The following is a 72089-nucleotide window of genomic DNA, read 5'->3' as shown; positions in this document are numbered from 1 at the left end:
ATCTTTATGCCAAAATCATTCATGATGTTTCGCGTTTTTTTTTTATTTGACAAATTTAGACATTTTTTCAAGTTTTATCGTATTTTTTCTTTTTGTAATGCATAAGAATCGGAATAACAGTACTGTAGTTGAAGAGTTGCCACCGTCAATTGTTACGCGGAGACAGTAAAACGGAGATTTGCGACCGTCAAATCAACAATTGACGGTGGCAACTCTTCAACTACAGTACTGCTATTCCTTAATTACCTCTTTTGATAAAGTTAACAAAATCAATAGTGAAACAATGCTTTTTACATTGATACGGATTAAAAGGTACATGTATTTCCAGGAATATACATGTATTTTTACACGACCTAAAAAAAAATGAGTCTGTCGAGCTTATTCATGAAGCATCTGTTAACTAACAGACCCGTTAACTTAATGGAGACGTTAAAATGGTTAACTGGTGCGTCCTTTAAAGTTTAATGTGCACGTGGTATTCACAAATGTTTCCGTAAACCTTGAAGTACATTGTAACGGGTGCACTATTAAAGGTTGCATTAGTATGTAAATTAGACGTAATTGAAGTCTCGTATGTTTTCATTGGTTTATTTATAAACTAAATGACCAATACAGAAAAAATTGTAAAATACTAGAATACAGCTTAATTGTATACTTACTGTTTAGACTTGACGTGTATTTTCTGTCTTAACTACTTTCTTCATAGACACCAAAAATGTGGTTCAAACTAGAAATTCAATGCCTTTGATTGATACCTTTTCTGAAACTGTTGACAGTAATCTGCTAAATGATAAAATACAAAATATAGAATGTTTTCATACATGTATCATTATATTGGTATCACACCATTCATGTCCTTGTCTTTATTGTGGTCAGTGTTGTCTGAAGACATTTGGTTTCCGACAGTATTTTATTAATAATATTTATATTTTAAGTAAATAGAAATCTATGAATTTTAAACACAAGGTTTATAACCACAAATGGAAGGTTGGGATTGATTTTTGGGGTTATGGTCCTTACAGTTTAGGAATTGAGGGCCAAAAAGGGGCCCAAAGAAGCATTTTATACGCCCGTTTATGGGACGTATTATTGTATACCTTTGTCTGTCCGTCGTCGTCAACATGTCACACAAAATATAGTGCATTGATCATAACATTCTATACATCTAAATCTATCGATGTAATACATGTATATGCTCAGATATTCAAGGCACAAAATGATGTTAAACTTGTCAAGAAAATTACATAACTTTTGCAAGGTGCAGGATCTAATATCTTCTCTAAAAATATAAATGATGTCATTGTAAAGTCATCTCAATTTAAAAATTGGAGTTATCCTTCTTTGTCTAGAATTGCTGTTAAATCAACCTCAACAAATGTAATATTAATAATTTTACTTCCCAGTGATAAATTGAAGCAATCTTTACCGTTCAGAGCTTGTGTGGGGATGGGGCTCAATTTACAACAGCATAGTGTATTGCACAAAAGCAATTTATTTTACATTTAATCTTGGCTGCTTATCAATTGATTTTGTTTGAATTATTCCCTTGAATTTCTCTAATCTTGCTAAATACATGTAAGGATAATTTGTGTTTTCCAGAGAGGAATATACATTTTTCTTCACTCAAAACTCGTGTCCTGCCTTTTTTCAAATTTCATCCTTAAAAAAATGTGATGTATACATCAATGATGCACTGCATCATATATACTTACATGTATATATACTTCTTGTACATGTTTGCTATAGATTAGAATAACACAAACATGCAGAGAATGTCCTAATAGATATGTTATGTGTAATTTACAGAAACATTGAGAAAGGTATCAGTAGTTTTTATATATGTCTAAATTTGTTTTGGTTCCTTACAGAGTCGCACAAGAACTTGCATACCGGAGATAAAATTACATTATCAATAAGATGTTAGAGGGAGGAGAGGATGTAATCACAATCAACGGTACTCTACAGAAACACATCAACACACAGGCTGATAAAACACGTCATAAATGTGATGTGTGTGGTAGAGAATTTACTCGAGGTAGTCACTTAAAGAGACATATAAGAACACATACGGGTGACAAACCTTATAAATGTGATGTTTGTGGTAGAGAATTTAGTCAAAGTAGTCACTTAAAGCAACATATAAGAACACATACGGGTGAAAAATCTAATGAATGTAATGTTTGTTTTAAAAAATTGAGTCGAAGTAGTGATATAAAGAGACATATGAGAACACATACTGGTGAAAAAACTCATAAATGTGATGTTTGTGCTAGCGAATTTTCTCAAGGAAGTCAACTAAAGACACACATGAGTACACATACTGGAGATAACCCTCATGGCTGTGATGTATGTGGTAAACAGTTTAGTTATCTTTGTAGTTTAAAACATCACATAAGAACACATACAGGGATAAAACCCCATAACTGTGATGTATGCGGTAAATGGTTTAATCAGCTTGTTAATTTACAGAGTCACATGAGAACACATACAGGTGATAAACCTTATATCTGTGATAAATGTGGTAAACGGTTTAGTCATTCTGGAAGTTTTCAGAGGCACCTGATAATACATACAGGTGTTAAACCCCATACCTGTGATGTATGTGGTAAAGCGTTTAATCAGCTTACTTATTTACAGAGACACATGAGAAATCATACAGGTGATAAACCTTACAACTGTGATGAATGTGGTAAGGGATTTACTAGTTCTAGTAATTTACAGATTCACACGAGAACACATACAGGTGATAAACCTTACAACTGTGATGTATGTGTTAAAGGTTTTAGTCATCATGGTAGTTTACAAAGACACATGAGAACTCATACAGGCGATAAACCTTACAACTGTGATGAGTGTGGTAAAGGATTTACTGGTTCTAGTAATTTACAGACTCACATGAGAACTCATACAGGTGATAAACCTTACAACTGTGATGTATGTGTTAAAGCGTTTAGTTGTTATAGTAGTTTACAGAGTCATATGAGAACACATACAGGTGAAAAACCTTATGAATGTGATATATGTGGTAAAGGGTTTCGTCAGCTTAGTACTTTAAAGAGACACATTATAACACACACAGATGACAAACCTCATGACTGTGATGTGTGTGGTAAAGGGTTTAGTCAGCTTGGTTATTTACAGAAACACAAGAGAATACATACAGGTGATAAACCTTATCAATGTGATGAATGTGGGAAAGGCTTTAGTGAGCAAAGTAATTTACAGAGACACAAGAGAACACACACAGATAAACCTCATGAATGTGATGTTTGTGGGAAAGGGTTTAGTCATCATGGTAATTTACAGATTCACATGAGAACACATACAAGTTATAAACCTCATGAATGTGATTTTTGTGGGAAAGGCTTTAGTGATCTAAGTAATTTCAAGAAACATATGAAAATGCATACAGGTAAAACATGTAAACCTGACATTTGAGATGGCAAAGGTTTTAGTCAATTTAGTAGTTTAAAAGAAAGTATGAACATCCATACCATTCAATTGACTTTATGACACAGACAGTGGTGTAAATGACACATGATTACACATACTTGTGATAATTTACAAAAACACATAAGAACACATACTAATAAATCAGACAAAGTTTTCGTAGACGCATGTCAAATCATAAGTAATAACTTACATGTACATACAACACGTATTAGTGATAATTTACCCACACATGAGAATACATACTAGTGATAATTTACCAACACATGAGAACACATACTAGTGATAATTTACCGACACATGAGAACCGACACATGAGAACCGACACATGAGAATACATACTAGTGATAATTTACCGATTATTGAGAACACATACCAGTGATAATTTACCGACACTTGAGAATACATACTAGTGATAATTTACCGACACATGAGAACACATACTAGTGATAATTTACCGACACATGAGAATACATACTAGTGATAATTTACCGACACATGAGAATACATACTAGTGATAATTTACCGACACATGAGAACACAAACTAGTGATAATTTACCGACACATGAGAATACATACTAGTGATAATTTACCGACACATGAGAACCCATTCTAGTGGTTATTTACCGACACATGAGAATACATACTAGTGATAATTTACCGACACATGAGAACCCAGTCTAGTGGTTATTTACCGACACATGAGAACACAAACTAGTGATAATTTGCATAGACGTATGAGACACATATTAATTAAGCATGACGTCTGTTTTTGATGTATTGTGATGTGCGTGTGGTCTCAGGAAAAATGCAGGAGAGAGAGATATTTTGTAACAAATATAATTGTTTAGTCTCTATAAATAAATAAAATAAAGAATTTATATACTATAATAATTTTAATTTCATTTTTTTTAGTGTATGGGAGTTCGTCCTGGTATTTTACTATGTTATAGCATAAATTGATTGATCAGTGTATATTTCGTCCATTTCATCATGTTCATCATAACGAAGTCCTATTTTGTCGAATGTCGCAGTATATAGGACTGACAGCTATTACTATCAGGCGGTAGCGTTAACTATTTGAATAAAGCTTTATATTTCAGATGGTAGAAGACCTTGAAGCTTCATATCTTATCCATCTGTCACATGTTCAATGTCATTGACTTCATTTTCACGGTTCAGTAATTGCTTCTAAACTGAAGAGTGTTTTTTTTTAATGTGAATTTATTACTTCTTCAGAGTAATAGCATAACTATATTTGGTATATGGGTTCCTTTGCAACGTTTACATGTTCGCCAGACAGGAATCACTCGACCTCGACCTCATTTCATGGACCAGTGATCAAGGTTAAAGTTATGTGGTTATGTCCGTTTCTCAATTACTGTATACAGCAGGATAACTATATATGGTGTATGGAATGGCTGTAATGGGTGCATGTCAGTTTGGCCTGATTCATCTGATACAAATACAAACAGCCATACTAGCAAACAGACACCGGTCTGTAAAATATGTTTTTCCAGTCCGCAATATCCAGACAGGATAGCCGGACGTGAAACATCCACATATCATCAATGGTTCAATGGCAGCCATACAGAGACAAGTGAACACATATACAAGTGGTGTAAGTGTACAATGTTTAAATGACAGTTGGAGCTTACAATGGCAGATCAAATAGACCAAGACGGGAACAAGTCAAATCGGCAACCATAGAAAAAGTCATATCGGCATCTGGTTAAATCGACATTTAGTCAAATCGGCATCTATTGAAAGTCAATTCGGCATCCAAATTATTATTTCAAATAATATATTTAAATAATTCTAAAAATGTAAAAAAAAACCATCAAGCAGTTAGAATACACAAGTTATTTGTTTGAAGTTTTCTCAACATTCTATTAATGATGTTTTGATTAGTTTTTTTCAGTGAATTGATTAATAACTTATTACATAATTAACATATTTGTTGTTTTAAGTTTTAACTCCATCCATGTACAGGTAGTCATTGTTGTGTTCTTTTCTTCAAAATCTTAATAAAAAAAAACAATGATCGAAGCCACTACCCAAGCTGACGTTTAATTATGAGGAAATTAGAAGCAATTAAACATGTTAATGGGAAAACAATACTCTCTTCCAGTACTAACACTAATCAAACTCGCATGCAAAATAATTAGAAAAAATGATGGTTTTCTTGAAAGTTTATACAGCATTACACCAACAATCGTGCAAAATCCTCAACTGGTTAAAATATGCATTAAAAGTATCCAATACCTTGAATACACGTTTTAAAAAATGAACAGGAAAAAAACCTACAGAAACTCCACATAATGTAAATAAGTCAATATTTTTCTGAAAATACTTGATAAAAAATACATATATTTATCATGGGTGCCGAATGACTACATCGTGTACTGATTTAACCAGCTGCCTATTTGACTACGTGCCGATTTGACTGGGTGCCGATTTTACCAGATGGCAATTTGACTAGAATTCGTCCTCAAGATGATTCCAGTTAATGACTGTGGATTCTGATTATACCGGGAGCCGATTTTACCAGGTGCCGATTTTACCAGATGCCGATTTGACTAGAATTCGTCCTCGAGATGATTCCAGTTAATAACTGTGGACACAAAGAATGAGTTTGAGTATTGCTGAGTTTTACAATGTTTACTGGTGGAATGTCAAACCACCTAGTATTGTTCCTCACTTGTTTTTCCACTATGTTTGTTGCCTGGTAATTTTCAAACTTTTTCGCTGTCAGTGATGGTTCGTCTTGGTTGAAATGAGGACAATATTGTGCGCGAAACAAGCGTTGTCTTGAGAGCTTTAAATCTGCTCTCACGAGACGTCAGTAAATCGACAGCGCCTTCACCCCGTTGTATTAAAGCCAAAATTGGTTACCGTATCTACGACGTAACCATACAGATATAGAATGAGATACAGATACATAAGGTAGCACTCCACAGTTAGAAAATAAAATTAAAAATGAGCCACAAAATGTTTTATCATCTCCTATTCCTGGATTTCTAATACATTAACCTAACTATTTGTGTTGTACATGTGCATATGAATTTAATCAGTATCTTCCAAAGATTTGATTTTCAAAAGTTAATAGGGTGAAAATTAATTCCTTTTATCTGTATCCATGGCAACATTCTGCATTTATTTCCCATAAAATATTGCAAAAAGTGGGGTGAACGTGTCATATTTCCCCCAAAAATTTTGATCAAACTAGAATTTCAATGCCTTTGAGTGATACCTTTTTAGAAACTGTTTTCCTAAATCTTCCTAATGATCAAATAAAAAATGGGTGTCTTTCGCCTCATTTTTTCGTAAAATCCAATCACAAAGTGGGTACTTATAAAGTGAGAAAAGGAATCGAAACGAAACGAAACGAAATACAACGAAACGCAACGAAATACAACGAAACGAAACGAAATGAAAAAATGAAGAAACGAAACGAAACGAAACGAAATGGAAAATGAAGATACGAAATAAACGAAATAGGCCTATATATAATATATCTTTTACATTGTTATAGGAGGTTAGGGTTATTTTGGGGCCCTTTATAGCTTATTGTTCGGTGTGAGCTAATGCTCCGTGTTGAAGGTCGTACTTTGACCTATAATTGTTAACTTTTTATACATTGTGACTTGGAGGGAGAGTTGTCTCATTAGCACTCATACCGCATCTTCTTATTTATATATATAATGTATATAATAAATGTCATACATATAATTTATATGACACAAGGTATGTCAATAATCAACGATGTTTGAAGTGTAATTTAAATCATGCTTAATTTAATATACCATTTTATGTTTCTATTCATCACAGTTTACCATACAGCAAAGAAGATACGACAATAACTCCTTCATGGGCCAATATTTTAGTAATATGACTTTTTTGTAGATCTTACTTTGATGAATGTTTACACTTTATCGTAATGTATAAACCCCCAAGGGTGACTGGGGTATAGAAATATGGTCACTTGGTCTTCTCCCGACCGGCAGTAAAACGCTCGCCGAAGTGGGGCGTCCGTTTGGCTGTGCGGGATGTATCAAGTTTGCAGTCACGTCATGTCAGAAGGGGGATGTTAAATCCGATGCCTCGTGTAAATAGAGTGCCACGCTCTTTGCACGTTAAGAACCCTTGCGACAACTCTTTGAGGGGTCCGTAGGTGGCCTGTTGCAAGGCAAAATTTCTGTCCCTATCCAATATACCCTCCTTTTCCGGTGGCAGTCTAAATTTCTCCGACCATCATCCCAGGTGGCCTCTATTGTATCAACCTACCTATTATATTTATTGTGAACTTTTTCTCGTCCTGAATATGCATGAAATATTTGCCACTGGACGTTAAGCAACCAACAATCAATCAATCGTTATGTATAATAATGTTTAAGAGAACTAGAAATCACCCGTGACATCGCGGGTCCGTGACTGAATTAAAGTATATAACTATGCGCAAGCCTTACTTTAGTATTAGCATGGTCATCTGATAAAATCATGCCGATTATAAGATACACAGTTTTCTCTGCTTTCAAATCTTTCTGTTTGAACCCGTCGAACTGGAACTAATCAATTATTGGTCATGATAAATACTTATTATTTGGAAAACAAAAGGTCCTGGAATGGAGTATTTTTTAATCAACAGTATTGTCCTATATAAGTTATAAATTAAGTTGAATTCTTTGATTCGCTGTTTTACGTAACTCATGCCGGCTAACAAATTGAAAACTGTACCTATACGCCTTATTTTTAGTCCAGATTTTTTAGTATTCGTATCGTTATCTTAGAAAGTCTTACTGATTAAAATACTACAATAGGTAACAATTTGACAATTTAATAGTGTCAACCCTGTGATTATGTCCCGTATATATAGCATATTAATCGCCTGTATACACTGTTTGGTGGTGCCCCTGTCAGATGCGGAACGTACAGATAAGGTAATAAGTAACAGGTAATTATACTATTGGTATCGGTATCGGACTCGACCCGGAACTTCTTAATTATTGGCAATATTAATGGAAAACAAAAGGGCCTGGAGTGGTGTAATTTTTAATCTACACCTTTGTACTATATAAGTTGCATATAAAGTTGAATTCTTTGATTCGTCGTTTTCACATGATGACGGCTGACAAATTGGACCTCGTAATTTTAGTATTATAGATAACCGAACTGTGAAATTTCCTGAAATATCTATTGGGACATTAACACAACGATGGATTAACTTTTGGTTCTGCAAATTTCAAGGCGGATGGATAATCCTGTTTATTACCTAAAGCTCTTAACAGTTTTGTTCTTACTGTTTTAGTTTTTGAGATATAAACCCAAAACAGGTTTGACCCGTATGTTCCATTTTAACTGAGACTACTATAACACAGATTTTAAGCAACGGTGGCCATGTTCATTGATAGATACCAATCCGTGGACTAAACTAAAAACTAGATACTCTCAGGAACATTCGGTCAAAGTTTGGAAGTATTTAGCCCAGTAGTTTTACAGGAGAAGATTATTGAAATAATTTAGACAACGAACGACGACGGACACTGGGTGATGGCATAAGCTCACATGGCCATTCGGATCATGTGAGCTGAAAAGGGTTTTGTATAATTGTAAGGTATCTTACCCAAGGCTATAATCATATGATCATTTAAAAACAATTATAGTTTATGAATTGATTTAACAAATTTCACAGCTATCGAAGTACTTACTGAACTGAAATCGTATAATGCTGTTTCTTCCAAGGTTAACACACCATCGCCTTTGCATCTGTAGAACAAATAATATATAATGAATATTTGGATCTATAATAATCTTAACCTACAAAGGGCTCCACATGATGGTTATCTCTGATATTGTGTGGGTTGAACAGAAAGAACCCTCTTCAAAAGCATCAAATATATTGACCCTCCCTAGCCCTTTTAGTTTAAAAGAAATTTTCCTCAATCATAATACAAATACTTCAAAATAAAACTATTATGTAGAAAAGATATTTTCAAATTCAATTATACAAATTTCATGTATAAAGAAGTCTTTTCGACGACCCTGTAATTGGGCAGGTCCATGATTTCAATACAGGTGGTGTAAAAGGGATTGAATTTGCCGTGCAGAAAGAGTCACGAACACAAATATTTAAATGGTGACGCCCCTCACAAGAAAATGATCTCCCCTTTCTCAAGTTTCTCGGATTTATCGAGTTTAATAAGACCGGTCGGTTAAAATGCTATGTAAGTACTTATATTCGAAAAAAATATTAGGACAGGAACTTGTTTTCCCCAATAGTACCGACCGTGCAAGGGCTGTATAGCCAGTCAAGGTCGTTAAAAACTCCCGTAGTACCCAATAGTTCTCCGTTTCTGATATAAAGGCCAAAAGAATTTTTTCAACGGCTTTTTATAGTTCGTTCCTATATTGGACGGTCTTCAACAAAGCCCGTACCGCATAGTCAGCTATAAAATGCCCCGAAATGACAAATGTAAAACCATTCAAACGAGAAAACTAACGGCCTAATTAATGTACAAAAAATTAACGAAAATAAAACAAATATGTAACACAGCAACAAACGGCAACCACTGAATTACAGGCTCCTGACTTGGGACAGGCACATACATATACACATACATGCATACTGTGGCGGGGTAAACATGTTAGCGGGATCCCAACCCTCCCCTAACGTGGGACAGTGGTGTAACAGTAAAATATAGGAACAAACTATAAAAATCAATTGAAAAGGGCTTAACTCATCAGATGGATACAAATAGAAATACATAGACAAAAACCAGAGTGGAATCGTTTTCAAAAACGAAATTCTTGCACAAAACAGGGTAAAACATTCATATCTTATTATATTAATGTTCTCGTCCTTAATATTTTATTTAACTTGCCGCTGGACGTTAAATACCATTTATATACATTAACCCTCAAACCCCTAAAATACTCTTAAAATAAATCATTTTTTATTCACAATTTATTATGACCTGGGCTATTGAAATATTTTGCCATTATGCGGGTCTATAAAGATATCAGATATCAGCTGGTTAGCTACTAAAAATTGCAATGGCTCAACATCAAAAAATTTTAAGTTCTGTTTCCTTATATAACTACTAACACTGTCGAAATAAATTTTAAAATGTACATGTATAAAGGTACTTACATTTTCTTTTCCTTCTCATTGGGCTCCATTTTGCGTAATAACGGTTGCATAAAAAATATTCCTTTTATATATACCCGGCTGGAGCCATCTGCAACATCTGGTGCTGAATGCGTTTTAGAAAACTCAAAGACCTTTGATTTTTTTTCTCACGCTCACAACTTACCCATATATAAACATGATAAAGGGAGCCGACAGGATGAAAGACAATGCCCTTAAAAAGTATTTTTGGAACATCAAAGTGTTATATTGTACGTCAGAACGGGTAGCACGTCCACAAGTACCCTCACAAAGTTCGTGCCATTAAAAAGTTGGGGAAAAAAAACATGACAATAATTGCCGGACCAATGTATGGTAGGTACATGCAAATACGGACTGTCATACAGAAAACACCCTATATTACATACATTACATAACCTTGATGTTCATATAAACACAATACAAAGGCTATTTTAATACTCAGCTATCCAAAAATGAATTTTATTGCACACTAGCTCTCATATTTGAAAAAAAATCTAATATGAATTACCACTTGACGTCAATTCGTTGTTGACAATTTTATTCGTGGCAGTTTTCTTGTGCATACATGTGAAAATCAGCGAAGTTGTGTCCCTTTTCTAATCAGTGCATTTTCTAGCAAAAAAACAAATGTTAAAAATTAAATATATTTAAATTACTATCATAAAAACAGTCGCAACTCATTATTCATTTGTTGGTTAATAAACCTCATATTTTACGAGTTGAAAATCAATTAAGGAGCAATTCAGCTGGCAAACAAACAATAAAAGTGTTATTAGAAATATTAAAATTCGCAAGTCCATTTCATTCATTCATTCATATCTTTAATTCCTCATAAATGAGATTCAATGAACTACAATTAATGAATATAATCAAACGTTACAACATAATTAAACACACATTACTAGTATAAGAGCAAAGTATTATAAGTTAAACACACAAAAGATGATATATAAATAGTCTATAAAAGCAGTGACACATCATGTATTGACACATCTAATTACACTGTCTAAGAGATCGACTATATTCTGCTTCACACTGGAAAACATGTGCATGACACAGCTTGAAAAATTGAACCGATTCATCTATGCTTGAAAAAAATGTCAGTGGTTTTCGACCGAGTAACATTTGAAACAGGATTTCGTCGTCATACATGCTTAATTCACAGTAAAGCTGCACTGGAAAATTGTCACTTAAAATGTCCCACCAGACTTCGCGCTGTGCATTAGTACTTGGACAATTGCAACAAGCGTGTACATAAACATCTTTAAAATTCCTTGTACATATATCACATGTATTACTTGTTGTATTTGATATTTCAGTTAGTAATTTGGTGATTAAAAAGGAAGTTTTAATCTCATTAAAAGAATTTGAGTTTTTCCAAAATTCCGTAATTGTCACTGACGTGTGAATATTCCTGAAACTTGCGAAGCTGTCATCAGAAATAACACGGTCTAACCAATTGTTTATCTGTATACTATCAACTGCGCTATAAACGATAGACTTCCAAATTTGTTATGATGGAAATGTTCCATCTGCAATATAGTCAAGAAGATAACTCATAAGTCAAATGAATACTGTTTTAAAATGTCAATGATATCAGGAATAAATCCGTAGTGTTTCCTTTGAGAGTCTAAAGAAAGTAAATGCTATGGATTTTTTTTCTGGACAAACTTTTTTTTCGCCTTCGGCGAAGAACAATCTATTTTTTTGGCGACAAGTCGAAAATATTTTTTTTCTTTCAATGTTAGCATTACATATAGTGGCAGCTGAGTGTTAAAAAAAAATTTTTTTCACCAAAAACTGGAAACAAACTTTTTTTTCCAAAAAAAATCCATAGCTTTTTAGTAAATTGATTGGTCGGTAACTGTCCGGTGAAGTCTTAGGTTTTTTGTTGCCTTTAAATAATGCAACAAGGAGACCTAGTAGTTTCCATACATAAGGGATACGACCTTTACTCACAACTAGATTGAATAACGATGTTAAGCATCGGACTAAAGTATTTCCACCATACAACAGATGTTCATGTTGAATTTTATCATGTCCACTAGCTTTTCTACGCTTCAAGAGTTTAATTATACCTTGTATAACTTATATGGATCGTGATGCATACCTCTAGGGCGACCATCAATAACCAAGGCTTTCCATCATGTTCGTTCCGTTTCGTGGACAATCCGTTAACACCAGATGTCCAATACGGTTTAGTAAAAGGATTAAAACCGCACTTCGGGACTGTTTAATCCGCTGCAGCATGAAAGATAGTCACCATATCGTTGTATAAAGTATCAATATCTGCATTATCCGAGTCCATTTTCTTTAACAGAATGTGTAACGGTTCGTGTTAGAATTGTTTATACAGTTCGATTTGATTGTCCGTTATTTTATGCCATGCTGGTAGCTTACTAAATGAATTTAATATTTGATGAGGATTATGTTGCAACCCTATTTCGGCTAAAATTGGTAAATGATCGGATGTACTACTAACCGAACCCTCGCTAAGTATTTCATAAAACTTAAGCTGTCTATATACTATCATTCATAAGAATATATCATTGATGTATTATTAATGTATAATCTGGCCCTTTATGTTTAATCTTTCCACCTGAAAACAGCAATTGATCATGTTGATATCTTTTAACAAATTTTATTAGTTCTATAGTTATATCTACAGATTCATCAGATTGTAAATATGCACCAAAAATAAATAATGACCCGTTAGATGGGGTTTTGATCTCAATACCAACAAAGTGTAATTACAACTCAATACCAACAAAGTGTAATTACAAATATTAAAATTCGCAAGTCAAACCAATAATTGATTTTATAAAATTTCTACGGCTAGGTGCAATTTCTTTATGTTATATGTTAAAAAAAAAGTTCAAAATGTTATATCTTAAAAATAGTTAGAGCAGGCCCGTAGCCAGGAATTTCCAAAGGGGGGTTCGTTGGACTCACAAACTCGACTTTAACAGTCACAATTCGACGAGAACGTTGACTTTAACAGTGCTTATTTGTTTTCAAGGGGGGGTTCGTCCGAACCCCCCGAACCCCCCTGGCTACGGGTATGTAGAGCTTCTACAAATACATGATACGAAATAGTAAACATGTACTATAAAGTCCAGGGGTACGAAATGGTAAATTAATGAATTTTGTTGATATGGTACGAAATGTTTTTTTTATCGTGGTTACGATATGGTTAATCTTAAATACGAAATGGAAATTTTGGTAAAAAATGGCAGAGGTACGAATTGTCTAAGCTAGCTACGAAACTACTTGCTATCGGTGGTGCTCCTGCCAGAGGTGGACCTTACCGTTTAGGGGAAGGTTAACTTTCTGGTAGTAAGACCCGTCACGGCCAGTCTGGGAAACTGGATAGGCAAATGCCAAATGCTCACATTAAATCTGTACCGATACAGTGTGTTAAATATCTTCCTTTTTACACCATAACCCATGGTGGTGCTCCTACTAAAAGAGAGAGATACAGAACATACATACAATGGACATGTACAAATTATGATAACGTACGTTGGTCTCATTCCCTCGACTTATATTTGCCCTGTATAAGTAAATCACAAAAATACTGAACTAGACCAAGTAAGTTTACTGTCAAATATTGTTATCATGGTTAATACTTTGGTTATAAACTGGAGTGAAAAAAATGTATAACATGTAAGACACTTAAAAATAACTTGAAAACTAAGAAACTAGTATCCATTTATACAGACTTACATTTGCTTTTTTGAGACCGTAAAAACATGTAGGGTATGTCAGTACTTGCAACCTTATAGTCGCCGTCACATAAAAGTGGCACCATGTTTTTTGTAAAACAAAATTTAAATATCAGCTGTGTTTACTCAAGATGATGTTTTTCATTTAGCGGAAGTAAATCCTGTCCAAATATCTAGGGGCAGCCCCGATGTTCTGACACCCCGTTAGTCCGACACCCCACTAGTCCGACACCCTATTGGTCCGACGCCCCATTGGTCCGACACACCAATAGTCCGACAATACAATTAATCCTGACCAATTGTAGTAAGCTGATACACAGAAACTTACTAATTTGTGAACCTAGTGTTGGACCAGTTTTTTTTAGAGCAATCAGGGACACAACGATAAAGCTATTATGTAAATGTTATCTTTACGAGGAACAACATAAGATAACTAAACCTCAGGGATGATTCCAGGTGTTTTCAAATGGGTCCCTTGAACATCAAATTGGGAATTTTTATCCCAATTGGGAATTTTTTTATGCATAAAATCTAAGACGAAATCATATCATATTCCTGTAAAAACGGAAAATGTATATTAAGTTTAACCCGTACTCTGATTAAAGAAGTTGTAGCATTTTGAATAATCATGGATTGGCTACTGATTATGATATGTATGATTCTAATCTCATAGATATGATCACCAGATTACTTGAAAGTTAATGGATTGCGACCAGGGAAGTTGTGTTACATGAATATCATTGCACATGATGCACTTATTAATAAGTCCAAATAATTATGACGACTTGAAAGGCTATAATATTATTTTTTTTGACGCCTTACTTCGAAGTAACCTAGGCATATTACATATACATAAACATATACATGATATATACAAGCTATTCTAACATTAATCTATGGCAAGCTGTTTTACTATTTAATCAAATGTCAAGATATTTTATGTAATATATAAGATATCTCATTTAATATATAAGATATCTTCTATAATTTCATTTCACAGAAAATGCCTTATATATTATATAAAATATCTCATAAAATTTATAGATTTTAAATTTCCCGAGCCGCTAGGCAAGGGAAATTTTGTCCCAAGACTTGTATTTTTTGCAAATACCCCTCCATAACATGATATATCTGTTTAATTACACCTAATAAATTTTGATTTAAACTCTCTGTACTAGGAAAAGGAAATATTTATTTGAGGACAAGTACTGTCATAAAATATACCACGGGAACTATACATGTACTAATACGCGACTTTATGTAACGTCATATATCCGAAAAAAAATTGCCGGGAAGATGCTCGCGAGGGTAAAAAAGGAATATCCAAAATGGCAAATACCATGGTATTTGAGGCATATTCACCGGCAGTGGTGAAAAACAGTCAGATTCGTTTGAAATGAGAAAAAATGTTAGAATATGCGAAAAATACACTGACTATCAGCCAATCAAAAGCTGGCATTCTTATATAAGGTGTAATTACTTTGTAAATTTTACGGACGCCATCACGAGTTGGTTGACCGTTATGGAATAACCGTTTCACAAATGATATCGGATATGTTCCTTACGTCGTAACTACAATCCCCTTCCCTTTCATGAATTTGACCTACCGAAATAGACTATTTACCGGATTTGTAATCACATAAGCAACACGACGGGTGCCGCATGTGGAGCAGGATCTGCTTACCCTTCCGGAGCACCTGAGGTCACCCCTAGTTTTTGGTGGTGTTCGTGTTGTTTATTCATGAGTTGTCTATGTTGTGTCATGTGTACTATTGTTTTTCTGTGTGTCTTTTTCATTTTTAGCCATGGCGTTGTCAGTTTGTTTTACATTTATGAGTTTGACTGTCCATTTGGTATCTTTCGTCCCTCTTTTATAAACTATATATATGTTATAAGATATCTCCTAAAGTTATAAAGATATCTTATGAATATATTTCAGATTAGATATCTTATAAAGAAATTTGAATAAGATATCTTATCAACCGTATATTTTATAAGATATCTCATATACTTATAAAGATATCTCCTAAAATTATAAAGGTATCTTATGAATACCTTTATTTAAGATGTCTTATATAGTTTATATATAATATCTTATAACTATACAAGATATCTTATAAAGTGTATAAGATATCTTGAAATTAAATTAAATAGCAAAATGGCTTGCCATATTCATGATATTAATTAATTAACACCAAAAAAAATCATCCATTTGGTATTTTTTCAACAGGTCATCTTTATAAGTTTACCTTGATTAAAAAGGATTTCAAATTGAACTGGTCCATTGTCGTATTCAGAAAGACAATTACAAAAAGTTTATATACTTAATAGATAAGATATTAAAAGCAATTGACCAGTGAACCTTAAAATTATTTGGAAAATTGTAAATTTCAGAAATAAATAAAACAATATTTGGAATTAACTTAAAACGATTTATGCATGCACTGAAAAGTAATTCTCAAAAAGTTGATGGTATTCTTAAGAAGAAGAAAGGATCATTTTCATAACTTCTGAAACAGTTCCATTTTAAATGGTGACATATTGAATTTCATGAATGGTCTCATCATCAACATTTTTTTTTTCAAAAACGCTCAAACTTTTGTCTTTTGATGAAATAGAGCAAAATATGAAATAATTTATTTTCATCAAATTATAGAACCATGCAGCTCTTCTAAGCGATCTGCTTTTACGAGATCAGTGCCCATTAAAATGGATTCATCAATATTATATCAAAATTTGAATTATCTCTAGCCGAGGTCTGCTTTCACACCAATTTTGATAAAAAAAAAAAAAAAAACACCATGTTTTTGATCAACCTGCTGGGCGATCTACGTTTACGAGATCAAATAATCCCATAACATTTCAATCAATTGATTCCCGCAGCTTAAATTGTTTACCACATGTTGGCATAATCAAATCGTCCACTATTTAAAGTCAAAATATAGGAACACTTCACATGCTTTGCCTATATTTTTATACGACCGCAAATTTTGAAAAAAATTTCGTCGTATATTGCTATCACGTTGGCGTCGTCGTCGTCGTCGTCGTCGTCGTCGTCGTCGTCCGAATACTTTTAGTTTTCGCACTCTAACTTTAGTAAAAGTGAATAGAAATCTATGAAATTTTAACACAAGGTTTATGACCATAAAAGGAAGGCTGGTATTGATTTTGGGAGTTTTGGTCCCAACATTTTAGGAATTAGGGGCCAAAAAGGGCCCAAATAAGCATTTTCTTGGTTTTCGCACAATAACTTTAGTTAAAGTAAATAGAAATCAATGAAATTTAAACACAATGTTTATGACCACAAAAGGAAGGCTGGTATTGATTTTGGGAGTTTTGGTCCCAACATTTTAGGAATTAGGGGCCAAAAAGGGCCCAAATAAGCATTTTCTTGGTTTTCGCACTATAACTTTAGTTTAAGTTAATAGAAATCTATGAAATTTTGACACAAGTTTTGTAACCACAAAATAAAGGTTGGGATTGATTTTGGGAGTTTTATTTTCAACAGTTTAGGAATTAGGGGCCAAAAAAGGGCCCAAATAAGCATTATTCTTGGTTTTCGCACAATAACTTTAGTTAAAGTAAATAGAAATCAATGAAATTTAAACACAATGTTTATGACCACAAAAGGAAGGTTGGTATTGATTTTGGGAGTTTCGGTCCCAACAGTTTAGGAATTAGGGGCCAAAAAGGGACCCAAATAAGCATTTTTCTTGGTTTTCGCACCATAGCGTTAGTATAAGTAAATAGAAATCTATGAAATTTAAACACAAGGTTTATGACTATAAAAGGAAGGTTGGTATTGATTTTGGAAGTTTTGGTCCCAACAGTTAAGGAAAAAGGGGCCCAAAGGGTCCAAAATTAAACTTTGTTTGATTTCATCAAAATTGAATAATTGGGGTTCTTTAATATGCCAAATCTAACTGTGTATGTAGATTCTTAATTTTTGGTCCCGTTTTCAAATTGGTCTACATTAAGGTCCAAAGGGTCCAAAATTAAACTTAGTTTGATTTTAACAAAAATTGAAACCTTGGGGTTCTTTGATATGCTGAATCTAAAAATGTACTTAGATTTTTGATTATTGGCCCAGTTTTCAAGTTGGCCCAAATCGGGGTCCAAAATTAAACATTGTTTGATTTCATTAAAAATTGAATAATTGGGGTTCTTTGATATGCCAAATCTAACTGTGTATGTAGATTCTTAATTTTTGGTCCAGTTTTAAAATTGGTCTAAATTAAAGTGCAAAGGGTCCAAAATTAAACTAAGTTTGATTTTAACAAAAATTAAATTCTTGGGCCTCTTTGATATGCTGAATCTAAACATGTACTTAGATTTTTGATTATGGGCCCAGTTTTCAAGTTGGTCCAAATCAGGATCTAAAATTATTATATTAAGTATTGTGCAATAGCAAGTCTTTTCAATTGCACAGTATTGTGCAATGGCAAGATATATCTAATTTCACAATATTGTGAAATAGCAAATTTTTTTTTAATTAAGAGTTATCTTTCTTTGTCCAGTATAGTAAGCAAGAAATGTCTGCAAGAATTTTTTTTAATTGGAGTTATCTTTCTTTGTCCAGAATCAACTTAAATCTTTGTTATATACAATATACAATGTATATTCACTTTTTATACCAACTGATAAATTTAAATAATCTTTACCATTCAGTGATAACAAGCAGTTTTTTTACATCATGTATTTAAATGAGTAGTAATTGTTGCAAACTCCATTAGAATATTTTAATTGAAATTAGTTTTGGAATAAGGGAAAGGGGGATGTGAATAAAAAATTGGGTTAAATTTTTCTCATTTGAAATTTCAAAAATAAAAAGAAAATTTCTTCAAACATTTTTTTGAGAGGATTAATATTCAACAGCATAGTGAATTGCTCTAAGAGAAAACAAAAAATTTAAGTTCATTTGAATACATTCATTCTGTGTCAGAAACCTATGCTGTGTCAATTATTTAATCACAATCCAAATTTAGAGCGGAATCCAGCTTGAATGTTGTGTCCATACTTGCCCCAACCGTTCAGGGTTCAACCTCTGCGGTCGTATAAAGCTACGCCCTGCGGAGCATCTGGTTTAACCTATAACGAATAAAGTCCTGAACTTTTCGGAAATACCAAATTTTATTTTATTTTCCTGAATTGGGAATTTATATTCACCAATATTTTTTTGGGGGCCGCTGGCCGATTTTAGGGCCGCCAAGCGGCCCTAAACTACATAGTGGAATCATCCCTGAAACCTGCATACTGAAACTGTGAACACACACTTTCCACATCATTTCATAGGCGGATCCAGGGGGGGGGGGGGCTGGGGGTCCCGCCCCCCCCCCCCCTATTCATGGTAAAAATTTTGTTGATTATATAGGGAATCACTGAAGCATGCGGCAGATGCAAACAACAATCTTCAACTTCAACTCATTTATTGGTAAATGAATTGATTCAATATTGTTGATTAAAGATATAGATTAATTGGTTAGTTTGACCAGAACCAAAAACTGAAATCTTTCCATATTTATTTGATTGTTTATTGTTTGTCCTTGTTAGAAATTACGCACAGAAGAACGTTAACGTAACGCGCCATCATTGTAGATCGGACGTCGTGTTCTTATGACGTTAATATTGTATCTTTAGTCTTAAATACAAATTCATACAGTTTAGACGTCTTTGTTATTACATGCAGTTTTTAGTAAAACCACTTTACGATATTGGTGCCGTGACCAGATGAAGATGACTACAAAGCTTAAATCTATTCGAGCGGGACACAGAAGCGCAGTTTCTAGGATTTTAAGAAGATTTGAGGAGAGAAGTGAAACAGAAGATAAACCAGAAGAGGACGAGTTAGAAACAATTTTGGATACATTGAAGGAAAAGCAAGATATTCTAAAGGATTTGGATAAGAACATTTTGGATAGTGTACAAGAGGAGGATATAGAGCAAGAGATACTTGACACAGATGAGTATAAATTTAATTTAGAGACGAAAATACGCAAAATTCGTAAATTTATTCAAGCTCAAACATCAAATTTAAATGCAGCCGCTAAAAGTTTTTCGCCACACAATGAGATACTGCAACCCATTCAAAATGTTGGTCCTGTATATAGCATAAGAGATGACTCACAAAATACTGACCTCAATTTCACGTCTTTACGTTCAAATTCAAGCGTCAATAGCAGCAACTTTCATAAACTACCGAAATTGAATTTACCTACATTTGACGGAAACGTACTTGGCAATCCTTTTGGGATTCTTTTGATTCCGCAATTCACAACAACAACACTCTAACCGACGTTCAAAAGTTCAACTACCTAAAATCTTTACTAGAAGGAGAAGCGTCATACACCATTGCCGGATTTGCTCTTACGCACACAAACTACAACAAAGCTATTGAACTCATACATGAAAGATTCGGACAAAAGCATAAGATAATTCAGTCGTACATGCAAGCATTACTAGACATACCCGCACAAAAGAATACGCTTACGCACCTTAGAAGCTACTACGACAGGACAGAAACATACATACGTGGCCTTGAATCTCTCGGACAGGCTCAAGACTCATACGGCTCGTTATTAGTACCAGTCATACTCAACAAAATGCCCAGTGAAATACGCAAAAACCTGACTCGTGAACACGGTTCAACAGATTGGTTTCTCGGTGATCTTAGGAGATCTATCTTTAAGGAGCTGGCCATTTTAGAGTCTGGTAACAGTAAAGAAACAGGTGAGAGTCCGAGCGCTACAGCTACGTTCTACACAAATACAAAATCACGTAAAATCTGGCCAAAAAACAATTCAACCAATTCAACACAGAAATCTCATACCATAAACTGTGCATACTGCAAGGAGCCCCACTATTCATCAGAATGTACTAAATATACTGATCCAAACGACCGCATGACAATTGTAAAAAAGGAAAGACTGTGCTTTAATTGTTTAGGGCGACACAGTGTAGCAGATTGTAAATCAAAATCAAACTGCAAAAAATGTAAAAGACGTCACCACACAAGCCTATGCAACAAAGACCACGACAAAGAAACTGCAAGTACAAGTAGTACAAGTAGTACATGTACAGTACAAACACACAACGCGGAGGAATCTGAGACAACAGTTTTATATTCATCTCTAGGCCGTGATCGCCCAAATGTTTTGTTGAAGACCGCAATTGCACCACTAAACTACAGAGGACAAACAATTGACACCAATATACTTTTCGACGAAGGCGCCCAAAGATCGTTTATAACTAGGCAAGTAGCAGATACATTAGATATAAGACCAACAGGAAGAGAGGCAATAGCATTATCGGGATTTGGAGACACTGACAAGAACAGCAGAGTTCAACAACTAGATACTGCAACAGTTAAGTTACAGACTATTTATGGCGACCATATTTCAGTAGATGTTTTAATTGTACCAAAAATAGCCGCACCATTGACGACTTACATTCATACTGCCAAAACTATGCCGTATTTACAACATTTAAGATTAGCTCACGCCGTAAATAAAGATGCATCATTTGAAATAGGATTACTTATTGGAGCTGACCAATATTGGAACATAGTTGAGGATGAGAACATCAGAGGCGAGGGACCTACAGCAGTAAGGTCCAAACTAGGATATCTACTCTCAGGACCTCTGAAAGGAACCCACTCAATGAACACAAACGCATCAATGATGAATGTAATTGTTTCAACCAAACGAGAAGAGTTTGATCTAGAAAAGTTCTGGAAGATAGAAACAACTGGGACCGAGAATATGGACGCCGATTTTAAGTTTAATCGGGAATTTCAGGACGTGTATGAAAAAACTTCGATCCGTTACTATGACAACCGCTATTTTGCAAAACTTCCATGGAAAGAGGACCACCCAACACTACCATTGAATAGACATATTGCATATCGACGGACAGTAAACGTTGTTAATAGATTAAGAAAAGATCCAAACATGTTAACAAAATATGGAGAAATCATCGCAGAACAGCAGAGAAGAGGCTTTATAGAAAAAGTTGACGACAAAATTCCACAAGACAGAAAAGTACATTATATTCCACACCACCCGGTGAAAAAGGATTCTGCAACTACCCCAATAAGAATAGTGTACGACTGCAGTTGCCGTGAAACACCTGATATCCCTTCACTGAATGATTGTTTACTAAACATTCCACCAAATCTGAACGACATAGCTGCAATACTTCTCAGGTTTCGTCTACATAAATATGCAGTAACAACAGACATTGAGAAAGCGTTTCTTAATGTGGGACTAGAAGAAAAGGACAGAGACGTTACAAGATTTTATTGGTACAGCAACCCAACAGACCCAACAGGACAGTTAGTAACTTACCGTTTTAAATCCGTTCTTTTTGGTGCAACATGCTCTCCTTTTATTTTGAATGCTGTTTTGCTGAAACATTTGAAAGACAACGTGTGCACCTGGACAGAGAGGTTAACAAATGACCTGTACGTCGACAACATTATTTCAAGTTTTTCAGAAGAAAACGATTTAATAAATTACTACAACCAGACTCGACCATTATTTGCCAACGCAGGATTTAATCTTAGATCATGGGCTTCAAATAGTGAGATATTGCAGGAATTTGCAAGAAAAGACCGTGTTGTGGACAATGACAAAATTATCAAGGTACTTGGTTTAAAATGGAATGCTGAGAAAGACACAATTACATTTGCTAAAAAGGATGCACTTGGTAATAAAAACAAAAATGTTACAAAACGAGATGTACTAAAACAGACATCTAGAATATACGACCCGTTGGGAATTTTAAGCCCAATCACAGTGAGAAATAGAATGTTTTTACAGGAGTTATGGAAGAATGGACTAGATTGGGACCAGTCGTTATCGTCAGAATTTACAAAACAATGGACAGAAATCGCTCAAAATACAGAAAAGGCGCTAGAAACGGAAATACCCCGCATGTACCTTCAAGGAGAGGAAGATATTTCGAACTCAACCCTACATATATTTACTGATGCAAGTGCTAAAGCTTACGGAGCATGCGCATATTTTGTGACAGAAAAACAAAGTTCGCTTGTTATGGCAAAAAGCAGAGTTGCTCCGTTAAAACAGATAACAATACCAAAGCTAGAGTTAATGGGAGCAGTAATTGGCGCAAGGTTATTGGATTATATAGGAAAAAATATACATTTTTCTACCGCATTTTTATGGACTGACAGCCAAATTGTCTTGCAGTGGATGAACACAACAAAACCGCTTAACGTCTTCACAAGAAACAGAGTACAAGAGATCAAGAAACTTACAGAGAAATACCAATGGAAATATTGCCCAACGAACTCAAATCCAGCTGACCTTTTATCGCGTGGAGTAGACTTTGATAAATTTGCCGACAGCGACCTCTGGTTTAAAGGACCAACGTGGATTAACGAAGAAAACTTGTGGCCTAAGTGGAATGGCAATGAAACAATAATTCTTACAAATTTAGAAGACACAGAAAATACACAAACTATCGAGGATAACACAGACAGGAATTCTATTAACATTGCCCATATTTCTGGAATAGTAGACATTTCAAGGTTTGACACTTACAATAAGTTGCTACATGTTACTGCCTACGTCATCAGATTTATTGAAAATTGTAGGACAAGACAAAGGACCACTAGTCAATTGGCCGTGAATGAAATAGACAGATCAGCATTAATGTGGATAAAAGATATTCAACAAAACAGATACTTGGATATTTACGTCGATTTAGAAAGAACTGGAAAGTCAAAACATTCTCTGTTCAAACAACTTAAATTATATTTGGACGAGGACAAATTAGTTCGTTGTGCGGGAAGAATACACAATGCACCGATTAGCGATATGGCGAAATATCCGATACTTTTACCAGCACATGACAAACTCACAAATTTGATAATACAAGATGCACATAAGCGAAGCTTACATTCAGGAGTTAACGGCACAGTTACATTATTGAGACAATCTTACTGGATACCGCAAATCCGTCAAAACGTGAAAACTATTTTGCGTAAATGCGTCACATGTAAAAAAAGTTACAGGACAACATTACCGTACCCCAGAAGCACCACCTTTACCAAAAGACAGACTGCGCGAAGCGCCTCCTTTTACTGTTACTGGTGTAGATTTTACTGGAGCGTTAAAAGTAAGGAATAAGAATGGAAAAGACAGTAAGGCATACATATGTCTTTTTACGTGCGCTAGCACCAGAGCTGTACACTTAGAAATAGTTACAGATTTAACAGAAGAACAGTTTATATTAGCTTTCCGTAGATTCTCAAGTAGGAAATCACTCCCAAAAATCATGTTATCTGACAATGCGACATCATATGTAGCATCAGCGAAAGAAATTGAAAGGCTAACTTCATCACCAACACTTCAAGCAACATTGAATAGTCAAGGGACAGAGTGGAAGTTCATACCGAAGCGAGCGCCTTGGTATGGCGGTTTTTGGGAAAGACTCATTGGATTAACAAAAAATTGTATCAAGAAAGTTTTAGGACGATCTTATGTGAGTTTAGATGTACTTAATACTACAGTAATAGAAGTAGAGGCGATTCTAAATGACCGTCCGTTGACATACATATCTACAGATCCGATAGACGAGGACCCACTGACTCCATCTCATTTATTATATGGAAGGAAAATCGTATCATTACCGTATCCTAGCAACCAACACGTCGACGACAACCTTGTACAAACAAACTTTATACAATACAATGCCAGATAATTAAGCATTTCTGGTGTAGATGGAAGAAGGAATATTTAACCGCTTTACGCGAATTTCATCGCATCAACGGTAATAATGAACAGGATATCAAAGTTGGTGACATCGTTCAAATATACGACGAAACTCCCAGGATTAATTGGCAACTAGCTATTATAAAAGAACTTGTTTTTGGACAAGATGGACTCATAAGGTCAGTTATGTTAAGAACGAAAAACGGAATAACATCAAGGCCAATAAAGAAACTTTACCCTTTGGAAATAAGTACGAATGGAGTCAACACATGCGACACAAAGGAACAGGATCATGATTCAAACACACCGAAAGATCGCAAGGCAAAACGTGTAGCAGGAGAACGAATCAGGACTTGGACTATAGGGAGAACATGAACAGATAATCGAACGTTAAATTCAAAGTGACATTATATTATGAACTGTGGTAAAAGTTTTTAATTTTAATGATGGACTTTAAAGTTAATTTCATTTTATTATTTTAACCGAGAGACTTTAATTATTTTACAAGTTTTAAATTTTTACTTTTCGTGGGCCGGAGAATGTTAGAAATTACGCACAGAAGAACGTTAACGTAACGCGCCATCATTGTAGATCGGACGTCGTGTTCTTATGACGTTAATATTGTATCTTTAGTCTTCAATACAAATTCATACAGTTTAGACGTCTTTGTTATTACATGCAGTTTTTAGTAAAACCACTTTACGATAGTCCTATTATGTAGATCTATTGTATTTGAAATAAAAGTGAACACAAATTCAGGAATTTTACGACTTAGATCAAGGAGTACCCCTAGAGTATCTATAGCAAAGGCAACAAAAAAATCGACCTATTATGTATATAAGAAAAAGGACACTACAAATGTTCAAGTAAACTAAAACACGCCTGCGGGTGCAGGAGTTTCTCGCTGCATTGAAGACCCATAAGTGGCCTTCGGCTGTTGTCTGTTCTTTGGTCTGATTGTTGTCCCTTTGACACATTCCCCATTTCCATGCTCAATTTGACTATTAAGAAAAATAAAAGTTGTTTAAAACAAAAACTCGCTCTCACAACCTGAATTGTAACTAGGTGATCTGAGAGGATATGAACAACACTACAAGGAAAGTCTCATCAGAAGATCGCTATATTCTTACATGTTACCAGTAATCGATTGTGCAATAGTAATTTCACGGAACCAAGCAAAAAAAAAACAAGTACATATATATATTATTACAAAAAGCTTGTAGCTAGGCAAGGTATCAAAATATCAACAAAATAAATGCAATTCAAATATTGAAAGTAATGTTGTGGCAGTTCTGTGTTTGTTTTTTATACGCCGGTCAAAATTTTGACTGGACGTATTATGGTATACAAATGTCCATTTGTCCATCTGTCTGTTCATAACTTGAGAACGACTCATCAAAATTTCATGAAACTTAACATAGTTGTTTCTTATAATGGTTGAACGATCTGAATACTTTTTGATGACAACAAGATTAAAACTTTTTGAGTTTAATACGTTTATAACTAAAACAGGGGTGTAACTTTTCACATGTCGCGCGTGTAAATTTTCAAGGATAAAATAAAATCTCAGAATTAAATACCGCAAGTGAATATGCAAAGGTATGATTAAAGTTATGAATCCGCCAAAATAATAACTTCCAAAATATTTCGCATGTATACTTTATTCAATGAAAATTGTGAATTGTTACACACGCGAAAATAATCAGCAGTGGAGTATAGACCACTATGAGCTATAAAAAAAAAACCAACCCAGCTCTAAATTAAAGAATCTAGAGGGCAATGTTGCAATGTTTTTCAATGCTAGCTTACATGAACCTGGGAGATTATATCATGGCTTATATTTTCATCACTGTGAGCCAGTGCAAAGTTTTAAAGTTAATGAACGGATGAAAACCAAATAATTGATGAATTACGGAATTGTTGTTTGCACCCCCTCCTTTTACTCCCCAAAAAACTTTTGGTGGACCAATTGTAAATTTGGGATCTATTTAAAATACCTAAGCAAAATATTTTTTTTATAGAACTTTAAAATCCTCTAATTTTTTTTTCATGATATTTGCGCTTTGTCACCTCTGATTTCTGTTTCTTGACTTCCGAGCGATGACCTATCTTAAGATGCCTACCCATCTTGACCGGTCATTTAGTTTTTATTCTTGAGAAATCAGTCTTCGAAATTTATAATGACCATTTCCGGTGTACCGTTGCAATAACCTGATCAGTGGTCCCGGATCTATGGGAAAAAAAATAACAGAATATGAATGAAACCCAGATCCGCATACCTATTTTTTGTTTGAAAACGATCTGTCTTGATCATTGATGGAGTATTACTAAAACATGTTGTTTTCGTCTTGTTATTTGATATTTTTTTCTACTTTTGTCAATGGATTTTGGGGACTTTTCTATATGATTATATAAATCAACAATGTCAAGCATCATTTTTAGCTCACCTGACCTGAAAGGTCAAGTGAGCTTTTCTCATCACTTGGCGTCCGTCGTCCGTAAACTTTTACAAAAATCTTCTCCTCTGAAACTACTGGGCCAAATTTAACTAAACTTGGCCACAATCATCATTGGGGTATCTAGTTTAGAAAATGTGTGGCGTGACCCGGCCAACCAACCAAGATGGCCGCCATGGCTAAAAATAGAACATAGGGGTAAAATGTAGATTTTGGCTTATAACTCTGAAACCAAAGCATTTAGAGCAAATCTGACATATGGGGTAAAATTGTCTATCAGGTAAAGATCTATGTACCCTGAAATTTTCAGACAAATCTGACAACCCGTTGTTGGGTTGCTGCCCCCAAATTAGTAATTTGAACGAAATTTTGAAGATTTTGGTTATTATCTTGATTATTATTATAGATACAGATAAACAGTAAACAGCAATAATGTTCAGCAAAGTAAGATCTACTAATAAGTCAGCATTACCAAAATTGTCAGTTGACCCCTTAAGGAGTTATTGCCCTTTATAGTCAATTTTTAACCATTTTTCAAAAAAATTAGTATTCTTTTTAAAAAATCTTCTACTCTGAAACTACTAGGCCAAATTTAACCAAACTTGGCCACAATCATTATTGGGGTATCTAGTTTAAAAAATGTGTGGCGTGACCCGGCCAACCAACCAAGATGGCTAAAATAGTACATAGGGATGAAATGTAGATTTTGGCTTATATCCCTGAAACCAAAGCATTTAGAGCAAATCTGACATATGGGGTAAAATTGTCTTTTAGGTCAAGATCTATCTGCCCTGAAATTTTCAGACAAATCGGACAACCAGTTGTTTGGGTTGCTGCCCCGAATTAGTAATTTTAAGGAAATTTTGCAGATTTTTGTTATTATCTTGAATGTTATTATAGATAGAGATAAAGTGTAAACAGCAATAATGTTCAGCAAATTAAGATCTACAAATAAGTCTGCATGACCAAAATAGTCAATTGACTCCTTAAGGACTTATTGCCCTTTATAGTAATTTTTAACAATTTTCATAAATTTTTAGAAAATATTTTCAACTGTAATTACTGGGCCAAGTTCATTATAGATAGAGATAATTGTAGCAACACGAATGTTCAGTAAAGAAAGATCTACAAACACATCATCATCACCAAAACACAATTTTGTCATGAATTTATCTGTGTCCATTGTTTAATATGCACATAGACCAAGGTGAGCGACACAGGCTCTTGAGAGCCTCTAGTTTTACTTGTCCACGGGCAACAAAGACACAAAAAATTGTTTGTCCGGTCGATCAACTGTACAAGTCGGGCGAGTCAGGCATAGCATTTCCACACCCCTGAAACCATTATTTGTACCACATGCACAGCTGAAAAATTGTGTATTATTTTGAATATGTTGTTTTTTACTGTAATGAGGTCAAATGTAGAAACCCCTTTTACAAACTTTAACAAAACAGAACCGATCAAAATTTCATTAATTTTCATGATTATATTTTATGTTTGTGTTTTGTTTCTTGTAGTTAATGCCCCTTAAAATATTTCTCTTCAAATTACAACTCTTGTGTACAAACATGATAAAATGTTGTGTTTTTCTTTTACAGGATATAATGGCAAGTTGGGATGAGGTAAGATTTTCTTCTTAAAAATCAATGGTCATGTGACTTATGTTGTCTATAAACTGTACACAAAGATACAGGTGTGTAGTATTCTCAGTCAGTCAGTGTCATGTGACCTATGTCATGTGACCTATGTTGTCTATAAACTGTACATAAAGGTTCAGGCGTGCAGTATTCTTAGAGTCAGTCAGTGTCTTATATATCATGTGACCTATGTTGTCTATAAAATGTACATAAAGATACAGGCGTGCAGTATTCTCAGATTCAGTCAGCATGGTCAGTGTCATGTGACCTATGTTGTCTATAAACTGTACATAAAGATACAGGCGTGCAGTATTCTCAGAGTCAGTCAGTGTCATGTGACCTATGTTGTCTATAAACTGTACATAAAGATACAGGCGTGCAGTATTCTCAGGGGGAGAACAGGAGAAATCAAAATGACTACAGTGAACAGAATTTCAATAAAAAAAATTCCAAGAGACAAAAAAAAAGAAGAAAAGTAAGATATTGTGCAATAGGACATTCACAACTCTTTAAGTCGAAGAGAATCTGACAACGCCATGGAAAAAATGAAAAACAATCAAAATTCAACAGTCTACATTAGTCATTTCAGGGCCTTTTATAGCTGACTATGCCATATGGGCTTTGATCATTGTTGAAGGCTGTACGGTGACGTATAGTTGTTATTTTCTGTGTCATTTGGTTTATTTTGTAGAATTGTCTCATTGGCAATCATACCACATCTTCTTTTTATATTCCAAACATTACATAGAAAACTAAAGACTGAGCAACACAAACCTCAACAAAAACCAGGGATGAATCCACTATATAGTTTAGGGTCGCTTAAATCGGCCAACAGCCCCAAAAAAATGTACATGAAAATGAATTCCCAATTCAGGAAAATAAAATAAAAATCGATATTTCCGGAAAAGTTTCTGTCACCGATTAAGGTAGCAATACACATGCAGCTAGAAGTTATGCAGATTGTTGCCATGGTTACACCCAAAAGGGGTTATATTTCACCCTTATGACCATTAGAAATCAAATCTATGGAAGATTCTCTTTCTATAAGTATATACATGCATAACACACTTATAAAGCCTTCTTTGTTAGTCAGGAGGGGAAAGAGGGTGTTTAAAAATTATGAGTGTCAATTTTAAGTTTTTTTCCTAACTGTACTGCTATCTAAGGCAACTATAATTTTTCATAGTTTGTTGTCAAAACGTTTTAAAATCCGGATAAGAATGCTGTTTACGAACGCATTTTATTAACAACGATTTAATTATGTCAACATGTGGCAAACAATTTTAGCAGCCGAATTCAATTGATTAATATAATATGTTATGGAAGTATTCGATCTTGTACAAGCAGATCACCTAGCAGGTTGATAAAAATGGGTGTCAAAGCAGACCTCGGCAGAGAGCAAATTCAAATTTTGATATAACATTGATGGATAAAGTTTAATAGGCGCCGATCTCGTAAAAGCAAATCGCCCAGCAGAGCCGGTTATATAATGTGATGAGAAAACTTGTTTTGTAAAAGAAATTATTTCCTCAAAAGACAAAAGTTTGAGTGTTTTTTGAAAATAATGTTGATGATAAAACATTCATGAAATACGATGTCATCATTATGGAACTATTTCAAAAGTTTTGAAGATCATGACGATCCAAATAATTTTAAAGAACACTGGTTCAATGCTTTAAATATCTTATCAATTAAGTATATGAACTTTTGTAATTGCTTTTTTGAATTCGACAATTGACCAGTTCAATTTGAAATCCATTTGAATCAAGCTAAATTTATAGAGATGATCTGCTGTTGAAAAAATACCCGATGAATGATTTTTTTCAGTGGTTTATGTTAGCTGAAATATATGTTTTTGTAATAGGTCTAGGCAACTATAGCTAAGATGATAGACTAATGCATGATGTTCAATGATATTCATGTAATAACAGTAGCCAATCCAGAATTATTCAAAATGTTACAACTTACATGAACATCAGTGTACAGGTTAAACTTAATAATATACATTTCCGTTTTTACAGGAAAATAATGTTATTTCGTCTTTATAGATTTTATGCTTAAAAAATTTCCAATTGGAATAAAAATTCCCAATTTGATGTTCATGGGACCCATTTGAAAACACCTGGAATCATCCCTGAAAACTTAGGCTGATATCAAAACTGATGCATAATACAATTGTCTACAGACTTTTCTAAAAAAAATAAAATCTGAAATTATAGACAACAATTTCACTCCTTCTTGGTAATCACTGTATTTGGTATAAACTGTTGAAACTGTAAGAATGTAGCTAGTTAAATTCAATTATTACATTTATAACACATTTGTATGTTCTAGAGGAAAATGTAAAAGCTTTGTTTTGCTTACAGAAACTTGTTACAGCTGCAAAGGAGGGGAATTTAAAAGAGGTAGAATTATGTGTAAAGAACAGAGCTAACTTGGAATGGAGAGGAGGTGTAAGTAAAGTAAAATGTTTAACACATTAACAGATATTTATAATATAATACACATAAGGGACGACATCAAAAGATCGATGTCGGATAAAAAACTTTATTCAAATAGTTTGGGGGTGGGGGGGGGGGGGGGGGGGTAAAAATCTCTGCAAGTTTTATTTATCCGACATCGATTTTCGGAATAAAAAATACAAGTTCAAATTCGCCCCTAACATTTACACGGGCTTTCAAACTAAATAAAAGTCGTCAAATCGTACCGGAAAACAATTTTTTGGCCGAAAGTATAGGGACGAAATTGACTCCATTATCTATGTCGCTCAAACGCTTAATCGATCGTGAATTTTGAATGATATGAAATCGTATACAGATCAACACAGATTGTTTGGGTTCTTCTTTTAATTCAGCACTCCATCAACATACTGATGATAACGTGCCGGGCACTGATTTTACTATAAATCTGTGCCGCGCGTGCGTGGGATATAAATTTTATTTACAGTGAATAATACGAAAAATGAAAATAAAAATTTCAACAGAACTTAGTTTTCTTCTGTTTTTGTACTATACATTTTGGTGAAAACTATATACATTGTGGAATTTATTTAAATGTTTAGATGTTTATTGCGCTTTCAAGAGTAGTACATTGAACTGCAGCTACTGGGAGAAGGTTCCATTGCAAGATTGTTCTAGGGTAGAATGAGTGCTTGTATGAGTCTTTAGTGGTTTGTATGGGTCTGAAAGAGTAAATATATGTGAATGTTGTCTTGTTCTTGTATCAGATTGTGTAAGTAGGTCTGTCGGATATATGGCAACAAGATGATGTATAATTTTGTAGAGGAAAATGATGCGGGTTCTAATTCGCCTTTTCTCAAGTGTTGCCCAATTTAGAGTGACAGTGTTCTACAGACATTAGATAAAAATAACACAAATCCTATTCATTTTGAATTGTGCTTTTTCCTCTCTCCGCTGTTGGCACAATATTCACTTCAAAGCTATATATATTATATGAAATATTGAGCTGTTTAAAGAGAAAAAAACATAACCACAATGCCATTATGGACAGATGAAAAATGCAGAATCCATGCTGATTGTATTGTTAATAAAATTATGATTAAGCCGTATCTTTCCCAATGCATAAATTTACACCCACACTTTCTTCACACATTTTTAATAAAAGAGATGTTGAAGTCAATATACAAAACAAAAATACATTGTTGAGGAGAAAACAACATCCGATACAAAAGGTATACTCTGAAAGCATATATGCCCTTTATTGGTCAATCAATTTTTTCCAAATTAAGTTAAGAGGGGGGGTGGGGTCAGCGAAAAAACTATGTGAATTATGTTTTTTATCCTTCATTGAACTTTTGATGTCGTCCCTAATGTGGATCAGTTAAACATTGCCCTTGTTAGTGTTCAGTGATTCAGTGTACATTCTATTTATTGCAAATACTCTTGTCTTCAAAATATTAAGAAACATAGTATTATGATATATTGTGATTAACTTAATACACTGATGAATACCACCCCAGTTTGTATGTCAAAGAGTTTCTGTCTGACACTTCGTAACTGTATACAACTGAAATATTTTGATTTACTTTATTACACGCAACATAGTATTCTACACAAAAAACATTACTTTGTTTCAAAGAAAAATCTTGCATGACCATGACTTGAGACACGACACCTGATCATACAACTTTCATTGACCACTCCTGTTCTAAACATGCAATGTGACACCTGATTCTACAACATGCATTAACCACTTCTCTACTGAATATAATATGTGACACCTGATCATAAAACCTGCATTTACCACTCTTGAACTGAATATGACATGTGACCCCTGATTATACAACATACATTTACCACTCCTGTACTGAACATGACATGTAACACCAGATCATACCACATACATTTACCTCTCCTGTACTGAATACCGGTATGACATGTGACATCTGGCCTCAATGTCATAAAACTTTCGTGCATGATTTTTTGTACTCAGACTCGAAAATCAACCAATCAAATTGCTGGATTTCATGTTTTGAGCATGATTTTTGTGCTCCGAGCACTGAGCAAAGTTTTATGCCTTCAAGGCCAGATCATACAACCTGCATTTACCACTCCTGTACTGAACATGACATGTGACACCTGATTATACAACCTGCATTTACCACTCTTGTACTGAACATGTCCTATAACACCTGATTATACAACATTCATTAACCACTCTTGTACTAGACATGACATGTGACACCTGATCATACAACATTCATTTACCACTCCTGTATTGAACATGACATGTAACACCTGATTATATAACATTCATTTACCACTCCTGTACTTAACATGACATGTAACACCTAATCATACAACATTCATTTACCACTCTTGTACTGAACATGACATGTGACCCCTGATTATACAACATACATTTACCACTCCTGTACTAAATATGACATGTAACACCTGTTCATACAACATTCGTTTACCACTCCTGTACTGAACATGACATGTGACACCACATCATACAACATTCATTTACCACTACTGTACTGAACATGACATGTGACACCTGATCATACAACATGCATTTATTACTTATGTACTGAACGTGACATGTGACACCTGATCATACAACATACTTATACCACTCCTGTACTGAACATTACATGTGACACCACATCATACAACATTCATTACCCATTCCAGTAATGAACATGACATGTGACCCCTGATTATACAACATACATTTACCACTCCTGTACTGAATATGACATGTAACACCAGATCATACCACATACATTTATCTCTCCTGTACTTAATATGACATGTGACACTGATCATACAACCTGCATTTACCACTCTTGTACTGAACATGACATGTAACACCTGATTATACAAACTGCATTTACCACTCTTGTAATAAACATGACATGTAACACCTGATTATACAACCTGCATTGACCACTCCAGTACTGAACATGACTAGGAACACCTGATTATACAACATTTGTTTGCCACTCCAGTACTAAACATGACATGTAACACCTGATTATACAACATTCATTTACCACTCTTGTACTGAACATGACATGTAACACCTGATTATACAACATTCATTTACCACTCTTGTACTGAACATGACATGTGACACCTGATTATACAACCTGCATTGACCACTCCAGTACTGAACATGACTTGGAACACCTGATTATACAACATTTGTTTGCCACTCCAGTACTAAACATGACATGTAACACCTGATTATACAACATTCATTTACCACTCTTGTACTGAACATGACATGTGACACCTGATTATACAACACTCTTTATAAACCACTCTTGTACTGAACATGACATGTGACACCTGATTATACAACATTCATTAATCACTCCTGCACTAAACATGACATGTGACTCCTGATCATACAATATTCATTTACCACTCTTGTACTGAACATGACATGTAACACCTGATCATACCGGGATGATTTTAGGTGTTTTCAAATGGGTCCCTGGAACATCAAATTGGGAATTTTTGTTCACACAATCTAAGACGAAATAATATCATTTTCCTGTAAAACGGAAAATGAATATTATAAAGTTGATTGACGAAGTTATTGGATTCAGACCTGCAATACATGTAATACATGAATACCATTGCACATGATGCACTATTATCTTAACTTTGGTAAACAAGGCATATATAAACCTATGGCAAGCCGTTTAGCTATTCGAATTTCATATTATCTCATAATATATAAGATATCTCATAATATATAAGATTTTTATAAGATATCTTATATAATTTCATTTTTTAAAGCTATCTTATATATTATATGAGATATCTTCTATATTTAATAAGATATCTCATAAAGTTCATAAATTTTATAAGATATCTCATAAAGTTCATAAATTTTATAAGATATCTCATAAAGTCCATAAATTTTATAAGATATCTCATAAAGTTCATAAATTTTATAAGATATCTTATATTCTTTATACTTAGATATCTTATATACTTATACGATATCGTATATACTTATAGGATATGGTATATACTTTATAAGATATCTTATATACTTTATAAGATATCTTCTAAAGTTTATAAGATATTTCATAAAGTATATGAAATATCTTTAAACTATTTTTTATATAAGATATCTTATAAAGTTTCACCTGTACACTGATAGGATATCATATTAAAGTCATAAGAAACCTCAAATCAAAAAAAAAATAATGCATATGTTTTTTATAACTCAATGGATAGTTTTCATTGTAAAACTTATGTACATATACTTTTTTCTGAAGAAAATTCTTTAATTTATTCATATTTAGAAGAATTTTACTTTATTTGAATTGCTTCCTTCCAGCAAGCAATTCCCCCGATATATTTTCCGTATGCAAGGTGACCTCAGTGTGACCCATCTCGTAAAAATCAGGTGACCACAATACGCATGGATGTCCTTAAAATAAACTATTATCTGAATTTACATGTTAAACACATGCTCAATTTTCATGCTTTTTTGTTTATTTTTCGTCAATTGTTGACATACAGGTGACAATCGTTAAACTTCGGCTTCAAAACAAGAACTTTAATTACCTGCCATATTTTCACAACAACACTGACCGATTGAAAAAAAAAATGACGATTATACGAAATTTACACGAAAAAAATGATAAATTCGAGCACAGAAGACTAAGTTTATGATGTTTGTATGCATTGGTTTAAGAATTGGAAGAACATTATTTTTCACCGGTCACTCGTTTCTTATGACTTTAAGAAAATTATATAATATATATTATATGAATTATTTTAATTTCTATACGATGTCTCTAATAATATAGCTTATATGATATATAAAATATCTTGAATAGTCTTTTTTATAAGATATCTTATATAATATAGAATATATCTTATATCGATTATAAGATATCTTATATAGTACATAAGATATCTTATACATATACTTTATATAAGATATCTTTTATATAGTTTATAAGATATATATCATATACATGATATAGTTTATAGGATATCTTATATAATTTATAAGTTATCTGATAAAGAAAACTATATGAGATATCTTATAAACTTTATAAGATATCTTTTAAACTTTATAAGATATCTTATAAACTTTAACTATTATATAGATGTCTTATAAAGTTAATGAGATATCTTGTAGTTAGATTAAATAGCAAAGTTGCTTGCCATATCAACCACTGAAAAAATCATCCATTGTGTAATTTTTCAACAGATCATTTTTATAAACTTACCTTGATTCAAATGGATTTCAAATTGAACTGGCAAATTGGCGAATTCAGAAAAGCAATTACAAAAGGTTATATATTTAATTGATAAGATATTTAAAGCAATTGCACCAGTGAACTTCAGATTTATTTGGATCATTTTTATATCTTTTGAAACAGTTCCATAATGATGACATCGTATTTCCAGGGGGGGGGGGGGCTCATTTCCAACATGTCACTTAGCAATGACACTCTTATAGTCAACATCAACATCTGACATGACAATGACACTATTATAGTCAACACCAACATGTGACATAGCAATGAAACTCTTTACCTCAACACCAACATGTGACATAGCAATGACACTATTATACTCAACACCAACATGCGACAGCAATGACACGTTTATACTCAACACCAACATGTGACACAGCAATGACATTCTTATACTCAACACCAACATGTGACATAGCAATGAAACTCTTTACCTCAACATCAACATGTGACATAGCAATGACACTCTTATACTCAACACCAACATGTGACATAGCAATGACACTCTTATACTCAATACCAACATGTGACATAGCAATGACACTCTTATACTCAACACCAACATGTGACGTAGTAGTGACACTTGTATACTCACCACTAACATGTAACATAGCAATGACATTATTACACCCACCACAAACATACACCATTGCTATATTACCCTTATTCACAACAACTCATAAGATATGAAGCAGCTGGTAGACACCAAACATTTTACACGGAAATACCACTAAATATTTTCTAAGCGATGATCATTATGTTGAATCGACACAAAATACTGTTAGACAGACAGATTTAATGGACAACACATATTTGTTAGAATTATATAAAGTGGGGTCTCATTTTATTCGTAACACAGAAATGAATCCGATTGTTAAGGTTTTATTTTGTTTCTTGACGAAAAATTATTTTGTAAACATTTGATTTTAATGAGAAATTGATGAGGAAAAGTTGTGTTAACTTCTTTAGTTAGATAATGTTAATCCTACAGATCTAATGTAAAACATCTTTTAAAAATAACAAATACTTGACAGAATTATATTAAAGTAGGGTCTTATTTTTTTGTCTCTTTGTATACGTACTGAATCAGAAAATATTACTCAATTTAATGTTTCTTGAAAAATAAATGTTTTAAAACTTTTGATCATTCTAGGTTATTATTGTTTATCAGACATGTTTAATGAACATCAAATATTTGATAGAATTATATAAATTGGGGTCTCATTTAATTGTCTTGTCCAGCTGAGTCCATTGATATAAATATTGTTTGTTTCTTTAAAAAAGTTTTTTTCAACCTGACAGTTATGATGGAAGTTCTGACATCTCACAATAAAACGTGTTGTTTATTTGTTGTTTATGTAGAATATCAAAAAAAGTGTGTCTGGCCATTTTATTCAGTTTTGACCACTGATCCATGTGATATATATTTTGTTTATATTTATTACACAACATTGTCCAGTTTATGACACAAGTTTTGATGTCTGTTATATGTTGATATTACAGTGGGGAAAGACACCATTAATGTTGGCCGCTCGGGGAGGACACCTGGAGGTGGTGACGTACCTGGTCACTCACGGCAGTCAATTAGACGCTACAAACGAGGTAATGATAGTTAAAATCACCTTACTCTGACCAAACACCACTTTATACAGAATCTACACAAATCATGTTGTTAGTCAGACAGATTTAATGGCAACAAATATTTGTTAGAATTATATAAAGTGGGGTCGCATTTTATTCGTTACACAGAACTGAATCAGATAGTTAAGGTTTTATTTTGTTTCCTAAATAAAAATTATTTTGTAAACATTTGATTTAAATGAGAAGTTGATGAGAAAAAGTTGTGTTAATATCTTTAGTCAGATAATGTTAATTCTACAGATCTAATGTAAAACATCTTTTAAAAATAACAAATTCTTGACAGAATTATATAAAGTGGGGTCTCATTTTTCTTGTCTCTTTGTACTGAATCAGAAAATATAGCTCGTTTTTATTTTTCTTGAAGATTTTTTTTTTAAAAACTTTTGATCATTCTACTTTATCATTATTAATCAGACAGATTTAATGGACAACAAATATTTATTAGAATTATATAAAGTGGGGTCTCATTTTAATTGTCTTGTCCAACTGAGTCCATGGATCATGTTGATATAAATATTGTTTATGACTCTAGAAAGATTTTTTTTTAACCTGACAGTTCTGATGGAAGTTCTGACATCTCACAATAAAACATGTTGTTTATTTGTTGTTTATGTAGAAAATAAACAAAAGTGTGACTGGTCATTTTATTCAGTTTTGACCACTGATTCATGTGATATATATTTTGTTGATGTTTATTACACAACATTGTCCAGTTAATGACACAAGTTTTGATGTCTGTTATATGTTGATATTACAGGTTGGAAGTACACCAATAATGTTGGCCGCTGGTGAAGGACACCTTGAGGTGGTGACGTACCTCGTCACTCACGGCAGTCAGTTAGATGCTATATTCATGGTAATGATAGATATCTTACTCTGTCCAAACACCACTTTATACATAATCTACACAAAGTCATGTTGTTAATCAGACAGGTTTAATGGACAACAAATATTTGTTAGAATTATATAAAGTGGGGTCTCGTTTTATTCGTAACACAGAACTGAATCAGATAGTTAAGGTTTTATTTTTTTTCTTGAATAAAAATTATTTTGTAAACATCTGATTTTAATGAGAAGTTAAAGAGAATGAGTTGTGTTGATATCTTTAGTTAGATAACGTTAATTCTACAGATCTAATGTAAACCATCTTTTAAAAATAACAAATACTTGACAGAATAATAATGATTATATCAAGTGGGGTCTCATTTTTCTTGTCTCTTCGTACTGAATCAGAAAATATAACTCGTTTAATTTTATTTTTTTTAAACTTTTGATCATTTTACTTTATCATTGTTAATCAGACAGATTAAATGGACAACAAGTATTTGTTAGAATTAGATAAAGTGGGATCTCATTTTAATTGTCTTTTCCAGTTTTTTAACCTGACAGTTCTGATGGAAGTTCTGCCATCTCACAATAAAACATGTTGTTTATTTGTTGTTTATGTAGAATAAAAATACAAGTGTGACTGGTCATTTTATTCAGTTTTGACCACTGCTTCATGTGATGTATATTTTGTTTATTAGCTCACCTGGCCCAAAGGGCCAAGTAAGCTTATGCAATCACTTGGTGTCCGTCGTCGTCCGTCGTCTGTCGTCGTCTGTCGTCGTCCGTCGTCGTCTGTCGTTGTAAACTATTTCAAGAATCTTCTCCTCTGAAACTACTGGGCCAAATACTTTCAAACTTTAACTAAATGTTCCTTAGGGTATCTAGTTTATAAATTGTATCGGACGTTTTGATCTATCAACAAACATGGTCGCCATTGCTAAAAATAGAACATAGGGGTCAAATGCAGTTTTTGGCTTATAACTCAAAAACCAAAGCATTTAGAGTAAATCTGACATGGGGGTAATATTGTTTATCAGGTCAAGATCTATCTGCCCTGAAATTTTCAAATGAATCGGACAACCCGTTATTGGGTTGCTTCCCCTGAATTGGTAATTTTAAGGAAATTTTGCTGTTTTTGGTTATTATCTTGAATATTATTATAGATAGAGATAAACTGTAAACAGCAATAATGTTCAGCAAAGTAAGATTTACAAATAAGTCAACATGACAGAAATGGTCAGTTGACCCCTTTAGGAGTTATTGCCCATTATAGTCAATTTTTAATCATTTTTTGTAAATCTTAGTAATCTTTTACAAAAATCTTCTCCTCGGAAACTACTGGGCCAAATACTTACAAACTTTAACTGAATGTTCTTTAGGGTATCTAGTTTGTAAATTGTATCTGAAGTTTTGATCTATCAACAAACATGGTCGCCATTGCTAAAAATAGAACATAGGGGTCAAATGCAGTTTTTGGCTTATAACTCAAAAACCAAAGCATTTAGAGTAAATCTGACATGGGGGTAATATTGTTTATCAGGTCAAGATCTATCTGCCCTGAAATTTTCAAATGAATCGGACAACCCGTTATTGGGTTGCTTCCCCTGAATTGGTAATTTTAAGGAAATTTTGCTGTTTTTGGTTATTATCTTGAATATTATTATAGATAGAGATAAACTGTAAACAGCAATAATGTTCAGCAAAGTAAGATTTACAAATAAGTCAACATGACAGAAATGGTCAGTTGACCCCTTTAGGAGTTATTGCCCATTATAGTCAATTTTTAATCATTTTTCGTAAATCTTAGTAATCTTTTACAAAAATCTTCTCCTCGGAAACTACTGGGCCAAATACTTACAAACTTTAACTGAATGTTCTTTAGGGTATCTAGTTTGTAAATTGTATCCGAAGTTTTGATCTATCAACAAACATGGTCGCCATTGCTAAAAATAGAACATAGGGGTCAAATGCAGTTTTTGGCATATAACTCAAAAACCAAAGCATTTAAAGTAAATCTGACATGGGGGTAATATTGTTTATCAGGTCAAGATCTATCTGCCCTGAAATTTTCAGATGAATTAGACAACCTGTTGTTGGGTTGCTGCCCCTGAATTGGTAATTTTAAGGAAATTTTGCTGTTTTTGGTTATTATCTTGAATATCTATACTATTAAACGAGAAGACCTAATTTTGGGTGTCGCTTCTCTTCCTTCCACAATAAATCAATCATCATGCATCCGTGTCCTATAGGTAACATGCATAGTCGCATTAGTCATCCGTTCTTATGATTATTCAGATTGAGTTATTTTGGGAGAAAAACGACAAAAAAGGAGTCCGGATATGATTCCGTGAACGGATTAACTTTTAGTCATAGATAAGATTTCCGGTTTGAAAGATTCACAAATACAACCAATCGTATGATAGATAACAAAAATGAAAAATAAATAAACCAATCATAGCGTTCTCCATATCATGGTGTTTAGATCGCAAGAACCACAACTATTATACAGTCATAGCGTTCTCCATATCATGGTGTTTAGATCGCAAGAACCACAACTATTATACATCCTTATAGAGGACAATTATTTTTCGCGTTTATCTACATGTAAACTACGATTATAGACTCTCTGTATTCTGTCTACTGTTTTCTTTGAAATGTTTACTATTTCAGGGGTCATACCAGTTGTACATATATCAAAATAAGTAAAACATTTGACACAAGTACAACCAATCGTATGATGGATAACAAAAATGGAAAAAAATAAGCCATTCAGAGCGTTCTTCATATCATGGTGTTAGATACCTCCTTAGGGGACAATTATTTTTTCGCGTTTATCTACATCTTAACTACGATTATACTACTTTAAGATATAGAGACTCTCTGTATTCTGTCCGGTACTTTCTATGTACGTATGTTAGTATAGAAAGTCGGCCCTCATTCTGTCTACTGTTTTCTTTGAAGATGTGACTTTTTAAAGGGTCATACCACTTGCATATATATTGAAATAAATAAAACATGCTCAAACTACATCGACCAAAAACTTTAACCTGAAGCGGGACAGACACGGAAGGACAGACGAACGAACGAACGGATGTACAGACTAGAAAACATAAAGCCCATAAATAGGGCATACAAATTTATTTTTGAAAAGGGAGATAGTGATTTGGCAAAAAAAAAAGTAAGGTAGAGATTAGAAGTATGCGTCGAGATCGGGTGTTTTTAAGCTCGGGATTTGGGTATTAGTGCTAACTGGATCTGTGAATATATTTTTCGATTTCGGGATTTCGGGATATGCATTTCTTTAAATTCTGCATCTTGGGATTTCATGGTTTTAAGCCCGGGATTTCGGAATCAGGACCCCTCCGACCACCCCGGCCTCAAATTTTTGAGGAAGATGTGGTGTGATTTATTCATGATTCAAATCTTACCATTGGCATGTTAATAATGCACTCATAAATGAAAAAAAAAACTGATGGATTGCCCTAGAAGCATATTTTATTAGACTAATAATGGTCTATATATAAGCAGTTACATTTATTTCATGTTTGAAACGGTGCAAATTGTTAATTTGATTTGACTTTTACCAAAAGAAGCATTGTAGCGGTCTGAGGCCAGACACACGAAAATAATTGAATTTAAAAGAAAGGAAACAAATAGCGGACTTTGGAAAAAAAGAGAGGGCTTTTGATACCTTTTATATATGAAATTCTCCATACTGAATATCTTTTATAAAAAATCATCCTACAACAGTCCACAAGCTGTATTTATGCCCGCGATTTCGCGGGTGTGTTCTAGTTATTATATATAGAGATAAACTGTAAACAGCAATAATGTTCAGCAAAGTAAGATCTACAAATAAGTCAACATGACGGAAATGGTCAGTTGACCCCTTTAGGAGTTATTGCCCATTATAGTCAATTTTTAACCATTTTTCGTAAATCTTAGTAATCTTTTACAAAAATCTTCTCCTCTGAAACTACTGTGCCAAATACTTTCAAACTTTAACTGAATGTTCCTTAGGGTATCTAGTTTGTAAATTGTATCCTTAGTTTTGATCTATCAACAAACATGGTCTCCATTGCTAAAAATAGAACATAGGGGTCAAATGCAGTTTTTGGCTTATAACTCAAAAACCAAAGCATTTAGAGCAAATCGAACATGGGGTAATATTGTTTATCAGGTCAAGATCTATCTGCCTTGAAATTTTCAGATGAATCAGACAACCTGTTGTTGGGTTGCTGCCCCTGAATTGATAATTTTAAGGAAATTTTGCTGTTTTTGTTTATTATCTTGAATATTATTATAGATAGAGATAAACTGTAAACAGCAATAATGTTCAGCAAAGTAAGATCTACAAATAAGTCAATTTGACCAAAATTGTCAATTGACCCCTTAAGGAGTTATTGCCCATTAAAGACTTATTTCACAATTTGCTCATCATGTTGACTTACTTTAAAAAATCTTCTCCTTTGAAACTGCTGTATCAATTTCAGCCAAACTTAGGCTAAATGAGTTTCAGAATATCTAGTATAAATTTTATATTTTATTTCCTTGTATGTCAAGAAACATAGCTCCTATGGCTAAAATAGAACATAGGAGAAAATGATTATTTTTTTTGGCTTTTGAAGAAAATAGGACGATCCAAAGAACATTTAAATAAATTGAAAAGCCAAAATAATCATTAATGAGAGATTTAACCAAAAGAATTAAGGTGAGCGATTCAGGCTCTTGAGAGCCTCTTGTATTTATTACTCAACATTGTCCAGTTTATGACACAAGTTTTGATGTCTGCTATATGTTGATATTACAGGGTGGAAATACACCATTAATGTTGGCCGCTGAGAGAGGACGCCTTGAGGTGGTGAGGTACCTAGTCAGTCAGGGCAGTCAGTTAGACGCTACAGACGTGGTAATGATAGACATAATCACCTTACTCTGACCAAACACCACTTTATAAGGAATCTACACAAAATCATGTTATTAATCAGACAAATAATATTTGTTAGAATTATATAAAGTGGGGTCTCGTTTTATTCGTAACACAGAACTGAATCAGATAGTTAAGGTTTAAATTTGTTTCCTGATGAAAAATTATTTTGTAAACATCTGATTTTAATAAGTTGATGAGAAAAAGTTGTGTTAACATCTTTAGTCAGATAATTTTTTTTCTACAGATTTAATGTAAAACATCTTTTAAAAATAACAAATATTTGACAGAATTATATAAAGTGGGGCCTTAATTTTCTTGTCTCTTCGTACTGAATCAGAAAATATTACTCGTTTTTATGTTTCTTGAAAAAAAAAATGTTTTTAAAACTTTAGATCATTTTACGTAATCATTGTTAATCAGACAGATTTAATGGACAACAATTATTTGTTAGAATTATATAAAGTGGGGTCTCATTTTAATTGTCTTGTCCAGCTGAGTCCATTGATATAAGTATTGTTTATGTTTCTAGAAAAAAGTTTTTTTTTTTAACTTGACAGTTCTGATGGAAGTTCTGACATCTCACAATAAAACATGTTGTTTATTTGTTGTTTATGTAGAATATAAATACAAGTGTGACTGGCCATTTATTCAGTTTTGACCACTGATTTATGTGATATATATTTTGTTTATGTTTATTAACCAATATTGTCCAGCTTATGAAACAAGTTTTGATGTCTGTTAAATGTTGATATTACAGGGTGGAAGGACACCATTAATGTGGGCGGCTCAGTTCGGACACCTGGATGTGGTGACGTACCTGGTCACTCACGGCAGTCAGTTAGATGCTACATCCTTGGTAATGATAGATATAATCACCTTACTCTGACTAAACTCCACTTTATACAGAATCTACACAAAAACATGTTAATCAGACAGGTTTAATCCACAACAAATATTTGTTAGAATTATATAAAGTGGAGTCTCATTTTATTCGTAACACAGAACTGAATCAGATAGTAAAGGTTTTATTTTGTTTCTTGACGAAAAATTATTTTGTTAACATCTGATTTTAATGAGAAGTTCATGAGAAAAAGTTGTGTTAACATCTTTTGTTAGATAATGTTAATTCTACAGATCTAATGGAAAACATCTTTTAAAAATAAGAAATATTTGACAGAATTATATAAAGTGAGGTCTCATTTTTCTTGTCTCTTCGTACTGAATTAGCAAATATTACTCGTTTTAACATTGTTGAATGTTTCTTGAATTTTTTTTTTTAAACTTGATCATTCTACGTAATCATTGTTAATCAGACAGGTTTAATGGGCAACAAATATTTGATAGAATTATATAAAGTGGGATCTCATTTTAATTGTCTTGTCCAGCTGAGTCCATTGATATAAATATCGTTTATGTTTCTAGAAAAAAGTTTTTGTTAACGTCAGAGTTCTGATGGAAGTTCTTACATCTCACAATAAAACATGTTGTTTATTTGTTGTTTATGTAGAATATAAATACAAGTGTGACTGGCCATTTTATTCTGTTTTGACCACTGATTTATGTGATATATATTTTGTTTATGTTTATTACCCAACATTGTCCAGTTTATGACACAAGTTTTGATGTCTGTTATATGTTGATATTACAGGGTGGACAGACACCATTAATTTTTGCCGCTGAGGAAGGACACCTGGAGGTTGTGATGTACCTCGTTACTCACGGCAGTGAATTAGAAGCCTCAAACGAGGTAATGATAGATATAATCACCTTACTCTGACTAAACTCCACTTTATACAGAATCTACACAAAATCATGTTGTTTATCAGACAGGTTTATTGGACAACAAATACTTGTTAGAATTATATAAAGTGGGCTCTCATTTTATTAGTAACACAGAACTGAATCAGATAGTAAAGGTTTTATTTTGTTTCCTGATGAAAAATTATTTTATAAACATCTGATTTTAAAGAGAAGTTGATGAGAAAAAAGTTGTGTTAACATCTTTAGTTAGATAATATTAATTCTACAGATCTAATGTAAAACATCTTTTAAAAATGACAAATATTTGACAGAATTATATTAAGTTGGGTCTCATTTTTCTTGTCTCTTCGTACTGAATCAGAAAATATAACTCGTTTTAATGTTTCTTGAAAAAAAAATGTTTTTAAACTTTTGATCATTCTATTGAATCATTGTTAATCAGACAGGTTTAATGGACAACAAATATTTGATAGAATTATATAAAGTGGGGTCTCATTTTAAATGTGTTGTCCAGCTGAGTCCATTGATATAAATATTGTTTATGTTTCTAGAAAAAAGTTTGTTTTTAACCTGACAGTTCTGATGGAAGTTCTGACATCTCACAAAAAAACATATATATATTTCTTTAGGGGCCAGCTGAAGGACGCCTCCGGGTGCGGGAATTTCTCGCTACATTAAAGACCTGTTGGTGACCTTCTGCTGTTGTTTTTTTATTTGGTCGGGTTGTTGTCTCTTTAACACATTCCCCATTTCCATTCTCAATTTTATGTTGTTTATTTGTTGTTTATGTAGAATATAAATAAAAGTGTGACTGGTCATTTTATTCAGTTTTGACCACTGATTCATGTGATATATATTTTGTTTATATTTATTACACAACATTGTCCAGTTTATGACACAAGTTTTTATGTCTGTTATATGTTGATATTACAGGACGGATTGACACCATTAATGTTGGCGGCTGATGAAGGGCACCTGGAGGTGGTGACGTACCTCATCACTCACGGCAGTCAGTTAGAGGCCACAGACGAGGTAATGATAGATATAATCACCTTACTCTGACCAAACACCATTTTATACAGAATCTACACAAAATCATGTTGTTAATCAGACAGGTTTAATGGACAACATATATTTTTTAGAATTATATAAAGTGGAGTCTCATTTTATTCATAACACAGAACTGAATCAGATAGTAAAGGTTTTATTTTGTTTCTTGACAAAAAATTATTTTGTAAACATCTGATTTTAATAAATTGATGAAAAAAAGTTGTGTTAACATCTTTAGTCAGATAATATTAATTCTACAGATTTAATGTAAAATGTCTTTTAAAAATAACAAATACTTCACAGAATTATACGAAGTGGGGTCTTATTTTTCTTGTCTCTTTGTACTGAATCAGAAAATATAATTTGTTTTAATGTTTCTTGAAAAAAAATGTTTTTTTAAAAACTTTGATCATTCTACGTAATCATTGTTAATCAGACAGATTTAATGGACAACAAGTATTTGTTAGAATTAGATAAAGTGGGGTCTCATTTTAATTGTCTTGTCCAGCTGAGTCTATTGATAAAAATATTGTTTATGTTTCTAGAATTTTTTTTTTTAACCTGACAGTTCTTATGGAAGTTCTGACATCTCACAATAATTTGTTGTTTATGTAGAATTGTTTATGTAGAATATAAATGAAAGTGTGACTGACCATTTTATTCAGTTTTGATCACGGATTCATGTGATTTATATTTTGTTTATATTTATTACACAACATTGTCCAGTTTATGACATAAGTTTTGATGTCTGTTATATGTTGATTTTACAGAATGGATGGACATCATTAATGTTGGCCGCTCGGGGAGGACACCAGGAGGTGGTGATTTACCTCGTCACTCATGGCAGTCAGTTAGGCGCTACAGACGTGGTAATGATAGATATAATCACCTTACTTTGACCAAACACCACTTTATACAAAACTACACAAAATCATATTGTTAATCAGACAGGTTTTATGGACAACAAATATTTGTTAGAATTATATAAAGTGGGGTCTTATTTTTCTTGTCTCTTCGTACTGAATCAGAAAATATTACTCGTTTTAATGTTTCCTGAAGAAAAAAAAATTTCAACTTTGATCATTCTACTGAATCAACATAAAAGCATGTTGTTAATCATGTTAAATGGACAACAAATACTGTAAGACTTATATAAAGTGAGGGTTGCTATTATTTGACTTGTTACACACATATAATTAAGAGTTTACTATTTTTTTACCTGTTTTGTGCTACTGAATCAGAAAATATGCATTGAATTTATATATCTTAATCTACCATTTAATAGTTTATACACAAATATAAATGGATATTTTCTTACCCGATGTTATATTTCTTACATTTGGTAAATTGTTTGACTCCTCTCATGATTTTGTTATCACACACCATTAACATGTTTATATTTTTATATTGTTATAGTGTGGACAAACAGCTTTACATCATGCTGCTGAGTATGAACGGATTGATACAACAAAATGGTTGATAGATCAAGGATGCAGTACTTGGGTGAAATCATTGGAGGTAACATTCAGTTTTATTCTTATTAGATAAATGGATATTTTATTCTCTAAAAACTAAAAACAAGTCAACAGAGAAAGTACAATTACAATATAAATACAAATACAATAGTTGAGGGTAAACAAATGCAGATAATATATAATAAAGTACAACCTTATGATGAAATATCTGTATAATAAACAGGTTAAACTAAATATGAAGAAATCAGTCTGTGCTTAACGTTTACATGGAGGGACTAACCTTTTTATTAATACATTAATGAATGAACACATTTTTTGTCGAGCCTTCGACTTTAATCAAAAAAGCGAGACTAAGCGATCCTACTTTCCGTCGTCGTCGGCGGCGTCCACATATATTCACTCTGTGGTTAAAGTTTTTGAAATTTTAATAACATTCTTGAACTATACTGGATTTCTACCAAACTTGGACAAAAGCTTGTTTATGATGATAAGATAGTATCCAGAAGTAAATTTTGTAAAAATAAAATTCGATTTTTTCCATATTTTACTTATAAATGGACTTAGTTTTTTCTGCCGGGAAACATAACATTCACTCTGTGGTTTAAGTTTTTAAAATTTTAATAACTTTCTTAAACTATCCTGGGTTTGTACCATAATTGGACAGAAGCTTATTTTTGATCATAAGATGGTATCCAGAAGTAAATTTTGTAAAAAAATAAATCCATTTTTTCCGTATTTTACTTTTAAATGGACTTAGTTTTTCTGTGGGGAAAAATTACATTTACTCTGTGGTTTAAGTTTTTAAAATTTTAATAACTTTCTTTAACTATCCCGTGTTTGTACCAAACTTGGACAGAAGCTTATTTATGATCATAAGATAGTATCCAGAAGTAAATTTTGTAAAAAAATAAATCCATTTTTTCTGTAAATTACTTTTTAATGGACTTAGTTTTTCTTCCAGTTAACATTACATACAGTCTGCAGTTTAAAGTTTTAGATTCATTAACTATCCTAGATTTTTGCAAAACTTGAACAGAAGCTTCTTATAATCAAAAGATCAAGTATCAAGAGGAATATTTTTACTGATTTTTTTCCTTAAATTTTGTTGAGCCTGCGATTTACAGCAAAAGTAGGCGAGACACTGGGTTCCGCGGAACCCTTACAATTTTTTTTATTAGGGGACAGCCTAGGCTACTATAATTATATGTCAATAAATGGATACAGTGCTGTAGATTATGCATTAATAAGTGATAGTCTCCTGTCCTCAGTGAAATACTTTAAAACTGATGATTTTACTTACTTTTCAGATCATGTACAGATTCAGTTAACTTTAAATTGTAATATAAAACTAATTTTTGACCTTAAAAGTCATAAAGAAAAAAAATGGAAATATTTGAAAACATATAAATAAACTGAAAATTTACAAAACTTGCTACTTAAATATGGAAAGCCAACTGATCATAATTCTTAATTCGTAACTTGTCAATTCGTAACTTGTAGTTTTGTAATTTCATAATTCGTAATGCGTAAATTGTCAGTTTGTAACTTGTATATTTGTAATTTCAAAATTGTTAATTTGTAAATTGTCAATTTATAACTTGTAAATGTGTGATTTCAAAATTCCTTATCGGTAAATTGTCAAATTGTATATTGATGTTTTGTAACTTGTAACTTGTCGATTCGTGAAATGTCAAAGTGTTAAATGTTGTCGTTGTATTATGCTAACGATCATTATGACGACAGATGGCGCTCGGTTTCTTCTTCGTGTACATAAGCCATCTGTGAGTAGGGGCACCTTCATATGGAGTATGTACCTAGTTATTTAAATCAATTATGTACAGCAAATGCCACAAAAAAGAATGCATGTTTACAGGATGCCAGTTGTATTTTGCATGAAGACAACAGGTGGCGTTTCGTTCAAGTGGAAACTATATATAAAAACTTACATCCCAATGATAGTTCAGTCCCTCCACGTAATCGATCTCTCCCAATTGCGAGGTTAATGAAATAGTCGTTTGTCAGCGGAATAAAACGACAGAATTATTCAAGTAAATACAATAAGGAGATGTGTAAACAAACCGTATGATTGCCAATGAGACAACTATCCACCAAAGTTTAAATAAAGTCGGTGTAAATAAGCAAGTATAGGCAACTTAATTACGGCCTTCAACAATGAGAATACCTAATACCATATAGTCGTCTTTGAAAGGCTACATCATTACTTGAAAACCCAGGTACTAGTAATAAACAATTTCTGTTAATCCTTAAATGCTACTATCTTACCATTTTATTCTGACAGGATGGGATAGGGCTGACAGATATAAATATATATTAATATACATGCCAACTGAACTATAATTCTTGTCACGAAGCTTAAGAATTGCCGCTACCTGATTTTTCGTTCTATACAAATTTACAACTTAAAAGACCAAAATGTTCCCCTATCCCACTCAACTGCTGCTTATTGCCCAGTACTCTTGGTAATATCCCCCACCGGTGCCACCCCTCCTTATAGCCCGGTAACCCGACGGCCAAATCTAATATTTCGTCGATTTGATCGTTTATTAACCAAGTTGATTCACGATGTTAATCAATAAAGCTAAATTTTTTGAAATTTGTATTTCATATGAATTTTTTAATAATTTGCAATGAGTTGGTAACAATATAAATATTTCCCACCCATATGTCAAGAAATGACCGGCGCTATTGACAAATCATGTTGTAATCCGCCTGACTCTTCTGCCGAGCAGTGAGCCAGGATCCCAGGCTACCCTTTTACTCTTCAAAATTATCAAGACAATCCCCCCCGGTCAAACCCCAAATCATGTGCAAAGATTATCATGGAGAAATACAATTAGGGTAAGAATATGCATATTGGAAATAATTGCTTCTGGCATGCAAATGGCGAGATGGTGAAATCTTTTTCACAAGTCAAAGGGGTAGGGTGACACTTTGGCTAAAAGTTGGTGTAGGTTACAAACTTTTTTTTATTGTCTGGTTCTATAGCAGAAACCACCTTGTACAGAAATTAGCTTCTGGTTTGAGCTTCTTGTCTGTATGTCTTGTAGTTTCAGGTTTGTGAGCTTTTTTGAGACGCAACCATCTTCTCCGGATTTACAGTCTACTGTTATAAAATTTGCAGGTTGTTGCTGTATTCTTTCAAGCTTGTTGATGTTCGTAGATGTATAGGGCTCCATAATATTGACCAAAACCCATTATTGACCTGACCAGTGAATTATATGCAGTTTTCTTGCATCCCTATGGACAATATTTTAAATTTCTTATCAGCAATCCTAGTGTTGAGTTGGCCTTCTTGGCTACGTTGCAAATATGTAAGGCCATTTTAGGTCCCCATTTAGTTTTCTGGTTCCTTAAGATTTTGTCACAAAATATTGCATATTCAATACAGTTTTGATATAAAGTATACATTAACTAAGTGACTCATTTAAATTTCAATTTGTTTTGCAAAGTACAAATATTATATAAAACATTTGTTATCTTCATTACTCAAGAGCCAAATTTTAAATAAAGATTGTTCGTACATTAAATAAATCATAAGTTAGTTACATTCTTTTCTGAAATTCTAATATTGAGCTCATAATATTAAGAAATAATGGGTGTCCATCCATTTCGCCCATCATACATTCAGTCAAATATTTGCACCTGAGAACACTGATATTAGTATGAATTTTCCAGCTCCGTCTTATATTTCATGTATTTCGTTTAATTTTAACTCGGTCAAATATTAAGAAGAAATATCCTGCCAAGTGACAGTAATATATTTGCAAAGTTGATAAGGAAGCCCATTCCAGCGGCACATCTATGATACCTTAATACCGTGAGGAGGTGACATACTCTCCCAGGTTTGGTGATGAGTACAGTTAACATAATATATGTTTATTTGAGGTCACCTTTATATAAAACTGAGTCCCTGGTAAACATGCCATATAAAACAGACAATATATTGTATGTCTATTTGTTTTCTATTATATATGTTTGTGCTATATATAATTGATTTAAATTAGTTAGGTATATATTCCATATGGAGGTGCTCCTACTTACAGAAGAAGAAACAGAGTGCCATCTGTCGTCATAATGATCGTTAGAATAATACAACGACAACATTTAACACTTTGACATTTCACACATCAACATTTCAAGAATCGACAAGTTACAAGTTACAAAACATCAATATACAAATTGACAGTTTACCGATAAAGAATTTTGAAATCACACAGTTTCAAGTTACAAATTGACAATTTACGAATTAACAATTTTGAAATTACAAATATACAAGTTACAAACTGACAATTTACGCATTACGAATTATGAAATTACACACCTACAAGTTACAAATTGATAAGTAATGAATTAAGAATTTTGACCTCGTTGGCTTTCCATACTTAACGCTCTTACATCAAACATATAAAAAAACGATATATTAAATTTTGAATTCAATGAGTATGAAGGAAATCAGAATGTTGCAACTGAAAATTTAACTAATATTTTTTAAAATATCTCTGAGATTACTCAAAGAGATTTAAAAGTAAGAGAAAAAAATATAGAAAGGTATGGTCAGACAATTGTGTCTATGAGACAAAAAAAGAAATAAACTTGGTTGGAAATAAACTCAAAAAATGTCCAAATAATCAACTTAAACAGAAATATTTGAATTGTTAAAAAGTTTTTAAAAAATGGTCAAATTTTAATAAGCACAATACAGAGAGAAGATATTTAACTCGTTGACAGATAGTTTTGATAAGAAACCTAATGATTATTTGGAAATACTTAAAGGAATGAAAAACAAAAACAATGTTGGTAATGAAGTACCAAAAAATTTTAAAAGACGAAGAAAAAAATATGAAGCATATTCAGGACCAAGGAAAACCAACATTAATTTTGTAAATATAAAATAGATAGAGGAAATAGAACAGCTTGTCAATATTGAAAAGAACATTACATCTAATAGAGAAACAGATGCTCCAATAAAATACTCAGAAATGAAAAAAAACCATTATTAGTTAGGTTAAAAAAAAAAAGCATCATACACTACCGACCTACCACCCACCAATCATATACTACCAACATACCTTCCACCAATCATAGACTGCCAAGATACCTTCCACCAATCATACACTACAAACAAACCTTCCACCTATCAAACACTACCAACCAACATACCTTCCCTCAATCATCACCAACCAACATACCTTCCATCAATCATACGCTACCAACAAACCTTCCACCAATCATTCACTACCAACATACCTTTCATCAGACCTTTCACTAATCATACACTGCTAACATACCTTCCACCAATCACATTCTGCCAACATACCTACAATCAATCATAATCTGCCAACATACTTTTCACCTATCATACACTACCAACATACCTTCCACCAATCATACACTACTAACATACCTTCCACCAATCAAACACTACCAACATACCTTCTACCAATCATACACTACCAACATACTTTCCACCAATCATGCACTACCAACATACTTTTCACCAATCATACACTTCCAACATTCCTTCCACCAATCATACACTACCAACATACCTTGTTGTCCAATACCTTCCACAGATCATACACTACCAAAAAACCTACCACCAATCAAACACAACCAACATGCTTTTCACCAATTCAACACTGCTAACAAACCTTCATACAATCAAATACTACCAACATACCTTCCATTAATCACATACTACTAACACACCTCCAACCAATTATACACTACCAACATACCTTACACAAATCATACACCACCAACATACATTCCATCAAACATAAACAACCAACATACCTTCTACCAATCATACACTACCAACCAACATACTTTTCCCCAATCATACACTACCAACATACCTTCCACAATTCATACTCTACAAACATACCCTCAACCTATCATACACCACCAACATACCTTCCACCAATCATACACTGCCAACTTACCTTCTACCACTCATAATCTTTCAACAGACTTTCCACCAATCATATACTTCTTACATACCATCCACCAAGCAAATACTACCAACCTCCATTCTACCAATCATACGCTGCCAACATACTATTTACAAATCATACACTACTAGCAGACTTTCCACCAATCATACACTACCAACATACCTTCCACCAATCATATACTGCCAACATACCTTCCACCAATCATAGACTGCCAAGATACCTTCCACCAATCATACACTACAAACAAACCTTCCACCTATCAAACACTACCAACCAACATACCTTCCCCTAATCATCAACAACCAACATACCTTCCCTCAATCATCACCAACCAACATACCTTCCATCAATCATACGCTACCAACAAACCTTCCACCAATCATTCACTGCCAACATTCCTTTCATCAGACCTTTCACTAATCATACACTGCTAACATACCTTCCACCAATCACATTCTGCCAACATACCTACAATCAATCATAATCTGCCAACATACTTTTCACCTATCATACACTACCAACATACCTTCCACCAATCATACACTACTAACATACCTTCCACCAATCAAACACTACCAACATACCTTCTACCAATCATACACTACCAACATACTTTCCACCAATCATGCACTACCAACATACTTTTCACCAATCATACACTTCCAACATTCCTTCCACCAATCATACACTACCAACATACCTTGTTGTCCAATACCTTCCACAGATCAAACACTACCAAAAAACCTACCACCAATCAAACACAACCAACATGCTTTTCACCAATTCAACACTGCTAACAAACCTTCATACAATCAAATACTACCAACATACCTTCCATTAATCACATACTACTAACACACCTCCAACCAATTATACACTACCAACATACCTTACACAAATCATACACCACCAACATACATTCCATCAAACATAAACAACCAACATACCTTCTACCAATCATACACTACCAACCAACATACTTTTCCCCAATCATACACTACCAACATACCTTCCACAATTCATACTCTACAAACATACCCTCAACCTATCATACACCACCAACATACCTTCCACCAATCATACACTACCAACATACCTTCCACCAATCATACACTGCCAACTTACCTTCTACCACTCATAATCTTTCAACAGACTTTCCACCAATCATATACTTCTTACATACCATCCACCAAGCAAATACTACCAACCTCCATTCTACCAATCATACGCTGCCAACATACTATTTACAAATCATACACTACTAGCAGACTTTCCACCAATCATACACTACCAACATACCTTCCACCAATCATATACTGCCAACATACCTACAATCAATCATAATCTGCCAACATACCTTCCACCAATCATATACTGCCAACATACCTTTGATAAATAATAATCTGCCAACATACTTTCCACAAATCATACACTTCCAACATACCGTCCACCAACAATACCAACTTACCTTCCACCACTTAAACACTATCGACAGACCTTCCACCAGTATTACACTATCAACATACCTTCCACAGATCATACACTACCAAAAAACCTACCACCAATCAAACACAACCAACATGCTTTTCACCAATTCAACACTGCTAACAAACCTTCATACAATCAAATACTACCAACATACCTTCCATTAATCACATACTACTAACACACCTCCAACCAATTATACACTACCAACATACCTTACACAAATCATACACCACCAACATACATTCCATCAAACATAAACAACCAACATACCTTCTACCAATCATACACTACCAACCAACATACTTTTCCCCAATCATACACTACCAACATACCTTCCACAATTCATACTCTACAAACATACCCTCAACCTATCATACACCACCAACATACCTTCCACCAATCATACACTACCAACATACCTTCCACCAATCATACACTGCCAACTTACCTTCTACCACTCATAATCTTTCAACAGACTTTCCACCAATCATATACTTCTTACATACCATCCACCAAGCAAATACTACCAACCTCCATTCTACCAATCATACGCTGCCAACATACTATTTACAAATCATACACTACTAGCAGACTTTCCACCAATCATACACTACCAACATACCTTCCACCAATCATATACTGCCAACATACCTACAATCAATCATAATCTGCCAACATACTTTACACAAATCATAAACTACCATCATACCGTCCACCAATCATATACTACCAACTTACCTTCCACCAATTAAACACTATCAACAGACCTTCTACCAATATTACACTACCAACATACCTTCAACAGATCATACACTACCAAAAAACCTACCACCAATCAAACACTACCAACATACATTTCACCAATCAAACACTGCTTACAAACCTTCAACCATAAAACATTAACAACATACCTTCCACCAATCATGAACTACTACCATACCGTTCACCAAATTTACAAACATGCCTTCCCCCAATCATATACTACTTACACACCTTCAACCAATTATACACTACCAACATGCATTCCACCAACCAAACACCACCAACATACCTTCCACCAACACACCCTTCACCAATCATACACTTCTGACACAACTACCATCTCATCATACTCCACCAACACACCTAAACCAATCCTACATTACTGGCACAACTTCCATCTCATCATACTCTACCAACACACCCTACACCAATCATACACTACTGCACAACTACAATCTCATCATAATATACCAAAACACCCTACACCGATCCTACACTACTGACACAACTACCATCTCATCATACTCTACCAACACACCCTAAACCGATCCTACACTACTGACACAACAACCATCTCATCATACTCCACCAACACATATAACACAAATCCTACACTACTGACACAACTACGATCTCATCATAGATCACCAACACACCTTACACCAATCATACACTACTGACACAACAACCACGTCTCATCTTACTACACCAACACACCTAACACCAATCCTACACTACTGACACCACAAACATCTCATCATACTCTACCAACACACCCTACACGAATCCTACACTACTGACACAACAACCATCTCATCATACTCCACCAACACACCTAACACCAATCATATACTACTTACACAACAACCATATCATCTTACTCCACCAACACACCTAACACCAATTTTACATTACTGACACAACTACCATCTCATCATACTCCACCAACCCACCTAACACCAATCCTACACTACAGACACAACAACCACGTCTCATCATACTCCAACAACACACCTAACACCAATCATATACTACTTACACAACTACCATCTCATCATACTCTACCAACACACCCTACACCAATCCTATATTACTGAAACAACTACACTCTCATCATACTCTACCAACAGACACTACACCAATCATATACTACTTACACAACTACCATCTCATCATACTCTACCAACACACCCTTCAACCAATCATATACTACTTACACATCTACCATCTCAGCATACTCCACCAACACACCCTACACCAATCCTATATTACTGAAACAACTACAATCTCATCATACTCTACCAACAGACACTACACCAATCCTACACTACTGACACAACTACCATCTCATCATACTCTACCCATACACCTAATGCCAATCCTACACTACTGACACAACTACCATCTCATCAAACATCACCAATACACCTAACATCAATTCTACATTACTGACACAACTACCATCTCATCATACTCCAACACATCTAGCACCAATAATACACAACCAGCTCATCAACCATCTAATCATACTCTATTTACACATCTTACACCAATTATACACTAAAATAACTTCAATCATGTAATCATTTTCCAATTACACATCTAACACCACCAATAATACACTACCAGCTCATCAACCATCTACTCATACTCAAATTACACATCTAACTCCAATAATACACTACTAGCACATCAACCAACTAATCATACTCCAATTACACATCTAAGACAAATAATACACTAAAATCACTTCAATCATGTAATCATACTCCAATTACACATAATACACTACCTACACATCAGCCATCTAATCATACTCCAATACACATCTAACACCAATAATACACTATTAGCACATCAACCATCTAATCATACTCCAATTCCACATCTAACACCAATAATACACTAAATAACTTCAATCATGTAATCATACTCCAATTACACATCTAGCACAAATAATACACTACCAGCACATCACCAATCTAATCATACTCCAATTACACATCTAACACCAATAATACACTTAAATAACTTCAATCATGTAATCATACTCCAATAACACATCTAACACCATTAACACACTAAAATCACTTCAATCATGTAATCATACTCAAATTACACATAATACACTACCTACACATCAACCATCTAATCATACTCCAATACACATCTAACACCAATAATACATTACCAGCACATCAACCATCTGATCATACTCCAATTACACATCTAAAACCAATAATACACTAAAATCACTTCAATTATGTAATCATACTCCAATTACACATCTAACACCAATAACACACTAAAATCACTTCAATCATGTAATCATACTCAAGTTACACATAATACGCTACCTACACATCAACCATCTAATCATACTCCAATACACATCTAACACCAATAATACATTACCAGCGCATCAACCATCTAATCATACTCCAATTACACATCTAAAACCAATAATACACTAAAATCACTTCAATCATGTAATCATACTCAAATTACACATACTGTGGATTCATTTATTTTCGTGGGTACCAATTTTCGTGGTTTGAGGAAAACTTGCATATTCGTGGATATTTAAATTCGTGGTTTTTGTAAAGTCTTCATACATTCCTTAAGCAAATTTGTAATTCGTTGAACATTTGAATTCGTGGTTCTTCGGTATCCACGAAATCCACGAAAATTGGTATCCAACGAATATTAATGAATCCACAGTAATACACTACCTTCACATCAACCTTATAATCATACTCCAATAACACATCTTACACCATTAATACACTACCAGCACATCAATCATCTAATCATACTCCAATTACACATCTAACACCAATAATACACTACCAGCACATCAACCTTCTTATCATACTCCAATTACACATCTGAACTCAATAGTACACTAAAATACCTTCAATCATCTAATCATACTCCGATTACACATAATACACTACCAGCACATCAACCATCTAATCATACTCCAATTACACATCTAACTCCAATAATACACAACCAGTACATCAACCATCTAATCATACTCTAATTACACATCTAACTACAATAATACACAACCAGTACATCAACCATCTAATCATACTCCAATAATACACAACCAGTACATCAACCATCTAATCATACTCCAATAATACACAACCAGTACATCAACCATCTAATCATACTCCAATTACACATCTAACACCAATAATACACTACCAGCACATCAACCATCTAATCATATTCCAATTACACATCTAACACCAATTATACACTAAAATAACTTCAATCATGTTATCATACTCCAATTACATATCTAACACCAATAATACACTACCAGCACATCAACAATCTAATCATACTCCAATTACACATAATACACTACCTACACACCAACCATCTAATCATACTCAAATTACACATCTAACACCAACACTACACTAAAATAACATCAATCATGTAATCATACTCCAATTACACATCTAACACCAATAATACAGTACCAGCACATCAACCATCTAATCATACTTTAATTATACATTTAACTCCAATAATACACTTCTAGCACATCAATAATCTAATCATACTCCAATTACACATAATACACTACCTACACATCAACCATCTAATCATACTCCAATTACACATCTTACACCATTATACACTAAAATCACTTCAATCATGTAATCATACTCCAGTTACATATCTAACACCAATAATACACTACCAGCACATCAACCATATAATCATACTCCTGTCAATTACACATCTAACAAGGGGATTAAACTTTACTGTTTTTCTCCAGGGGCCAGCTGGGGCCCAAAAATATTATTTTTAGGGGCCCAGTTGAAATTTCATGGGCCCAATCAATTTTTATACTTATAAAATAAAACATTTCCCACCAAAATTATCTCCTTAAATTTGAACTTCCTGTTGACAATTTGATACTATAGCTGTTTCTATCAATCATTAAATGCTATTTCAAATTCAATCCATCCTATAATAGTGTTGATCAAAAACATTATACAATTAGTTTTTATAGAAGATTGAATAGCAACCTAGATATTTTTATATCTATTTACAAGATTTTGCATTTCGTTTTTTCATTAAAAGATTTTGTAAATAGCGATGCATGGACAAGTTATCATCAAATACTGGCCTGTATTGACTCCTTGTGCAACTAGAATGCATCTCTGAAGCAGTGTAGATTCAATAGTTTTGACTAAAATACTAAACAATAATTAAATACTTGTAGAAGCCTTAAAAGATAGATAAAAACACTTGTTTAGAGAATAAGGTACAGACTTGGGGTCAATAACATTGGAATGTAATTAATTAAATTACACATTACATTGCAAAAATTGTCAATCACACTAATTACACATTACACAGTTTTTGAAATGTAATTAATTAAATTACAATTACTTTACTAAAGTAATTAATTAAATTACACATTACATTTCATCATAATATTTGTTAACCAATATTATACTTGTATGTATAATGTATGTGTAAAATATTCATGTAAACATAGTTTAAGCGTTGCATTTGATAATCATGAGTAATTTTAATGTTTTGTCATTTAGTCTGCATCTCTCTGGTCTGTACATTTTGACAGCCATTCTCAAAAGTATTTCTATTGGAGCTAGTTTGTCATATATCACTTGATTAGAACATGGAGGTATTATACTTCCATAATCAGTAGATGTGTTGATAGAAGAGGAAATTAGTTCCTATTAACTTGCCAATACATTAAGGGGTATTTTGACTTCTCAGAAATGAAGCTATTTAAATAAAACATAGCATGAATAAAAAAATTATAAATAGATAAAAAAAAATCACTTAATAATTATTAAAAGGTATCCTTGTCACAACATTGAAAATAATATTTAGTACAAACAATGTATATAATGTCTATATCTTAGCAATATTTTGCTAATTAGATAAAATACATGAAATAGTGGCATTGGCCAGGGAAATTTTAATCTGATTAACTGCTGTTTGTTTTATTCAGCTAATAATTTTTGTCTCTATAATCCTTTTGTGTATACTAATTTGACAAAATGTTTGTGTGCAGTAAATTTAAATTCTAAATGAACTCTCATAAAGATTTTTCACACATTTTTTTGTTTTTGTTTAACATGGTGATTTATTACTTTTCAGTCTATTTAGTTATCTTTCTTAAAAACATATGTATTTTTTCAAATAATAAGACTATTCCGAAAAAAATTCTGTTGGTCAAATAAGTTATATAAAAACTTTAGAAGAAATTACAGAAAGTATGTGATATCAATATTTGAAAAATAAAATAAATATTCTTTTACAATTTATATTATTAAACAAAAATCCTTATCATTAACACCATAAAGGTACATGTAATTGAAATGTAATTCAAAAGTAATTGAGCATTACAAGCTTTTTTCATTGTAATTAATTAAATTACCATTACAAGTAATTAAAAAAATGTTCAATTACACATTACATTCCATTACATGGAAAATTGTAATGCATTTCACTTAATTATAATTACATTTTAAATGACCCCATCCCTGATGGGGTATATGTAAAAATCGTGACTTCGCATCAAAAACTTATTTGCCCGTCTGAGTTTTGGTTATAAAAATAAACTTACTAGTTAACAGAAATTTTCTCTTTAATTCAATCGCTTTGAATAGACAATCAGGTTTCCATTTGGGAACAAGTTTTGTTTATATCGCAGGGGATGGGTAGAAATGGGATTCACTGCAAAATATTTTACAGTCGCCACCTAGACTATCGGGATGATAAAATATATTTGCCCAGCCGAAAATGTGGTCGCCTTGGGCGATTGGGCAACTGTTAAGTTAATCCCTGTTAGTAACATCAATAATAACCTACAAGCACATCAACTATCTAATCATACTCTAATTACACATCTAACACTAATAATACACTGCCAGCACATCACTTACTATCTGATCATACTCCAATTACACATCTAACACCGATAACACTGCCAGTACTTCAACCATCTAATCATTCTCTAATTACACATCTAACACCGATAACACTGCCAGTACTTCAACCATCTAATCATTCTCTAATTACACATCTAACACCGATAACACTGCCAGTACTTCAACCATCTAATCATTCTCTAATTACACATCTAACACCGATAACACTGCCAGTACTTCAACCATCTAATCATTCTCTAATTACACATCTAACACTAATAATACACTGCCAGCACATCACTTACTATCTGATCATACTCCAATTACACATCTAACACCGATAACACTGCCAGTACTTCAACCATCTAATCATACTCTAATTACACATCTAACACCGATAACACTGCCAGTACTTCAACCATCTAATCATTCTCTAATTACACATCGAACACCAATAATACACTACTGGTAGTGTATGATTGATGTAAGGTGTATTGGTGGAATGTAATAAGATGGTAGTTTTGTTAATAGTGTATGATTAGAGTAATATGTGTTTCCGGAGTATGATTAGATGGTAGTTGTGTCAGTAATATATGATTGGTGTTAGGTGTGTTGGTGGAGTATGATGAGATGGTAGTTGTGTCAGTAATGTAGGATAGGTGTTAGGTGTGTTGGTGGAGTATGATGAGATGGTAGTTGTGTCAATAATGTAGGATTGGTGTTATGTGTGTTGGTGGAGTATGATGAAATGGTTGTTGTGTCAGCAATGTAGGATTAATGTTAATAGTGTATGATTGGTGTAAAGTTTATTGGTAGTTTTTTTAATAGTGTATGGTTGGTGTAAGGTGTATTGGTGGAATGTGATTATTTGGTAGTTGTGATGGTAGTGTATGATTGGTGGAATGTGATAAGTTGGTAGTTGTGATGGTAAGGTATGATTCGTGGAAGGTACTGGTGGAATTTGATTTGATGATAGTTAGATGTGTTGCTGGAGTATAATTAGATGGCAGTTTTGTTTATATTGTATGATTGTTGTAGGGTGTGTTGGTGGAATGTGATTAGATGGTAGTTTTGTTAATAGTATATGATTGGTGTAGGGTTTGTTGGTGGAATGTGATTACATGTAGATGGTAGTTGTGTCAGTAGTGTATGATTGGTGTAGGGTGTGTTGGTGGAATGTGATAAGATGGTAGTGCATGGTTGGTGAAAGGTGTATTGGTGGAATGTGATAAGATGGTAGTTGTGATAGAAGAGTATGATTGGTGTAGGGTGTGTTGGTGGAATGTGATTAGATGGTAGTTTTGTTAAATAGTGTATGATTGGTGTATGGTGTGCTGGTGGAATGTGATAAGATTGTAGTTTTGTTAAATAGTGTATGATTGGTGTATGGTGTGCTGGTGGAATGTGATTAGATTGTAGTTTTGTTAATAGTGTATGATTGGTGTAGGGCTTTGTTGGTGGAATGTGATTAGATGGTAGTTGTGTCAGTAGTGTATGATTTGTGTAGGGTGTGTTGGTGGAATGTACTAAGATGGTAGTGCATGGTTGGTGAAAGGTGTTTTGGTGGAATGTGATAAGATGGTAGTTGTGATGGAAGATTATGATTGGTGTAGGGTGTGTTGATGGAATATGATTAGATGGTAGTTGTGTTGGTAGTGTATGATTGGTGTAGGGTGTGTTGGTGAAATGTGAATAGATGGTAGTTTTGTAAATATTGATGATTGGTGTAGGGTGAGTTGATGGAATGTCATTAAATGGTAGTTTTGTTAATAGTGTATGATTGGTGTAAGGTGTGATGTAAGAATGTGATTAGATGGTAGTTGTGATGGTAGTTAGACGTGTTGCTGGAGTATAATTAGATGGTATTTTTGTTAATAGTGTATGATTGGTGTAAGGTGTGATGTTAGAATGTGATAAGATGGTAGTTGTGATGGTAGTTAGACGTGTTGCTGGAGTATAATTAGATGGTAGTTTTGTTAATAGTGTATGTTTGTTGTAGGGTGTGTTGGTGGAATGTGATAAGATTGTAGTTTTGTTAATAGTGTATGGTTTGTGTAAGGTGTATTTGTGGAATGTCATTAGATGGAAGTTGTGTTGGAAGTATATGATTGGTGTAATGTGTGTTGGTGGAATGTGATTACACGGTAATTTAATGACACGCCACCAATACACCTTACACCAATCATACACTATTAACAAATCTACAATCTTATCACATTCCACAAACACACCCTACACCAACCATACCTTACCACCACCAATCTCATCATATTCCACCAACACACCGCACCTTACACCAATCATACACTATTAACAAAAATACCATCTTATTACATTCACCAAAACACCTTACACAAATCATACACAACCATCACAACTACCATCTAATCACAATCCACTAACCCACCTTACACCAAGTATACACTATTAACATAACTACCATTTAATGAGATTCCACCAATACACCTTACATTAATCAAACACTACTAACAAAACTACCATCTAATCATACTTCAGCAACACATCTTACTACCATCTAATCACATTTCACCAACAGATCTTACACCAATCATACACTATTTACAAAATTACCATCTAATCATACTCCACCAATACACCTTACACCAATCATACACAATTTACAAAACTACCATCTAATCACATTCCACCAATACACCTTACACCAATCATACACTTCTAACAAAACTACCATCTAATCATACTCCAGCAACACATCTTACTACCATCGTATCACATTCCACAAACAGATCTTACACCAATCATACTCTATTAACAAAACTACCATCTAATCACATTCCACCAATACACATTACACCAATCATAAACTATTAACAAAACTACCATCTAATCACATTTCACCAACACACCATACACCAACCATACACTATTAACAAAACTACCATCTAATCACATTTCACCAATACACCAATCATACACTAATAACAAAACTATCATTTAATGACATTCCACCAATACATCTTACACCAATCATACACTACTAACAAAACTACCATCTAATCATACTCCAGCAACACATCTTACTACCATCTAATCACATTTCACCAACAGATCTTACACCAATCATACACTTTTTATAAAACTACCATCTAATCATACTCCACCAATACACCTTACACCAATCATACACTATTTACAAAACTACCATCTTCTCACATTCCATCAATACACCTTACACCAATCATACACTTTTAACAAAACTACCATTTAATGAGATTCCACCAATACACCTTACACAAATCATACACTATTTACAAAACTACCATCTTATCACATTCCACCAATACACCTTACACCAATCATACACTTTTAACAAAACTACCATATAATCATACTCCAGCAACACATTTAACTACCATCTAATCACATTCCAGCAACAGATCTTACACCAATCATACACTATTAACAAAGCTACCATTTAATCATACTCCAGCAACACATCTTACACTACCATCACAACTAACATCTTATCACATTTCACCAACACACCCTACACCAATATTCAAAAATTTCTTTAACAGCAAAATCTCAAATATTATTCATTGATCTTTTTATAATGACACTTCATTTTTGTTGTTGGTTTAGGTTCACTGGTTTTTATTTCAAGTATATATAAATAAGATAACATTCTGCATTGCATAGGTAAAATTAATGCAACAGTTACCTATTATTTAATGTTTTACAGTTTTTGAAATTAAAGATATATATGTGTATAATTAATGAAGGATTATTTGATTGTATATCAGGGTAAGACTCCTTATGATTTGGTAAAAATAGAAAGCTCTGATGATGAAGAGAGAAAAAGTAAGAAGGAAGAACTGATGGACTTCCTTAAGGTAAATAGTATTGTCTTACTTTAAAAGATATTCACAGATTATAAGACACAAAACAGACTTGGTACAAAGAATTTACAATAAAACGGTTGCCTGTAGTTTTCAGTGTCATTGTAGTATGTGTTGTCACAATGTAAGTTGACAATTCCAAGCTTTTTGCCTAATATACATGTTGGCATATGTGAAAGACAAATGTTTAAAATCTGTGTTCTCATCTGTTGGATGTCTCTTATTTTTTGTGTCATCAGCTTGGTATCTCCAAGGTATATAAATCACATCATCTCCGTTTATGTATATATAATGCATACCTCTGTGTTGAAAGGTTGATTTACATGTTCTTGCAAATATGTAATAATCATATATTAAAACAAAAAGCACAAAAATCAGGGGCTATGTTTAGTAGTTACCTTCGGACTGTTGGTATTTTACTACAAGTGAAAACATTAAAAATGGATTAAAAATTGGCAGATAGAAAGGTGATACATGTACATTTTAGGATATACCTGCTTTGTATGAAGTTATACTTAGATAAAACATTTAGAAAGCTGTGACAATTGAAAAATGAAAAATTTGTTGGAATAGATAGGGATTTTGAATTGGTGGTCTGACACCTTTAAAGCAAAAAACGGTGAATCACAAAAATCAGAAAACAATTGATTTGTTTTCTTAACTGATCATTTCAAATAAAGGTAGCCACATTACATGCATTACAGCACATATTGCCAGATTGGAGCCTAAAACCTGAAAACCTGAATATGTGCTATTTTCTTGCAATTAAACATAGGGAGAAATAAAACATACTTTCAGAAATGATGCATTGTTGATAACACAATTTTTTTCGAACTTGGCAATAACTGCTTCTGAAAAAAAAAAATATATAAATTATTTGAAAAAGGACATCACATTACAAATCATTAGTAAAATATTGTTTGTAGTCCATTTTTGGGTATTAGGATTTATGACCGAAGTCACCATCACACAACTCAAGTGCCAGTTAGTGTGGGTTGTATCATCAACCTGGTCAAACGAAAAACTTGAAAATATGTATTCCCAACTTCTCTATAAAGAATAATGTATCTGACGTATGTATTTCTTGATCTTATATGCATTTTTCCTCTTTTCCAAACATTATGTGCAAATAATTATGGGCAAATTTGTAATTTTTCTAAAAATCATTATTTTCATTGACAAATTGGGCCTTTAAAACATTATGTGCAAATAATAATGGGCAAATTTGTAATTTTTCTAAAAATCATTATTTGCATTGACAAATTGGGCCTTTAAAATATATGTATTAAACTATTTGACAAGTTTTCACATGGGGCATGATAGTTTATAGCATATTTTTCCTCTTTTGTAGACTGTCATGTCAAAGACATCCCTAGAAGTAGCTCCTGACTCCCATTTACAGGAACCTGCAGCACCAGTAGTTGAAGGTAATAATATAATGTTAAATATTCAGATACCGGCTGAAATGATTTATAATTACTTGTTTCTAATATACGGAAACCTTGATATCTGCTTATAATGTTATAATGAAAAATGATGAAAAAAACCAACAAATTGATGGGAAAAGTGGAGTAGGCTATTGATGAAGATTACAGATCACATTTACTTTAAAATCATTCTCATCTAATTTATACTTTCCTCAACGTGTTGAATATATTTTTGATAATCATTCTTACTAGTTCCTCTCACAAGGCATGTGACGTCAATATCATTCTTACTTGTTTCTCTCACAAGGCATGTGACGTCAATATCTTTCTTACTTGTTCCCCTCACAAGGCATGTGACATCAATATCATTCTCATTTGTTAATCAAACAAGGTATGTGATGTCAATATCATTCTTACTTGTTTCTCTCACAAGGCATGTGACATCAATATCATTCTTACTTGTTGCTGTCACAAGGCATGTGATGTCAATATCATTCGTACTTGTTCCCCTCACTAGGCATGTGACGTCAATATCATTCTTACTTGTTTTTCTCACAAGGCAGGTAACAGTACTATCGTTCTCACTTGTTTCTCACACAAGGCATGTGGTGTCAATATCATTCTTACTTGTTAGCTCACAAGGCATTTGACCATACCATCATTCTCACTTGTTCCTCACACAAGGCATGTGATATCAATATCATTCTTACTTGTTCCCCTCACAAGGCATGTGGTGTCAATATCATTCTTACTTGTTTCTCTCACAAGGCATTTGACCATACCACCATTCTCACTTGTTCCTCACACAAGGCATGTGATATCAATATCATTCTTACTTGTTCCCCTCACAAGGCATGTGGTGTCAATATCATTCTCACTTGTTCCTCACACAAACCATTTGAGGTCAATATCATTCTTACTTGTTCCCCTCACAAGGCATGTGATGTCAATATCATTCTTACTTGTTTCTCTCACAAGGTATATGACGTTAATATCATTCTTACTTGTTTCTCTCACAAGGCATGTGACAGTACTATAATTCTCACTTGTTCCTCACACAAGGCATGTGATGTCAATATCATTCTTACTTGTTCCCCTAAAAAGGCATGTGACAGTACTATCATTCTCACTTGTTCCTCACACAAACCATTTGAGGTCAATATCATTCTTACTTGTTCCCCTCACAAGGCATGTGACAGTACTATCATTCTCGCTTGTTCTTCACACAAGGCATGTGACGTCAATATCATTTTTACTTGTTTTGCATAAGGCATGTGCCGTCAATATCATTCTTACTTGTTTCTCTCGCACGGCATGTGACGGTACTATCATTCTCACTTGTTCCTCACACAAGGCATGTGACGTCAATATCCTTCTTACTTGTTACTGTCACTAGGCGTGTGACGTCAATATCATTCTTACTTGTTCCCCTTACAAGGCATGTGCCGTCAATATATCATTTTTACTTGTTCCCCTCATAAGGCATGTGACATCAAAATCATTCTTACTTGTTCCCCTGACAAGGCATGTGACATCAATATCATACTGACTTGTTCCTCACACAAGGCATGCGACATCAAAAGCATTCCTACTTGTTCCTATCACAAGGCATGTGATGATAATATCATTCTAACTTGTTCCTTCTTGAGACATGTGACATCAATATCATTTTTACGTGTTCCTCTCACAAGGCATGTGACATCAATATCATTCTTACTTGTTCCCCTCACAAGACATGTGACGTCAATATCATTCTTACTAGTTCCTCTCGCAAGTTATGTGAAGTCAATATCATTCTTACTGTTCCCCTCACAAGGCATGTGACGTCAATATCATTCTTACTTGGTCCCCTAACAAGGTATGTAACGTCAATATCATTCTTACTTGTTTCCATCACAAGGCATGTGATATCAATACATATATTTATTAATAGTATCGGAAGCACATGTCTGTGTTTGTTTATGTTCAACACGTGTTGGTGAGCACATGGTTGCATACCTGGTTTGTTATTGTATGATTTGATTGGCTATTGTATGTCGCAATGCAGGTATCCTACCCGTTTGTACGAGGGTAGGATCGTGATTCTCGTGCAGAATCTCATTATAAATATAAGATATTTTCAATAACCAGTTATTCGACGTTCTGCCTTTACCGAGTAGCATACCTTCCGTTTCGTTATACATATCTCCCACCCACCCCACCCATTTTGATAGATTTGAGTTAGACAGTTTAATGATGTGACAAGATAAATTGTAATAATAATGTATTTATTGTGTTTTGTAGATTGTTGTTGATTTTGATGTTTAGTGGGATGGAGTCCCGATACGGTGTTTTGTTGTATCGAGAAAATTGTGTGATTTGATTGGATGAGTAAATAGATGCAGATGGACGTTTAAATGACTATTGAATTGTGAATATGTATGAAATGGTTTAAATGTTTGAAGAAGGAGAAAAAATAAAGTATTAAAGTTTGCTACTCACAAGGAGAGCTCATTCCTATTGTATACATGTGTTGAGTTTTATTGACTAAATAATTTATGTTCGGTTAAGCTTGGCGAATTAGAACATAACATTCTTACTTGTTCCTCTCACAAGGCATGTGACATCAATATCATTCTTACTTGTTGCTGTCACAAGGCATGTGACATCAATATCATTCTTACTTGTTCCCCTCACAAGGCATGTGACGTCAATATTATTCTTACTGTTCCCCTCACAAGGCATGTGACGTCAATATCATTCTTACTTGTTCCCCTCACAAGGCATGTGACATCAATATCATTCTTACTTGTTCCCCTCACAAAGCATTTTTTACGTTACTTCATCACATTATTCACATCCAATTTAATGAAATATATATAACTATAGAATAATGTCTATCAAGAATTGATGTTTATTGATGAACATATGATTGTTTATATTATCATGCACTGATCGTAAATAAGGTATAAGTCAATGCAATAAGATTGGACAGTATGCTTTTATTTCCTTGTCTAAAGATGATAGGAAGATTTGTTGTCCCAAGTACATCCATACTTTCCTGAGAGTATTGCCACAGTGGGATATAGCTGATCTGCCTAAGACAAGTAAACGGATGTTTACTGCCTACAATAGTAGAGGGTCATGGTGTTTTCTTGTTTGTGCGTCTGTCCCAGTATCAAGTTAACGTTTTGAAGTAAACATGTAGTTTGTGATCACATCAACTTGAAACTTAGATAATATATATATAACTCAAGCAATTAAATATTTGATTAAAATTGAGAATGGAAATGGGGAATGCAATAAAGAGACTTCAACCAGATCAAAAAGCATAATACAGCCACAGGCACTTGTCTCAGAATTTTTTTTTACCTATATACCTTAATATAACACAAGGTACTTAACTAAATTTTTTGAAAAATTACACCCAGTCCCGAATTCACGTTATTTTTTTATTTCTCGGTTGTCAAACCTACTTAAACTTAATATGCCGTAAATCTAAATTGATTTATCTACACAATGGTGTATGACACGGCTATCATTGTTGTCGGGATCATAAGTAGCAGGCCTCACAAGTCGGTCAACGGGATGTTTCTTTGCATTCGTCTGATTTTTTGGCAACACCCAGCCCGCAGTGATTGAATTATTATAAAAAATATTAAAATAAAAACTGTCAGCTTCCCTCTGACTATCAATTATTATCTTTATTGTAAATTCTTTACAGATTATGTGAAACAAACCCAAATAAGTGTTTTTTGAGGTCTGTCAAATGTGTCAGGAGTTTCTAATTTTAGAACTCGGATTTTCCCATTTTATTTACATCATTCAGACACTCTCTGGATTTTACATAAGATATTGAGATAACTCTAAAGGGTTTTAAAAGCGGGAAATTTTGAAGTATGGAACTGAATGAAAAGATGTATTTAGCTAATAATGCTATTTGTTCATGGTATGTATATTTTTAATAACACTTTAATATCATTTTGAGTAGGGAAAACAAAACAAAAACATATGTCAATTCTTATTT

The 72089-nt window shown here is 33.5% G+C and overlaps 2 protein-coding genes across 2 annotated transcripts; both read left to right on the top strand.

Moving 5' to 3' along the window:
• Positions 1-14110: 14110 nt before the first annotated feature.
• LOC134718140 (ankyrin repeat domain-containing protein 50-like) lies at positions 14111-70390 on the top strand. Its single transcript, XM_063580630.1, has 15 exons — positions 14111-14210; positions 29132-29155; positions 31537-31623; positions 38433-38531; positions 39328-39426; positions 44209-44307; positions 45086-45184; positions 45977-46075; positions 47023-47121; positions 47910-48008; positions 48556-48657; positions 66561-66650; positions 68008-68083; positions 68718-69313; positions 70367-70390. The coding sequence occupies exons 2-15, from the start codon at positions 29138-29140 to the stop codon at positions 70388-70390; spliced, it is 1686 nt and encodes a 561-aa protein (XP_063436700.1). The 5' UTR covers positions 14111-14210; positions 29132-29137.
• Positions 20078-25066, top strand: LOC134718141 (uncharacterized). The gene is made up of 3 exons (XM_063580631.1): positions 20078-20345; positions 20672-24142; positions 24399-25066. Exons 1-3 carry the CDS (start codon positions 20078-20080, stop codon positions 25064-25066), a joined length of 4407 nt encoding a protein of 1468 aa, XP_063436701.1.
• Positions 70391-72089: the final 1699 nt, after the last annotated feature.

The sequence above is a fragment of the Mytilus trossulus genome, chromosome 5 (assembly GCF_036588685.1).
Source record: "Mytilus trossulus isolate FHL-02 chromosome 5, PNRI_Mtr1.1.1.hap1, whole genome shotgun sequence".
Lineage (NCBI taxonomy): Eukaryota > Metazoa > Mollusca > Bivalvia > Mytilida > Mytilidae > Mytilus > Mytilus trossulus.
Note: the sequence above shows the minus strand (reverse complement) of the source record. Positions and strands in the feature narration are given on the sequence as shown.

Excerpts from the sequence above, each read along its gene's own strand:
- LOC134718141 (XM_063580631.1), top strand. The coding sequence starts at position 20,078 with ATGACTACAAAGCTTAAATCTATTCGAGCGGGACACAGAAGCGCAGTT. Across the intron at positions 20,346-20,671 it reads GACGAAAATACGCAAAATTC|AAGGAGAAGCGTCATACACC; the intron begins GTAAATTTATTC and ends AATCTTTACTAG. Across the intron at positions 24,143-24,398 it reads GGACGAGGACAAATTAGTTC|AAGCACCACCTTTACCAAAA; the intron begins GTTGTGCGGGAA and ends ACCGTACCCCAG.
- LOC134718140 (XM_063580630.1), top strand. Across the intron at positions 31,624-38,432 it reads ACTTGGAATGGAGAGGAGGT|TGGGGAAAGACACCATTAAT; the intron begins GTAAGTAAAGTA and ends TTGATATTACAG. Across the intron at positions 68,084-68,717 it reads TGCAGCACCAGTAGTTGAAG|CTCACAAGGCATTTGACCAT; the intron begins GTAATAATATAA and ends CTTACTTGTTAG.